General features: G+C 40.8%; 6 protein-coding genes and 3 long non-coding RNA genes across 20 annotated transcripts in view; 5 read left to right on the top strand and 4 right to left on the bottom strand.

Annotated features, from left to right (window-relative positions):
- Positions 1-24,968: 24,968 nt before the first annotated feature.
- Positions 24,969-28,308, top strand: LOC307041139. Its single transcript, XR_013808703.1, has 2 exons — positions 24,969-27,281; positions 27,611-28,308. It is a non-coding gene; the product is annotated as an uncharacterized lncRNA (long non-coding RNA).
- Positions 28,309-28,869: 561 nt separating this feature from the next.
- Positions 28,870-33,351, bottom strand: LOC307041090 (uncharacterized protein). 2 transcript variants are annotated; one of them, XM_079684426.1, is made up of 6 exons: positions 33,199-33,344; positions 32,124-32,169; positions 31,851-31,942; positions 30,847-30,957; positions 30,311-30,587; positions 28,871-29,479 (listed from the first exon to the last, which is right to left on the bottom strand). In XM_079684426.1, the coding sequence occupies exons 2-6, from the start codon at positions 32,160-32,162 to the stop codon at positions 29,270-29,272; spliced, it is 729 nt and encodes a 242-aa protein (XP_079540552.1). In that variant the 5' UTR covers positions 32,163-32,169; positions 33,199-33,344; the 3' UTR covers positions 28,871-29,269. The 2 variants fall into 2 exon arrangements, with proteins under 2 accessions (XP_079540553.1, XP_079540552.1); XM_079684427.1 differs by lacking the exon at positions 30,847-30,957 and having other exon boundaries at positions 28,870-29,479; positions 33,199-33,351.
- A 746-nt stretch (positions 33,352-34,097) lies between these two features.
- LOC307040984 lies at positions 34,098-38,788 on the top strand. Of its 6 annotated transcripts, none has more exons than XR_013808655.1 (4): positions 34,098-34,253; positions 34,649-34,704; positions 34,805-35,338; positions 35,519-38,788. It is a non-coding gene; the product is annotated as an uncharacterized lncRNA (long non-coding RNA). The 6 variants fall into 6 exon arrangements; XR_013808656.1 differs by having other exon boundaries at positions 34,787-35,338; XR_013808657.1 differs by having other exon boundaries at positions 34,644-34,704.
- A 140-nt stretch (positions 38,789-38,928) lies between these two features.
- On the bottom strand, positions 38,929-40,218 carry LOC307040987. The gene is made up of 2 exons (XR_013808663.1): positions 39,243-40,218; positions 38,929-39,022 (listed from the first exon to the last, which is right to left on the bottom strand). It is a non-coding gene; the product is annotated as an uncharacterized lncRNA (long non-coding RNA).
- A 148-nt stretch (positions 40,219-40,366) lies between these two features.
- LOC307040983 (proteasome subunit beta type-3-like) lies at positions 40,367-42,964 on the top strand. Its single transcript, XM_079684265.1, has 4 exons — positions 40,367-40,647; positions 41,721-41,905; positions 42,264-42,371; positions 42,473-42,964. Exons 1-4 carry the CDS (start codon positions 40,645-40,647, stop codon positions 42,690-42,692), a joined length of 516 nt encoding a protein of 171 aa, XP_079540391.1. The 5' UTR covers positions 40,367-40,644; the 3' UTR covers positions 42,693-42,964.
- Positions 42,911-48,216, bottom strand: LOC307040979 (uncharacterized protein). 3 transcript variants are annotated; one of them, XM_079684233.1, is made up of 3 exons: positions 44,662-48,216; positions 44,263-44,529; positions 42,911-44,020 (listed from the first exon to the last, which is right to left on the bottom strand). In XM_079684233.1, the coding sequence occupies exons 2-3, from the start codon at positions 44,411-44,413 to the stop codon at positions 43,002-43,004; spliced, it is 1,170 nt and encodes a 389-aa protein (XP_079540359.1). In that variant the 5' UTR covers positions 44,414-44,529; positions 44,662-48,216; the 3' UTR covers positions 42,911-43,001. The 3 variants fall into 3 exon arrangements, with proteins under 3 accessions (XP_079540359.1, XP_079540360.1, XP_079540358.1); XM_079684234.1 differs by having other exon boundaries at positions 44,263-44,797; positions 44,930-48,216; XM_079684232.1 differs by having other exon boundaries at positions 44,263-48,216.
- Positions 48,217-48,365: 149 nt separating this feature from the next.
- On the top strand, positions 48,366-61,377 carry spata2l (spermatogenesis associated 2-like). 3 transcript variants are annotated; one of them, XM_079684230.1, is made up of 4 exons: positions 48,366-48,422; positions 57,335-57,688; positions 58,725-59,009; positions 59,937-61,377. In XM_079684230.1, the coding sequence occupies exons 2-4, from the start codon at positions 57,347-57,349 to the stop codon at positions 60,921-60,923; spliced, it is 1,614 nt and encodes a 537-aa protein (XP_079540356.1). In that variant the 5' UTR covers positions 48,366-48,422; positions 57,335-57,346; the 3' UTR covers positions 60,924-61,377. The 3 variants fall into 3 exon arrangements, with proteins under 3 accessions (XP_079540356.1, XP_079540355.1, XP_079540357.1); XM_079684229.1 differs by lacking the exon at positions 48,366-48,422 and adding an exon at positions 55,101-55,280; XM_079684231.1 differs by lacking the exon at positions 48,366-48,422 and adding an exon at positions 55,308-55,697.
- Positions 61,378-63,384: 2,007 nt separating this feature from the next.
- pdf (peptide deformylase, mitochondrial) lies at positions 63,385-68,202 on the bottom strand. 2 transcript variants are annotated; one of them, XM_079684263.1, is made up of 3 exons: positions 68,072-68,202; positions 66,483-67,165; positions 63,385-63,993 (listed from the first exon to the last, which is right to left on the bottom strand). In XM_079684263.1, the coding sequence occupies exons 2-3, from the start codon at positions 67,108-67,110 to the stop codon at positions 63,836-63,838; spliced, it is 786 nt and encodes a 261-aa protein (XP_079540389.1). In that variant the 5' UTR covers positions 67,111-67,165; positions 68,072-68,202; the 3' UTR covers positions 63,385-63,835. The 2 variants fall into 2 exon arrangements, with proteins under 2 accessions (XP_079540389.1, XP_079540390.1); XM_079684264.1 differs by having other exon boundaries at positions 68,077-68,182.
- A 132-nt stretch (positions 68,203-68,334) lies between these two features.
- LOC307040974 (uncharacterized protein) overlaps positions 68,335-70,154 on the top strand; it is a 16,059-nt gene continuing 14,239 nt past the window's right edge. Inside the window, exons 1-3 of the mRNA XM_079684226.1 lie at positions 68,335-68,648; positions 69,707-69,930; positions 70,024-70,125. Of these exons, the coding sequence (XP_079540352.1) occupies positions 68,525-68,648; positions 69,707-69,930; positions 70,024-70,125 (450 nt within the window). The 5' untranslated portion in view covers positions 68,335-68,524. The remainder of the gene's footprint in view (positions 68,649-69,706; positions 69,931-70,023; positions 70,126-70,154) is intronic.

Below are 70,154 nucleotides of genomic sequence, written 5' to 3'. Positions count from 1 at the left end.
GAGGATTGTTCCCCGGAAGTTCATGGCGGGCAATGTGAATGCATTGATAACAGGAGATAGAACTACGATTTTTGGTAATTATTAGTGAATAAAGGTTTTGATTTGAAATATTTATACAACAAATCGATATGTGTATGTATTTACATCAATATGTTTTAAAAAATAAAATAGAATTTGCTAATATTAAGTGATAATATTAGGATTAGTGTGAACAACTAGTTTACATGTTAGGCTAACAGTGCCTTGGTTAAAGAGCCTGTTGCTGTTTATAGCTTTGAATTCTTTAAAACCAATATTATCTTCTTAAACTTGTATGGTAGTCAGGAGCATCACTTTCTAATGTTTATTGATATATTTAGAGGGAGGGGATCTAAAGGAATGCATCAAAATTCAGATTAGATTCATTTCTACCATTTTCTTAAATTCATGGTAGTTTCAGTAATCCCATGGTAATTGAGGACACAAGTTATCTAAATGACTAATGTCATCTTTATGGCTTTCAGAAAAGACAGGAGACCGACAGGTGACTATCAAAGGATTAGCAGCAGCAGCAGCAGCATGATGATGATGATGTTAAATGTGTTGTTTTAGGAACATCCATTGCAAATACATGGAATTCAATAAACATTGAATAGCATATCATGCAGTTTGTCTGTGCCTTTTCCTCCGTGTTGTCCTGGTTTGCTGTGCTGCCTCCTAGTCGCCACTGTGGTTTGCTGAGAGAGGACATGGCTAGTGAGGAGAGACAGGGAGGGTGGACACCGCCCACTCAGCCAGCAGCCAGTCAGCATACGAGGGAACCAGCAGCCAGTCAGCATACGAGGGAACCAGCAGCCAGTCAGCATACGAGGGAACCAGCAGCCAGTCAGCATATGAGGGAACCAGCAGCCAGTCAAACAGATCTATTAAAAAAATTAAAGAGAAAATTAAAGAGCCAAGAAGGAATCACCAAAAAAGCAAAGTCTGCACTAAGAAAAATCAGGAAGGAAAATGCAGCTCTCAAGAAAACAATGAAAATTAGGGACAACAAATATAAGAAAACGTTTTCAAAAGACCAACTTAAGGCATTAGGCAGACTCACCACAAAGGGGATGAAATGGAGCAATGAGACAATTAAGAAGGCTTTAAAAATTCGCTTTGCGTGCGGACCAACGGGTTACAAAACTCTGCAGGAATTGCAGATTCCCCTTCCAGGAATAAGGACACTGCAAATAAGGATGCAATGTGTTAAGTTTGAGCCTGGTGTGTAACAGCTAACATCACTGCCCCTCCACCCGTAACATCACTGCCCCTCCACCTGCCAACATCACTGCCCTCCACCTGCCAGCACCCAGCCAGAGGAGCGCAAACAACAAAAACAAGCAAGGTGTCCCGTCATGTACCTGGAAGTTTGGGTTGGAAAAATGGAGTAAGAGAGGGACTTGAAAAACCTTGGTGGCTCTCTACTGTTGGAGATTTGGAGGATGTTGAAAACCAACCTCGTCTCCGCGTGTCGTTTTATAAGCTGGGTGAATTCGGGAAAATAAAGGGATTAAGAAACACCAGAATACAAGTTAAACAATAATCTTGCTTTAATGATATACAGTAACGATACAAAATACAAATACAAAGAAATCACGAAGTACTCTGCAGAGTACTCCGGGCTCAGGTTCTACCACGTGTGAGACAGGTCTCAGGAACGGCCGGTGAAAAACAAGAGCGCGAACCAAAGGAAAACACAGGCTTTCATACTAAAACACAGGAGGAGGAGTGTGCCTGCTTTCCCCCAGAGGTCATCTTATTGGCAGAGACCAACACATGGCCTGTCGCACCCAATCAGTGCGACACAGCAGCTTGTAGCCAGCACACACACATCTCCTTTATGGCCCTTTGTCCCTGAGTCCATCTTCCCGCCTCCTGACTGCCACACACAAGTTAAAAGTATGTTTTAAGATATAGTTGTTATCGTTGGCTAAATATACGTAATACATGTTAATTACTTTCATATCAATAATAACGAGGAACACATTACCTATGCTCTTAAGCAGTATTAGAGATGCTTTTCAAATAGTCAAACTTCACACAGGCCTCATATAGACCTTCCATTTGTTTGAGCTATTGTTCACATCTTTACTTCAAATAAAAGGTTTCACATTGTATATTTCCAGCTTCCTTTACACATACTGCTATTATTAACACAAAGTAACCAACCACACACCTCTATTGAAAACAAGTCGATTCCCCTGACAATTGATATGCTGAAACTCCTCGGAATGCGCTACCCTCCTCCAACTCTCTCGTCCCTGTCATAAAAAACTGCTTCCATTTCATATAGAGTAATAAAAGATGTTTAAGCTAATTTCTCCACAATGTTTGTAGCCATTTAGTACCCACACATGAAAGAATAAGAACCGATGTATAGTTGACCAGTAATCATGTAGCAGATCTATTTAATGCAATGAAAACACACACACATCTGCTTCAAGCCTGTGTAAGCACACCCTTCTTTTACGAGGGAAACATTCCAGCGTCTGGCCCTATTCCCAAATAAGGGTGTCCCATGCTCCCATCTCTTCTCTAAGCACAAGGACTTCACCTCAATATATTGGGGAGGGAAAAGATACTTTGTCCTTTCTAATTTAACACACATGAATATATATAAGGTGACATTAAAAGGAATATACCAGATTGAACTTTCCTGCCATATCACGTTACTTTAATCCTTCAAATAATTCAAATAATCCTTAAATTCCCCCTTTTTGGTCTCGCATTAACGAGACCAACACACATAAGACATTTGAAACAAACTACTGTCATTCTTTGATACTGTGTCTGTCCCCCTTCATTAAACCTTTGAGAACAGAAAACAACCTCCAATGACAGTGAAGAAACTATCAGAGTGAGAGCCTGAGTGCCAGAAAGCAGCATCCTTGCGTGTTGTTGAATCATCAGGGCCCCCCCTCAGCGGAATACGCCAACAAGGGCAGCTGATAGGGAGGGGGAGATGCGGCCTTTCCTTCAAAGGTGGAACTGATGAATCTGATCAGAGAGAAGTAGACTCCTCTGCTGCCTCGAGAAGTCCCCCAGCCCGCTGACGCCTCCTTCCAAGTCGTCTGCTGTAGGGATGTCCGCGAGGTCCTTCTCCTCCAGTCCGCTGATGCCTGCTTCCAAGTCGTCTGCTGTAGGGATGTCCGCGTTGACGATAGCCAGGTCCATCCTGATGTCCTCCAAGGTCCTAGCCGGAGTGTTCCTCGCCGCACACTGGCTCCAGTAGTACCAGATGTCCCCCTTTGCTCCTCGGCGGACGGCATGAGATGTCCTCTGGGTCACTCTGTAGAGGCCGGAGAACCTGGGGTTGAGTCACGTAGGCCTGACGAACTCCGCTGTGTCGGCCTCCTGCTCCTCGGGTCCCCCTTTTGGCGTCAGCAACCTGTGTGGAGAAATCTGATACCCACCCCTCAAGTCTGCGCTCAGTGCTTCTGGGCCCTCAGGTGTTTGACCCACCGCTGGTAGGCCGCTTCAGAATTCTAATACTTGGCCTGTGTCAACAAAATAAACCCCAACATCTTCAGGTGAACTAAATAACATATCTCAATAGCTCTGAATTCCTGACCAGCATCTGTGTTATTATAAATGAAATCCTTGAGATCCCATTTAAAATCTAAATATAATATGAACTGCTAATGTTTCTGGTAATGGAACACACTAATGTTATGGATTAAAAACAACTAAAATCATGATACTGACAAAGTGAATAATTTCCAGGCGAGACTGCTTCTACCTGTCACTGCTTGGATATTATCAAGCTGAAAAATGAATACAGAAATCCAACATACTGTCATCAAATGTCTTTCTATTATGACTTTAAATTAAATGTACATCCCCATAATGATCTAAACAGTCTATGGCTTTTACTTCTTTACCAGGCTAGTTACAAGATGTTGTCTAAATTAAATTCTATCTCATTACATTACTATGTTTTAACTTAGCTGTAATATGTTCTTTCTACATTTCAAACCTCAGTTACTTTAATACCTGTTGAAATATTACAAAATTGTTTTCATTATCACAGTTCACCCTCTCATTCTCATTCTGGAATGACATCTCTCTCAGTAGCCCCTTGGCCACTGATTCTGCATCTGTGTTACCTGTTATAACTCAATCAATATTAGAAACATGTCAACATTAATCAAACATTATCTTATCCCCAGATAGGGAGCAGGTTAAATCTAAAACTGTCAATCAATGGTCAGATTGAACATCTGAGTTGGGGCGGCAGGTTTCTTCCAGTCCCTAAATGAAAATATCCCACACTCCCCCTTTTTACACATGTAAACATGTGTAATAAAATCCTGTATGGGAAGAAAACCTTCAGGTAACCAGTGGTTATAAGAAAATACCAAACATCATTCACAAAAGTACATCCATCATTTTTCACAGTAAACACTCCAGGGAAAATAAGTGTTCATTTCCAGCTGGCAGTCCTAAAAGAAACAGAATCTTTAGATTTTAGTTTGAGTTTTACATTTGCAAACCGCCAACTCCTGTGGGAATTAGAAACGGGTCACATGTGCATTTTTCCAAATGTGTGAAATCGTAGGAAACCTGTGTTTCCCATGGAGCTCCAAAATAATGTATTAGTCTAAAAACATGCTCGGTTAGTTATTGTTTTAGAATCATGCAGTTACACTGATCACATGCAGAAATTCATTCACACTCACACTGTCAGGTTGTAAAGTCAAGTTTGGTCAGCCCCAGAGTCAGTCATTGATAGTGCTGTTCTCAAGTCACACTGTCAGTCAGGGTCAAAGGTCATTTGGTCTCAGTTTCATTGGCCATGTGTCGTGCTCTGCAGAGACTTTGATATTTCAGCATAGGCCAGTATCCTTTGTCTACAAAAATCAGTCATATATGGAGCGCCATCATTTATCAATTCACGATTACCACCTTAAGTCAGATATCTCTAACTTGTCATCGGGACGGCTGCTTCCCACATTTCCTGCAACTTGGTACAAAACTCACTTCATAATAGTACTACTACTACTGCAATTTATTTACAACTAAGTAGTATTAAAATGTCTAAGAAATCTAATTCAGAAACTTGTGTACATAACTATTATCTTAAGTCAAAACATTACTAGGATCTGTGTAGCTCTGCATTTCATAGCTCATTATACTCATTTATCTCCAATTCCGGTCTACTTAAAAACAATGTTAAACTCTTTAGCAGTGTGTGGAACCTTGGGTGTCCGAACATGCAACCATCACCCTTTACTTTACCAAGGATTAAAAACAGTTTCCATCCTAAAGCCCTCCTATGGTAATAACTATGCCACAATGGTGAAATCAATATTGTAACAAATGAAATCACTGCTTTATTCACACATGAATAAAAATCTGTTGAAGAATGATTTATTAATATGATGGAAAGATTGAAGAATATGGTTCTAGACTGTGCTACTCCAAAACACCCCCTGCTTAAAGTGTAGTGCATATTTCCCTCATGTCTCCCCCTTTAACCCTCAGTGTGTCTTTAGGATGATTTTCTCATTTTACATTAATAGTTTCCTCTTTACTGCTATTTTGAATTTACCAATCGATTAATTCATGGTTAATACCTCTTTTTATCTTTACTTATTTATCAAGTCAATTCAAGTTCTTTAAATGTGGTGTCTTCTATGCGCGTTTTGTGAATAAGTGTGTTTATGTGTAAACTCACTCCTTCCCGTTTTCCTTTTCTCCTCCCCTGGTTGTCTCAAGCCGTGACCCCGACCTCCTCACTTCAAATCGACTATGCCAACTCCTCTGATTCTGTCTTCTCTTCAGTCCATCAGCTCTTGAATCCATCCGCTGTAACTGTTTTAGGCAGCCTTTGGCCCAGTCACATCTGCAGCCCACATCATGCCACTGTTCTTTGCACTGCTTTGCATTTCATCTCCCCTTTACAGTCTCTCTGCTGCTTCATGGAGGGCGGATTCTGCTCTCATGTCCCCCACTCTGCTCCTGTGCCAAATCTCGTGGCTCAGCTTCATGCCCTGTCTGAGGGACTGATGAGAGTATTTCTGTATGTCAGCAAGCGGTTTGGTTCTGGATGCCTCAGGTGGAGACGGTTCAGCTCCGGTTCTCTGTCTGTTTGATGGAGAAGGAGGAGCCTCCTTTTGGGTTGGGTCTTTTGTCTGCTTGGAGGGACGGGGTCGTAGCCTTTCTAACTCAGAGGGGGAGTCCAGGTCCCGGGACGCATTATCCATAAGAAATCTAGCACACTGAGATTGAATCAATCCAACCCTTTCCACTCTGTCTCTTTCTAATCATACTATCTGTCTTAGTTGCTAAATGCCATCTAAACAACACCATTAATGTCTACTAATGATATTACAAAAATTCCCTCTATAAATTGTTTCATCCATTGTTACATATCTACCCAACCTGACTCTTTCAGGAAACCATTTTCTTCCATAAATTGAAATACCTGTTTCAAGCATCACATATTTCACACACTACGAAAGAACATCTCCATACTTTCTCCAATATTTTAAATCCCACTGTTACTTAGAACAATAGTAAACCTGCAGAGCACACTGATCAGATCACAGTAATATAATTTGACTCAAGTGTAGGCCCATGTCTACTTTCCATTTTACTTATTACTTTTGGTGAATATTCATTTATACTGTCTAAATTCCTTGTCTATGATGTGCAAAAAGTTAGAGTATAAAAATGTGTTTTTCTCAATGTATTTACACTCCACGGATTCTTGAGTTTACTCATCTCCTGGTGTTGTCGTTCCTAAAAATGTTAGCAAACACAAAACTCCCACTACAACATTTATAGATAAATTGATCTAGCAAAATGAACTCTTTTCTAATTCAAAATGTGACAAAAGAACAATGATTTGTCTTTCACAAGATGGTGGTCTAACAGAATGACTCTTGACCTCATGGGGTCAAATAGATTTAGCCATGAGGCGGCTGACTTTAAAATGAACTGGGACAAAGAAACCACATGCATGTGGGTACATTATAGTCTAGAAATATAACACAAAACAACACTACTTAAAAATAATAACAATTCAAATGACTTCTGGTGAAAAGCATGAAGAACAAAACAACTTAATCTACTCTCAATGTTCATGTACACCATCACTGTGTATTTAATCAGTAGTTACCGGTTGTATCCTTAATCAAACTATTTCACCATCTTCACTTATTTTAGGTTACTCATTCAACAATATGACATTCTCCCGAATAGTAGTTAACTTTATATAACTTTTACTCTATATTTTAGCAACAACCTTACTTTTCTCTCTCTCTCTGTCTACTTTCCAAAACATCTCATTTCTCCTGACCACAAGTTTGTCATAAATCACCCCTTTGTGTAACCGTGTGAGATGGCTGGAGCAAAACCTCGTGCAGGACCTCTGTCATGCTTAAACATTAACAGATTCCCTCTGACGAACTTACAAAAATCTTCTCTTTACTTTCTACTCTTTTGTTCCTGTATTTAATATAATTTTCCCCTTGGAATATAATTAAGTACAATCCTTAGTTAATGACAAATACCATGAAATTCACAACGCAATGCAACGGTATCAATCAGTTCTCAAAGACTATATTTAAATAGCAGCAAATCATTGTTTCTTATTTATTTCAATATATCTTCCACTTCAAATCACACCTTGATCTGTTAATTTTCTATGTATTTCACTCCAACTTCAGATCACTAGAGAAAAAAGCAAGCAGACACACTCCGGGCTGCTGCTGCTGCTCTCGAGAGGAAAAAGGGTGGGGGGAACTCTCACAGACAAATACTGACACCCCCTTCTCTCTCCCCTGCTGTAGCTCTCAGCCTCTCCTTTGGAAAAGGGGGGCTTCTTTCAACAATTAACACTTCTGCTATCCTTTTATTCAATTTTTCTGCTTGAACCCACTGTCCTCGTAAGCTCTTAACTCACGCTCCTCTCGTTAAAATTCTCCTTTCATTATGACTTCGTATCTATTCATCTGACTTAGGCTGTTTCTGTTACCAGTAAATATTCACAGACTTCATATCTATTGATCTGACTTACTGTCCTTGTTACCAGTAAATATTCACAACACACCAAAGGATATAGTGAGGCCCGGTCACTTCAGAATGACTTTCTGAAGTTTGCGTTACTCTCCTTTGGATCACTTATAAAAAATAACTCATCTCCAGCCCCGTCGAGCTGTGGATTCGTTATTTTGAGTCAGTCTTATATGGAGACTTAATACAACCTACTGACTACTCTAGACAGTTTAACTGTGGGGACTCAATACCGCCACTTCCAAGCCCGGGACTTCAATACCCTTCTGGCCTGTCGGAACTTGATATCCGATTTTAACTGTGGGGACTCTTATACCTCCACTTCCAAGCCAGGGACTTTAATACCCTTCTGGCCTGCCGAAACTCGATATCCGGTTTTAACAACTAAAACACGCATTTGCATTGTTACTATAAAAAACACTGTAAACCTCGTCTGACAACCCTAAAATTTGCAATATGGTCAAATCACAGGTTTCGAATTAAATCGTGTCTGCTCACCTGGTAGCCTATTGTACAGAGCTCTGTTTGTAGTTGTCAGAAGAGGCCGAGATGTTTAGCCCTGGACTATTCCGTCCGCTTGCCGCTGGTGGTCTCTTCCCCGAAAACACCCCACTCAGAAACGTCGGGTTCACCATTTGTTGGAGATTTGGAGGATGTTGAAAACCAACCTCGTCTCCGCGTGTCGTTTTATAAGCTGGGTGAATTCGGGAAAATAAAGGGATTAAGAAACACCAGAATACAAGTTAAACAATAATCTTGCTTTAATGATATACAGTAACGATACAAAATACAAATACAAAGAAATCACGAAGCACTCTGCAGAGTACTCCGGGCTCAGGTTCTACCACGTGTGAGACAGGTCTCAGGAACGGCCGGTGAAAAACAAGAGCGCGAACCAAAGGAAAACACAGGCTTTCATACTAAAACACAGGAGGAGGAGTGTGCCTGCTTTCCCCCAGAGGTCATCTTATTGGCAGAGACCAACACATGGCCTGTCGCACCCAATCAGTGCGACACAGCAGCTTGTAGCCAGCACACACACATCTCCTTTATGGCCCTTTGTCCCTGAGTCCATCTTCCCGCCTCCTGACTGCCACACACAAGTTAAAAGTATGTTTTAAGATATAGTTGTTATCGTTGGCTAAATATACGTAATACATGTTAATTACTTTCATATCAATAATAACGAGGAACACATTACCTATGCTCTTAAGCAGTATTAGAGATGCTTTTCAAATAGTCAAACTTCACACAGGCCTCATATAGACCTTCCATTTGTTTGAGCTATTGTTCACATCTTTACTTCAAATAAAAGGTTTCACATTGTATATTTCCAGCTTCCTTTACACATACTGCTATTATTAACACAAAGTAACCAACCACACACCTCTATTGAAAACAAGTCGATTCCCCTGACAATTGATATGCTGAAACTCCTCGGAATGCGCTACCCTCCTCCAACTCTCTCGTCCCTGTCATAAAAAACTGCTTCCATTTCATATAGAGTAATAAAAGATGTTTAAGCTAATTTCTCCACAATGTTTGTAGCTATTTAGTACCCACACATGAAAGAATAAGAACAGAGGTATAGTTGACCAGTAATCATGTAGCAGATCTATTTAATGCAATGAAAACACACACACATCTGCTTCAAGCCTGTGTAAGCACACCCTTCTTTTACGAGGGAAACATTCCAGCGTCTGGCCCTATTCCCAAATAAGGGTGTCCCATGCTCCCATCTCTTCTCTAAGCACAAGGACTTCACCTCAATATATTGGGGAGGGAAAAGATACTTTGTCCTTTCTAATTTAACACACATGAATATATATAAGGTGGCATTAAAAGGAATATACCAGATTGAACTTTCCTGCCATACCACGTTACTTTAATCCTTCAAATAATTCAAATAATCCTTCACTACTCATGTTGTTACAGTTGTCTTGGTTACAGCTCTCAAGTTTTTTTTTGTGCCATTTCCACATCTTTAGAAAATAGGAAATAAATGAAGTGAAATCAACCTCTTCTCTGGAGAACAAACTTTGATTTCTCTGTCTTGTGAGTTTGCAGTCTTGCAGTTTTGCTCCTCCACCTGTAACATCACTGCCCCTCCACCTGCCATACAGTAGGTTACTAACAAGATTACTTATATAATACAGTGATCGAATACATGTTTAGTATGCTTACTTATATAAAACAGTAGTATTAAACTTGCCTTGTGTTTTCACTCTCACTTAAGTCCCTCTCCCTTTGCCATCAATCCAAAATCAGCTGAGCTGCAACATTATACAGACAGGTAATAATCAACATAACCACAAGGACACAATATGGCTCTGCTAAAAACACTCACTCTTACACGCACCAAAGTTATATTTATCTAATATTTAACTCCCTCCACCCCCGCATACAATCCCGTTTAGAAGCCCCTCTTCTCTAATTCAACAACGTTGGACGAAATGACATTAAGAGAACGGAATTTACAATTAAAAGGCAGTTCAACGTGTGTTGCTAACTTGATCCGTTATCCTAGCTTTATCTGTTATCTGTAAACGTTCCCTAAATCTACTAATTTAGGGATAATCCACTGACATCCTTTAATACACATGTTAATTTGAATCAGATGTACTGATAATATCCGCAATATAAATCTTTAAACTTCTTCTTACCTTTAAAAGTCCGTCACGGTCTATTATGCTGCAACTCTACAGCTCTGCTAGCCTTGGCGCTAACTTCCGGGGAACGATTGAGAGGCTCCACGATCCGCCATTGCTGTAAAAAAGTGGTACATTGGAGTGAACGGAGATGACGTAACTCTCAGTCTATACAGCGCTCGGTAGGCCTATACAAAAACCTCTGGCGGTTCTAGTGTTAAAGTAATTAGGTACAGTAAAAGCCCTTTTTTATCAGTAACGAATTTAGCAGTTGAACATAAAAGTCAACTAGCTGAGGGTCACTTGCAATGACAGTGTTGTGTCTAACTGTAAGCTTGTCACTCAGAGTAACCTACAATTAATTTAGCTGCTGGAGAAGAAAGATCAATCAGGGAGGGAGAGAGCTGTGGTTGGTGGGCCATTAGCTGTGTAAATACACAGCTGATAGCTGCCGTTTCATTCAGACTGTTTAAAAAACGGTAACAACGGACTATTTTTCTTAGCGGATGCATGTCAATTTAAATCAATACAACTATTTTTTAAATCAATAAAAACATTTTATAAATCCATAAAAGCATTTCAATTAATACTGGGAGTCATGTCGTTACTTTGTTGAGAATGTGGCCGTGTAATAAGCGGGATCATTTGCAGCGACTTGTTCCTTATGGGGAAAATAGCACCCGTCATGCAGATCAGGATCCCTCCGCCACGCTTTGGGATCCTGATCTGCCGACGAGGCTCCATTAAAATATAAATATTTTTTGTGAATTACTGAGTTTAGGCACGTTAATAACGTTTTAATGAAGTTGAATACAGTATATTCATATGTGTCAGTGATTTCATGTCAATTCGGCGAACATAAACATAAATGATGAAGTTGAATACAGTATATTCATATGTGTCAGTGATTTCATGTCAATTCGGCGAAAAATAAACATAAATGATGTGTCTCAATCAGATGTTCACCTGTATGTGTTTTCTACACGGACCACTATTGCGGTAAGCATGTTGTAACTTCCGGTTGTTGTTGTCATCTCCGGGTATCCCGTGTGCCTGTTCTGTTGCTGATAGCTTATTATCTTAACTTAATCGATCGTTTTAAAACTCTTGATCACGGCAACTGCCTGACGTTGTAATCACACGTTACTACAGCTTAAGCAATCACAAACTCTCCTTCTCTTAGCGACTGTAACTCCACAGTTGCCTACACTCTTTTCTGGTTTGCTAACGGTAGCTACTTTAGCTTGATAACTAGCCATGGCTCTTTCCCCACCCTCGGGTGCTATTTCCTGCTCTAACTGTCTCATGTTTGGTTACTCCCCTACCTCCTTTACTGGTACCGATACATGTGTTAAATGTAGTATAGTTGTTAGGTTGGAGGCGGGAATCATAGCCATAGAAGCCCGGCTCCGCATCTTAGAAAATAACTCAGCTACAGTAAAGCCCATGTTAGCCGGTGCGGACCGGCAAAAGGTAGCTCCTCTTAGCCGTCCCCCGGCAACTCCCGAGCAGCAGGGAGAATGGGTGACTGTTCAGAAGGGGCATAACGCGAAACCCGCAGGTCCCCACCAACCCGTTCACGTATCTAACAGATATTCCCCACTCAGCGAGACACCCGCTGAGAAGCCAACTCTGGTTATTGGTAGCTCTATTATGAGACACGTGAATTTAGAGACCGAAGCGTCCACAGTCACATGCATTCCGGGGGCCAGAGCGGGCGACGTTGAGGCGCATCTTAGACTGCTGGCTAAAAATAAACGTAAATACAGTAGGATTGTTATTCACGTCGGTGGTAATGATGTTCGTTTACGCCAATCAGAATGCACCAAACTTAATGTGGCGTCGGTGTGTAGTTATGCTAAAACAATGTCGGACACCGTAATCTTCTCTGGTCCCCTCCCCAATCTGATCAATGATGACATGTATAGCCGCATGTCATCATTTCAGCGCTGGTTGTCTTGGTGGTGCCCAGCAAACAATGTGGGCTTCGTAAATAATTGGACAGCCTTCTGGGGAAAACCTGGTCTGATTAAGAGAGACGGCATTCATCCTACTTTGGAAGGTGCAAATCTCATTTCGGCAAACATTTCAGGGCTTTGTGGACTTAATCCATGACAAACTGGAGTTGAGACCAGGAGGCAGAGTCGCAGTCTTACACGCTTCTCTGCGCTCTCTCCTAGGCAGTCATCCATAGGAATCCCGAACCCAATAAAATACCCAATATTAACGGTGTGTGTGTCTGCCCAAGGACAATTTAAGGTAAAACCTAATAGAGGTGTCATACATAATAACCTAATAAAAGTAAATGTAACTAAAGCAATACTGGTCAATGATTTAATATCAGATTATAATATTGATATATGCTGTCTCACTGAAACTTGGTTGAGACATGAAGAATATGTCAGCATAAATGAGGCCACTCCACCCAGCCATATCAATACTCATATTGCCCGAGGCACGGGCCGAGGAGGTGGAGTTGCAGCAATCTTTGACTCAAGTTTACTTATCAATACTAAACAAAAATTAAATTATACCTCCTTTGAAAGCCTCATTTTCAGTCTTACGCATCCGACCTGGAAAACTTTGCAGCCAATCTTATTTGTTACAGTGTACCGTGCACCAGGTCCTTATTCAGAATTCTTATCAGAATTCTCTGAGTTTTTATCAGCTTTGGTACTTAAAACAGATAAAGTAATTATCGTAGGTGACTTTAATATTCATGTTGACGATGATAAAAATAGCCTTACTGTTGCATTTAACTCTATATTAGATTCTGTTGGTTTCTGTCAGAGTGTAAATAAACCAACCCACTGCTATAATCACACTCTTGACCTTGTTCTGACTTATGGTATTGAAATTGAGCAACTATTAGTCGAACCGCATAATCCTGCTTTATCCGACCATTTCTTAGTAACTTTTGAAGTACTGTTACTAGACTACAAAGCATTAGCCAAAAGCTCCTGCAGCAGAAACCTATCTGTTAGTGCTATAGCCAAATTTAAGGAAGAGATTCCACCAATACTTAACTCGATAGCATGTCTGCATGTAGGGGAGGAAACTTATACAAAATGTACACCACCCCAAATTGATCATGTTGTTGATAGTGCTACAGATGCGCTGCGAATAAAATTAGACTCTGTTGCTCCTTTGAAAAAGAAGAAAATAAAACAACATAGATTAGCTCCATGGCCTAATGCCGAAACCCGCAAAATAAAGCAAAAGTCGAGACAACTTGAAAGGATATGGCGTTCCACGAAACTTGAAGAATCTCGTTTAATTTGGCATATTACTCTCAATGAATATAAGAAAGCACTGCGTAAAGCGAGAGCAGCATACTACTCTTCATTAATAGATGAGAATAAGAATAATGCAAGATTTCTTTTCAGCACTGTAGCCAGGCTGACAGAGAGCCACAGCTCGACTGAGCCTTCTATTCCCATAGCACTCAGTAGTAATGATTTTATGTGCTTTTTTAACGATAACATTGTTACTCTTAGAAACAAAATCAATGACCTCTTGCCTTTGGCCAGTATAGTGTTATCAACAGCTCCCGGAAACGTAAGTTCTAATATTACACTAGATAGTAAACTAGAATGCTTTTCAGCCATAAACCTTGAACAATTAAATTCAATGATTCTCTCTTCTAAACCATCAACGTGTATCTTAGACCCGATTCCAACTAAGCTGTTAAAATAAGTTTTTCCATTAATTAGCACTTCTTTATTAAATATTATGAATATGTCTTTATTATCAGGCTATGTTCCACAATCATTCAAAGTAGCAGTGATAAAACCGCTTCTTAAAAAGCACAACCTCGATCCAGAGGTTTTAGCCAACTATAGACCTATTTCTAATCTTCCGTTCCTCTCAAAAATTCTTGAGAAAGCAGTCGCAAAACAGCTGTGAGATTACTTAAAAAACTATGATTTATTTGAAGATTTTCAGTCTGGCTTTAGAACACAACATAGCACAGAGACAGCTCTGGTTAAAGTCACAAATGACATTCTAATAGCCTCTGACAAGGGACTTGTCTCTATTCTTGTCTTGCTCGATCTTAGTGCTGCATTTGATACTATCGACCATGATATCCTATTGCAAAGACTAGAGCACTTAGTTGGCATACAGGGAACTGCTTTAGGCTGGTTTAGGTCCTATCTATCTGAACGCTCTCAGTTTGTACGTGTCAACGATGAATCTTCCATGCAAACCAAAGTTAGCCATGGAGTGCCACAGGGCTCAGTGCTTGGACCTATTTTGTTCACCCTATATATGCTTCCGTTAGGCAATATTATAAGGAATCATTCTGTAAACTTGTATTGTTATGCGGATGATACTCAACTATATTTATCAATCAAGCCTGATGAAATTAATCATCTAAATAAAATTCAAGACTGCCTCAAGGACTTAAAAACGTGGATGACCTTACATTTTTTGATGTTAAACACGACCAAAACTGAAGTTATTGTACTTGGCCCGAAGAATCTACGAAACAAATTATCTAAAGATATATTAACTATGGATGGCATTAATTTGGCCTCCAGTGAGACTGTAAGGAATCTTGGTGTTATATTTGATCAGGATTTATCCTTTAACACCCACATAAAATCCATTTCAAGGACCGCCTACTTCCATCTACCTAACATTGCAAAAATCAGGCATATCTTGCCTCAAAACGATGCAGAGAAACTAGTCCATGCATTTGTTACTTCAAGGCTGGATTATTGTAACTCCTTATTATCAGGGTGTACCAAGAAGTCAGTCAAGTCGCTTCAGCTGATTCAAAATGCTGCAGCTCGTGTACAAACCAGAGTTAGGAAAAGGGACCACATTACTCCTGTTCTGGCTGCCTTACACTGGCTCCCTATAGAACACAGGATAGAATTTAAAATTCTTCTTCTCGCCTACAAAGCTCTTAATGGGCAGGCGCCTTCTTACCTTAAAGAACTCATTATACCCTATTGTCTTACTAGGGCATTGCGTTCCAAGAATGTAGGGTTGTTGGTTGTTCCTAGAGTCTCTAAAAGTACAATGGGAGCCAGAGCCTTTTCTTATCAAGCTCCACTTTTGTGGAATCAGCTTCCAGTTTGTGTTCGGACGGCAGACACTCTATCTGTTTTTAAGAGTGCGCTTAAGACCTTCCTTTTTGATAAAGCTTATAGTTAGGGCTGATTAGATTCAGCCCCTAGTTTTGCTGATATAGGCTTAGTTTGTCGGGGGACATCTTACTTATTCCTTCTCTCTGCCTATACCTGTGTACTCTCATGTTCCGATTAACCCAGCTTCCCCAAATGTCTTTCTTTTTGGTGTCTATATACGCCGGGATCCGGAGTCATGGATGATCCTGCGGTCCTGTGTCATGGATTGCGAGTCCTGGATCTTGAGTCGTGGCTGTGGTCCTGGATCATAAGTCCTGGATGGATATACTCGTGGATTCATCTTCCTATTATACACACATGCATTTCCAAACATTTGGACTACCTATGTTGCAAATGTATTATCTTTTCAATTTATACACGGCATCTATTGCATGTCTGTCCGTCCTGGGAGAGGGATCCCTCCTCTGTTGCTCTCCCTGAGGTTTCTCCCATTTTTCCCTTTAAACTGTGGGTTTTCTCTGGAAGTTCTTCCTTGTACCATGTGAGGGTCTAAGGACAGAGGGTGTCGTATTGTCATACTGATATTCTGTACAAACTGTGAAGTCCACTGAGACAAATGTAACATTTGTGATATTGGGCTATATAAATAAACATTGATTGATTGATTGATTGATCGTGGTGAAGATGATGATTAAATTAGGATTAAAAATCGAGAGCCGGGCTGCATTTCCTCCTGTTCGTTTTTTTCAACTAAACAACATTATTTTGTTAAATAACAACATGGTGATGTTATGTAAATGATTACATGTCTCTTATTTAGCACAGAGTATGATATCCGTGACATATGGATCTTAACAAAGTTCCGCTGTACATCCAGCGTACTGTATCTGACTTTATTTCACATGAGCTCCAGTGTGGAACCCCACTGCACCCCCTGGTGGATCAATGATCCATTGCAGCTGGCTTCATTATAATTACATTTATCTATCACGGGGGCGGTCTCAAGTCAAACTGGAGGTTTTCCCTTGAGCGAGGGCAGATCACGTACCAATCACGGCCCTCGCGTTTCAAACTGTCTGAAATGAATCGCTACATCTGTACAGGCAGTGTATTCATAACATTATGGTTTACTATTTAAATAACCATAGCTTGCTCAATTTTCAACCAATTTTCAAACGGTTTGGTTTTTTATAAACATCAAAGATGTAGTTATGATACTGCATACTTATAATCATGGTATTTATATTAAATATTTGCCGGTGTATATATTTCCATTAATTTTATTATATTGTTAATATTTAAAACTAATGACAACAGCATTATGGTGGTATATTATTTAGATATTCACACCTTTATCAGAAGAACCAAACCAACATAAAATTATCTCACAGACAGTAGGTCCTGGCCAGTTCTGTCTCATTTATCACAATTATTTTGACATGAGATCTTCATATCATCCTAGTTTTGTATTTAGTTTCTAGATTTGTAAACAAATCCAGAACCTTTGAAATACGTTACCACTTCACAGCACGGTGCGCTGAGTTCTTGTAGTCGAAAAAACCCCAAGAATAATATAAACTCTACCCTGTGTCCTTTTGTGTCCTTCTGTAGTCCATTTACTGTTGTTTGTCTTGTCTTACCCCGGCTGATATCTCACTGAATCCACTGTTTTAATTGTTCCCTATATTGCCCCTATGCCCTGTAAGTTGTCCTTGGGTGTTATGAAAGTGTTTGCACATGTTTATTCAAGTGTATGAGTGACATAGAGCAAGTGAGATGGCCAGTGGTTCTCAAACTTTTTACACAGAATACCACCTCAAATTATATTGGGCTCTCCTAGTAACACCATCATAGACCTTCCTGGGTACCACCGAGATAAAGGATTTAATATGACAAGCCATATGATGCTCTCATTTGTTAGTGACATTCCACATGCAAATAAGATAAGATAAGATGGTACTTTATTGATCCCAATTTGGGAAAACATTTGTAGTTTCAGCAGCATAAGGGACAAGGCATTTTACAATAAATTAGAAATAAGCAAGAAAAATAAAGAAAATAAAGAAAGAGGAAAATACATGTTGAGTTTGGCAGGATATTATATATATAATATACATATACATAAATATAAGGCATATGGAATATTAATGTTAAATATTAAATATTGAACAGATTATATATGTGTACATTTACAACGTGGTTATATTCAAGAGAAACTATGGAGCAGAGAGTTCTCTTCTAGCCAGAGGTGATTTGTTGTACAGAGTTATGGCACTGCGGAGCTGCAGCAGTCTGTTGGAGAAGGAGCTCCGTTGACTGTCCAGCTGCAGGTGGAGAGGATGGGTGGGGTTATCCATGATGGACAACAGCCTGTTCAGTGTCCTCCTCTCCACCACAGCTTCAAAGGGGTCCAGCTTGATGCCGATGACAGACCCAGCTTTCCTGATCAGTTTATTGATCCTGCTGGTGTCACCGGCTCTGATGCTGCCCCCCAGCAGACCGCAGCAAAGAAGAGTGCACTGGCCACAGACTGTTAGAAGATCTCCAGCATCTTGCTGCACACGTGGAAGGATCTCAGCTTCCTCAGAAAATAGAGTCGGCTCATCCCCTTCTTGTGCACAGCATCGGTGTTGATCCTCCAGTTCAGCCCGTTGTCTAAGTGCACTGCCAGGTATTTGTAGTCCTCCACAACAGCCACATCCTCTCCCAGAATGCACAGGGGTAGAGGAGACGTCCTCACCCTCCTGAAATCAATGACCATCTCTCTGGTCTTGGCCACATTCAGAATACTCACAACATTAGGCTGAGGTTCATCTTCCGCTCTTCTAGAAGTGGTTGTGCTTCTTGTTGCTTCCGGCTAAAATAAACATAATTAAAGAAATGTTGAGTGTTTAAAATGTGCTGTGATACACAACACATTATTTATTCCTAAACTTGCAGAAAGAAAAACTAAAGTGTGACATTTAATCACATATTTATATATCAATCTTATACACCTTGAATTCTTGTTGGCCATTGATACACATACCCTTTGAAGATGAGCTGGGAAATTGAATACTGTTGGCACAACACCATCTTTAAGCCGGACAGTCTGCCCCGTCCTGTCAAAGTCCTCACTCCTGAAGTGCTCACTGCCAGAGGAAACAAAACCGTCCCTTCTTAGGGCAACTTCCCACTGCCTCTTCCTCTCTCCGGTTTTGGGAAACCTTAAAAACATGAGAAAGGTAGCCAGATATATAAATGATTGTCAACATTGTCCTCCCTTCTTTCCTTTAACATTAAGGGTAAGGACAAAAATACAAACCGAAATTATCATATTTTTGGGGTAATTGTATGTATGTACAGTGAACAAAAATATAAATGCAACACTTTTGTTTTTGCTCCCATTTTTCATGAGATGAACTCAAAGATCTAAAACATTTCCTATATACACAAAATAACAATTTCTCTCAAATATTGTTCACAAATCTGAAAAAATCTGTGATAGTGAGCACTTCTCCTTTGCCGAGATAATCCATCCCACCTCACAGGTGTGGCATATCAAGATGCTGATTAGACAGCATGATTATTGCACAGGTGTGCCTTAGGCTGGCCACAATAAAAGGCCACTCTGAAACGTGCAGTTTTGCTTTATTGGGGGGGTATGGGGGGGTCCGAAAACCAGTCAGTATCTGGTGTGACCACCATTTGCCTCACGCAGTGCAACACATCTCCTTTGCATAGAGTAGATCAGGTTGTTGATTGTGGCCTGTGGAATGTTGGTCCACTCCTTTTCAATGGCTGTGCGAAGTTGCTGGATATTGGCAGGAACTGGAACACGCTGTCGTATACGCCGATCCAGAGCATCCCAAACATGCTCAATGGGTGACATGTTAGGGTTAGGGTTAGGGTTAGGGTTAAACCCTAACCCTAACCGGACCCACCCAGGTAGAGAGGATGAACGGCACCATTCAAAGGTGAGGCAAATGTCAGTCGGACCATATATATATATATACAGTATATATAATGCCTATTATCAGTACTATTATCAGTACAAATTCAGTTTTTTTTTTTAGAGCTCTCACGAAGCTGGTGGCAGACAAACCAGAAGACTGGGATGAGTACCTAGATGAAGTCATGTTATGTTTGGTCATGTTTGGTTATGTTTTTAGTCATGCTTGGCTTGAGAACAAAAAAGCAGATGACAACTAAGTTCTCACCATACTTTTTGATGTTTGGCCGAGAGGCTCGGTATCCAACCGAAGTGCCAGAAAACTTCATGGTTGGTAAACACGTCTCAGTATAACTTAAGGTATATCAAGTTAATGTTGAAAACATTTACTGAAGGAATATCAAAACATTTATTCACAGTTAGACAGCAGTGTTGAGGATGTTGTGGCTGAGGAAAAGGTTTCCCAGGGCGTTAAAAACCTTGAGGAAATCAAGGACATTCTCCATGGCAATATTTCCAAGCAGGAAAAAAGCACCAGGGAGTGCTTGACAAAGGGCATTCCTAAATGCCACTTCAGAGTAGGGGACCAGGTGTGGACGACAGAATGTGCGGAGCCAACAAAGAAAAGGTGGCAAGCTTGAGGCAAACTTCCTTGGCCCTTTCCAAATTACAGCACTAGAGGGGAAAAGTGCTGATCTGCTATCGGAGGATGGTAAAGTTTTTTAAAAAATCAATGTGGATCACTTGAAAATATCCAAAGCACAGCTGCCCCGAATCCCTCACCAAATTAAAAAAACAGCAACAGCAGCAACCTCCACATCACCAGCCTACATGGAGGCTCCATCAGCGTGAGCCCCACCTGCTGCTCCATCAGCGTCACCTGCTGCTCCATCAGTCCCACCTGCTGCTCCATCAGTCTCACCTGCTGCTCCATCAGCATCACCTGCTGCTCCATCAGTCCCACCTGCTGCTCCATCAGCCCCACCTGCTGCTCCATCAGTCCCACCTGCTGCTCCATCAGTCCCACCTGCTGCTCCATCAGCCCCACCTGCTGCTCCATCAGCCCCACCTGCTGCTCCATCAGCCCCACCTGCTGCTCCATCAGCGCCAGCCTCATCTGCTCAAATAAATACTGTCACTCTAATCACTAATCACTCAAATCAATATCAAAACACCTACATTTGTAAGTTAGATTCTAACTGACAAATGTAGGTGTTTTGATATTGATTTGTTACATTTGAATAGTAATTATGTAAACATGAACTAATTCTTTAACTATATCATGGTTGGTGCATTAATGTATTTTTTTCAGATGTGCAGAAGGCATGGGCTGGGAAGGATGTAAACGTCCTCCTTTCAAAAATAGGGCCATACAAACTTTTTTTTGGGACATCACAAACACTGGTCCAAACAAGGAGCTGGAGAGTGAGGTATTGCTTTGTCACATTATAATTTATATTTTTATATTTTATATAATTCCGTTCCCTAATGGGCAATATTTGTTTTAATGAGTCAGAAAACATTGTATTACAGTTTTATTGACTTAAATCATAAGAGGAAATTCAGTGACGGTACAACAATGTAATTGATAGTATTACAGTAAACATGCCTCTTTTTAATACATTGTGATCATTTTTCTCATAGGTGATCAATGCCTACCTTACACTCATTGTAAGAAGATTTAACCAGTGCAATGACGGTCAAGCAGCTGTTATTGACAGCTACGCTAAGACCGCCATCTGGAAACACAAATTTGGAAGAATCCGGGTATGTACACAGTGCATGACCCTGTGGGCCATCTAAGCTAATTTACAGATGGCCCTGAGCCCAATAGAGATTGCCCTGAAAAATGCGTGCAGACGAAATGACGCACGAAGGGTTCTGGGGGCCTCCCCCTAGAACATTTAGTTTTTTGCAGGTCTTAGATGCTGTCTGGTGCATTCTATCGACTGAATTATAAGATGAACCACCACAATATTACAATTTCAATTGTATTCTTCATTTCACTTGTTTGTGTTTGCTCGCTTGCATGCCCTGCATAGCTATAATAAATACTTAAGTTGTTGGTCAAGACACTTTCCATCTGATGAAAGCAAATGCCTTCCCAGGTGTAAAAAAGTAGAAAACATTACATGCAGTTATAACTGCCAAAACAAACATTATTTACGCTATTATGGCCCCTGTTAAAAATGTTTGTAATGTTATCCACTGTAAGTTGGTCGAAGGAATGCCTCCTCATCCAGAAGCTGACCGAGCAGACCCGAGCAGCCGAGTGCATCCGCGAAGCACACACAATGGCGACGTCAGAGTTCCCGTTGGCAAGCAAATCTAAATCTCTTCGGTCAAAATGTCCAGTCAAAATAATTTCCCTTTAGCGCAATACCGCTCCAGTTGCGCCACTTATGTGACAGACAAGAACAGTATGTGACAGACAAGAGTAGTCAATTCTAATGTGTAACACTTAATGTGGAGAAAGAGATGTGCTGTATGGGTTGATTGTGCGTTGATCTGTTGCTAATGCCTCGGGGTTCCGGTGGGCATGTAAACAAATGCATAATGCTGCGCTATACTTTGTGGCCTCACCCAGTTGCATAGCGACTCTTATTGTTTAGGTCACGAGCTGTGTCCCAATTCAGAGGCTGGGTCCTCCTGAGGACCCAGTCTCGCAGCCCGCGGAGGACCCGGACTGCGAAATGAGACGGTCTACGGAGCATGTCCTTGTACGTCACCGGCAGTTACCCCTACATTTTGCCGCCCCCGTCACCTAGCAACCAGCTGCAGTCACAAGTGCCGGTGTCGGTACCAGATGTGTTCGGGATACCATATGTGTTCGGGGTCCGTCTCTTACCAATGACGTCACGACGTACGACGTCACGACGTAAAGACGTCAATGACGTCACGCATTGTGATTGGCTGTACAGTAATTTACCCACGCTGTCTAGAGTATAGAGTTTTTTTTTTACCATTACATCACATTGCATTTAGCTGACGCTTAAGTGCATTCGACCAACAAGATAAAAACTTGAAGAAATACAATAAAACTTGAAGAAAAACAAAGACGAATGAGGAGTAGAACAAGAGAAATCGAAGGTAAGAAGTATATAACGTAATATGGTAGGTAATATGTTATATGTTCAGTGCCGTTGGTACGTTAGTTCAAACAGTAACAACGGACTATTTGTCTTAGCGTATGCATGTCAATTTAAATCAATACAACTATTTCACATGTACAATATTTTCTTAGCCCTAATACTTAATACTACTTATTTCGTTTTGATTGTTATATTTGATTATATTATATATTATCAATAAATTATATATTATATATCAATATGATTCACTTTTCTATATAATAGATTATCAAAAAAAGTATTTATTAAGTAAGGGATAGTGTGCAGCAATCACAATCAAGTCCACAATCGAATCCATAAAGACAAAGTAAATCTGTTTACAGTTGTTTCATATGGATGTTGAGAGGTATCCATATATCTCTTCATTTTGCTCTCAAAGTGCACCAGATTGATGCATTTAACTTCAATATTGAAAGAAAAATCACTCCAAAGGGAGTGCTTGTTTTTCCTTCTGTCTGTCTGTATCTGTGTATTCTCATGTTCCGATTAACCCAGCCAAATTTTTCTTCTTTTGTGTCTATATCGACGCCGGGATCTTGAGCCGAGGCTGATCCTCTTGCTGTGGTCCCGCATCCTGGATCCTCTATCCTGAGTTCTGGATTAAGTCGTGGACTTCGGGTCGTGGCTGAACCTGTCTCTGCGGTCCTGCCTGGGTCTCGTCGTGCTGCCTCCCTGAAGGCTCCCACAGGATTGTTGACATCTTCGTGGATTCATCCTATTATTATAGACGCATGCATTTCCTAACATTCGGTCTACCTATGTTGTAAAATGTATTATCTCTTCGATTTACACACGGCATCTATTGCACGTCTGTCCGTCCTGGGAGAGGGATCCCTCCTCTGTTGCTCTCCCCGAGGTTTCTCCCATTTTTCCCTTTAAACTGTGGGTTTTCTCTTGAAGTTTTTCCTTGTACGATGTGAGGGTCTAAGGACAGAGGGTGTCATTTTCTTCTCATACTGATATTCTGAACAAACTGCTGTTGTATTAGCTGTAAAATGTCTTTACTGTAGGGTATTTGTATTATTTGTACAGCACTTTGGCTCGACCAAAAATCGTTTATAAATGTGCTCTATAAATAAAACTTGATTTGATTGATTTGATTTGAAAGGGTGTGCGCCAAGGTTCCATATTAGGACCAATAATTTCACCATATACTGCATGTAAATAATCTCTAATAATTTTTCAAATGCTGCTTTCCATTTTTATGCAGATGATACTGTTATTTATTGTTCATCCTCTTCTATAGAGCAAATTCTTGATTTCCTCCAGTCTGCCTTTGATGTTATTCCATCCCATTTATCTCAACTCAAGTTAGTATTAAATGCAGACAACTCCAAACTCATGATATTCTCAAATGGCAAAAAGTTAAATGGTAAATGGACTGTACTTATATAGCGCTTTATCCAGTCTTTAAGACCCCTCAAAGCGCTTTACATATTACATGTCATTCACCCATTCACACCCATTCATACAGAGCAGTGTACCTAACTCTATAGGACCTAACATTCATACACATTCACACACCGTTGGCCATGCCATCGGGAGCAACTCAGGGTTAAGTATCTTGCCCAAGGATACATCGACATGTTGACTGCATGGGCTGGGATCGAACCCACAACCTTCTGGTTGAAAGACGACCGCACTCCCTCGCAGCCACAGTCGCCAGTCGTTAACTTCTTTTCTCCCCAACATTTGTACTGTTCAAGGGACTGACATTGACATTGAAACGGTCACTACATACACATATCTAGGTTTTATTATTGATCAGAACTTATCTTTCAAGTCACACACTGAAAATGTTTAAAATTAGGTTTCTCCTTTCAGACAAGGAAACATTTGATCTCTGCAACGTTTTTACCAGTATTGGATTCTAGTGATCTGCTTTACATGAATGCCTCTGACCAGTGCCTAAAGAGTTTGGATACTGTGTACCATTGTGCATTATGTTTTATTACATATATATATATATATATATATATATATATATTGTGAGTTTGGAATAAATATGGACTTTATGAAAATTATTAGTTGGTTACTGTTAGTAAAAAACAGTAAGGTTAATACTGGATGTTTGTTAGACTTGGATATGTTTTCTGTAACACTTGTAACATAATTATTCTCCAGTTTATGCATTTGAGTGACTTGCAGTTAATGCTCGACATTCAATTCAAAACCTTTATTTATCCAGGTAAAATCCCATTGAGATCAATGATCTATTTTTCAAGGGAGACCTGCAGCAGTAGGTTCCACATGAAGACATAAAAACATAAACAACAGAACAACAAAAGGACATCATACAGCAAAAATTACAGGGATTACAATTTACATATCTATCCACATGTACAGGTACCAACAGCATCTGACTGCGGAGCATCCAACCGAGCTTTAAAAACATGTAGTGGTACCAGCTTGGTAATTTTACATTCTTTTTGCAGACTGTTCCAAGTTAGTGGAGCTGCACATCTAAAAGCTTTCTTCCCTAAGACAGTCCTAGCACTTGGCACATTTAATAAAACCACAGCATGAGATCTCAGGCAATAAGTACTTTCAATTTGCAGAGGGATCAGGGAGCAGATATAAGATGGTACTTTATCCAACATGGCTTTGTAAATGAAAATGTACCAGTGACTGAGCCTCAGTACAGTAAGTGATGGCAAAACCGCCTTGGTTTACAGTGTACAGTGATGCGTAAGTGCTTTACAGTTTGTCACAAATCTCAGTGCACTGTGATAGTAAAACCTTATTGTGGTGTAATTATATATCCAAAACAGTCAGAAGTCAGAAAATCATTAGTGATGTTTAATCACTCAGAAGACAGCCCATCAAAATTAACACATTGGGACCTTTCAGAGAGGTAGTTCATCTTCTACATATAATAACGGACAAAGTAAAGAATGAAGTGTAGGCTATGTTTAAATGTTCGGAATTTGACCGTGTATGATGGTCCTCTTGAGTTGCCGTACAGCCAATGGCGTACAGCCATTGCTCCGTTTTCATGTTTTTTTAACATGTTTTTCACAAACATTTTCACACGCTTGGAGCATAGGAATAATTCAATTCGGTTCGTCATGATCTGTAGATGGGTTATGGCTAGAAAGGATCCGTCTTGTGTAAAACTCTCGCGAGAGTTTGCCTGAATGTCACGTGGCTGAATGTTTACGTTTGGCAGGCAGCCTTTCAGTTATTATCGTTAACATCAGTTGGCCACAGCAAATGATGATGAGAAGCTAAACTATCACTTAATTATGTCAATGACAGGGAGTGTGATTGTTGAAAAGCGGTCTTGCTGGTGTTCAAAGAAGAATGACAACACTGTAGATCACCAACACTATGGTTTATTTTTTATTCACAGGCAAGTCAACGTTGTCGCAGTAAAAGTCCCAAGATAGCTCCTGGTGCAATAAAATGTTCCCTTGCAGTGTTTTACTATTAAGTCTGATGTTTCTCTATTAATATTGCTGCTGCATTAATGTGTATGTTGCATCATGTTACTGCTGTAGATGTGTTTCCGAGCCGCTCCGATTACAACGAGAGTTACAACGAGAACGTGACGTCATATTTACACTAGACGGATCCTTTCTAGCCATAACCCCTGGAGATGTGATTTGCCCCCGAGCACCCCTGGGTAAATTACCGTACAGCCAATCACAATGCGTACAATGTATGACGTCATTGGTAAGAGACAGCCCCCGAACACATATGGTACCCCGAACACATCTGGTACCGACACCGGTAATAATTTCAGACACTATGCAAAATATTTTCAAACTGTTTTCAAAACTGTTCAATATGGAGTCAGATCTAGCTGTACTTATTTTGGTGTTATATAATATGTTTAAATTATTTTCCCGAGGTCGCAACAGGCCCCCGTGAAGATATGGAATCAAATTAGGGTCAATAATATTCACAAATTATTTCACAGTCTGCAGTTGTATATCACCTGTTGTGCGCATGTGAAAAGATTTTGTGCATGTGTAAAAAAGTTTTGTGCACACAGATATAATTTGCTCGTGTAAAAACATGTTGCAGCTGTAGAAATATTTTGTGCGTGTGTGAAAAGTTTTTGCAGATATAATTTGCACGTGTAAAAAAGTTTTGCAGGTGTAGAAATATTTTGTGCAAGGATATTTACAACAGTGAGGTTTCACAAAGTCTGAGATACGGACACACAAATTTCCTATCTGTGTGTGCGAACCTGAAGTTACAAGCTACAAGCTGCTATTTACGAGTACGAATTTTGACCCTGTTTTTACGCCTGAGTATGCTAGCCAATCAGCACGTTGCCCACTGACTAGCCAATCGGGACGTAGCCCACTGACGATCCAATCATAGGACACAAGGTTCTAACGCGTTCGTTTTGCTGACCTGCGCCACTTGGAGCGTGCTTGCGGGAGTCAACATGGAGGAGCCCGAGGCGAACTCTTGTGGGACACAGGTGGGTTAATTACATGCTACCACGGAACATGCCACTACAGTTTTAATTAACTGACGTTACATCGTAATTAACTAAATATATCAAGACAGCTGTGCGTGCATCCCGGAGTTACTTAAATTGTATATTTAACGCTAGCTAGTTGATGTGGTCTTTGCTAATACTACTTTGTGCCACCCTCCTTTTTTGGGCTCAGTACTATCCCAACAAAGTATTTCCATTTACCTATATATAAAACAACATGGTAAAGCAGTAAACTACAGCTCATCTTTAAAAACGCAAATGTCATTTATTTGATGTATTTCCACAACCTCTTGTTGTCTTGAATGCAGCCTCTCCATCCCAACTCGAACAGCTGACAAAATTCTGGGTAGGGTGGGAAATCCCTACAGACACCTTGAAGGTCCGAGTTGTGAAGGGGGCGTACCTGAAGTCTTCCACATGTTTTGGCACATTGCATGTACCTGGGCACTTCCAAAACTATGAGGACTTTTCCAAGCATGTGGAGAGCTGCATTGCAACCTATGTTACAGGCTTTGGTCTAGTTTAGATACTGCTCATCAGTATGATTCTGTTGCAAAAAAAACATTGTTTCAGTGTTATGGAGCTTCTGCTTTTGTTCATTGGTGTAAAAAGGGATTTTGTCTTTGGTATTCTTTTACCTGAAAAGAGATCTCCATTTTAAGAATATCGACTCACAGAAACGAAACCTTTTGAGATTATTACTACTTCATTTGTTCCAGTGGTCAGCTCAAAATTGAACTTGAACATGACATTTTGTGACAGATACTATAACCTTTGCCTGGTACTCTTTTTGTACTGCATTTTGTTGGAAGGGCTGTTTGGATTGTGCCATATGTAGTTCTGGCACCTGGTTCAGGTAGTTGTAACCAATGGCATCATTCATTCTGTTAATAGAGTCAATATTTAGAAAATGGTCTATTACAGTACTTGTTATTGCTGATGTATTTACTTGAATCCTACAGCTCTTGTATCCAAAGATTCTAAGAAATAAACCATTGACCAGTGACTTTGGATGTTTGCTTCATTTCAATTTACCCACATTTTACATTTTTCACAACAATCAAAATGTGAATTATTATATTATATACCTTAAAATGTTCTGCGGCTAAAAAAGTAATTTCCATTCATAAACCACAGAACTGATCATTTGCTGTGTAAACATTTCCCCGGGGACTATTTTGAATGCAGGTTGAAGTCTCTGAAAATGATTTTTTCAAGTCGTAGCGGAATGAACAGAAGTCAATGTCAGGATGAAAGGTAGGGACATTATTGTGAGTTCTAAAATAGAACATTATACTACTACTGTAGTATCTTTCATGTAACAAGGAACTGCATTAGTTAGTGGAAAGCCATGTTATTCTAAGAGTAACATTTCAGGTTACTACAAATAAAGTAGGCCTCTAAAATTGAAATACATTTATTTTCCCTTTTCAAAATGAGAATATAACAGTCATGCCCTATATATATATATATATATATATATATATATATATATATATATATATATATATATATATATATATATATATATATATATATATATATATATATATATATATATATATATATATATATATATATATATATATATATATATATTCCATCATCCTCTACCCAACCACCCCCACAAAAGTACCACGTATCTCCAGATGTGTTGGTGTTGAATGTTTGTGATCAACTGAAGGATGAAGTGTTACTTAAATTCTTCTTCAGCTAAATAAACTCTTTAAAAAGCCTCTTGGATCAGCTTGAAAAGTAGTCGTCACAAAGCTGAAAACAGGCTGTTTTTCTGACTTTGTAGAGATACGTGGTTCTCACAGGACAGAGACAAAGATACAAACACATGATGATCTTATAGAATATGATGCATTGATGGAGATTAAACTAGCCAACAGGATATAAAGGATTTAAATGCAACTAATTACTGAATACTTCTTCCACTGCTGAAAGTTAGTATGCATTATGCCTTATGCTTCCTGACTTGATTCAAGGACACCCTCTATGTAGTGAACTACAGCACTATAGATGTCTGCCCCAAAACACAATGAAGGAGCAGTAGGATTAAAAAGTTGATTCAGTCCTTCCAGTTCTTCGATGCCCAGGCGAGATGCCAGTTCAGGAACCTGTACTCCAATTTGATCCATGTCTGCAATTTCCACATCTGGAAAATGGATCCCCTGAAATAAAAAAGTAATCGGGTTAGTTAAAAATAATTACATGGGATGACACCCTAAAACAGTGGTCAGGAACCTTTTCTAGAAATCATTTGGCTCCCAACAAATACAAATTCTAAATTACTAATACAGTCCATTATTTATTATTAAATTATTTCCACCCCACTGATTAAATTGTTGTTTTGTCAATCTTGACATGAACACTAAACTAGATTTCAATCACTTGACATGCATTACTGAACTGTAATTTATTAAGCCATTTATTTAGTTTAAATGTTATCCTTGTACAGACCAAATAGACTAGTGCACTGCATATTCATTGCAGTTTTCAGGTGTTAATTTACCAGTGAAAGAAGTCAGCATCTTTTTTTCCTGCAATATTATTTTTGAGGCCTACAAATTCAAAGAAAAATAACAACAGTAGTTGTTTTCATTAGTTTTACATTTTTCGGATTGTGGCCTATGTCTTTGTATATCAACAAAACTATTCTATGCAACTGAAACTCAATGTTACATTGTGTTGCATAGCCCATTGTTGGCTTTGACACAAATTGTAATTCTGCTGTAGCCTGATTATGCATATGGTTATTGCTGTGTACTATTGGAAGATGCCTGGTAAAGTGAAACACAGTGGTCCTGGTAGGCTAAATTCCAGTTCCCGTGTGTTGCATTTTCATTATAATATTAAGAACAGTGTAAGGATTTTGTCAAATAAACATATAACCAAATACTAACATTGTTATGACTTCTAAAAGAAAGCAAGGTGTGCTAACATTGGCTTCCTCCACAATGGTGAATAAAACACAGAACTACAAAACAGTTTTTCCCCTTTACCTCGAAGTTGTCAGGAGGGCTGACAGGGCTCTGACTCTTCCCGATTTCCCACAGCTGGTTAGGAGTGAGGTTACGTTCTGTTCGGAGTGAATGGTTATTCCAGCCATCTGTGAATGTGTCAAGATCTTCCTGAATTCGGGGCAGAAAGACATACTGAGCACAGAAAAGGTGTGTGCAATTTGCTGGGTCGAGCAGGCCATCCTCCTCTAGGCTGTGGAGCAGATCGTAATAAATACTTGACACGACATTCCACACGTCACGCCACAGGCGCTCTATCCTGAAAGACAGTTGACAAAAATAAATGAATAAATGCAGTCCGTAAACAATTATCACACCTTTACGTTGCAAAAAATGCAAATAGTAACTCAATGGATTTTTCCCCATCCCTAATAACACTAATATGTACATTAATCTCAGCAACAACTTTTAGCACCATAATTAATGGCAGCACGTCACTATTAAGCGATACACTAGCAAAATATATTTTGACCAAAGAAAGCTTTATGACAGAAGCTACAACCATACACTGATATTACCTTTGATTATGAACACTTTTCCCTGAGATGATGCTTCCCCTGCTGCACCCACGAACGTCAAACATATGTCTGGCAATGTCCACATTTTCCACACCTTGGTCTCCTCTGACCCTTGACATGTACAACCATACAGATACCATGTTAAGTAATTTGACAATGTGAAATTTGAATCTCTGTACTCTTAGAGCTGGCTGTATCTCCAGTTTTCTAAGTACAGCTATAGCCATTTAACAAGCTTCACTATTGGCTCCTGGCTAATCCCCCAGGGAACCAGCAGTTTTAAAGATTTTGTTACCACAGAAACAAGAGGTTTTAGTATGAGACTGAAACATTCTTTATGGGCACATCACTGGAAAGACCTACACATAATATTGGGAATATGTCATGAGGTCATGTAAAGTAATATAAACAAGGAATGAATAATCCAATCTCATTCTAAGGCCATCCCCATAAGTGTCATCACTGGTAAAGTGTTGTTTCAGAAATGACATATAGGGGGTGCTAGGGCTTTCTGGGCCTTTGCTTAATAGGCACTATATCCCCAACTATCAATTTACAACTTTTCTTGTAAAACTTAGTGAAAAATCTGTTGATCATGTAGGCCTATAGACCTTTTTGAAAAGCAGCCATTTTGACATAAAATAGTAGGGTAAACACAGGTGTTACCAGTGATACTAATTAATGTTCTGTTCCATTCAGATCAAACAGTCAGGGTGCTGCTATTGTGCATGTTGGCTCACTGGAAAGGCTCTACTGCACTAAATAGAATGGAACCTTATATCAACTTAATTAATTTAACCTGTATTTACCTGCTAGTTCATGTTAATACGGCTGCCGTGACAAAAGTCTACCTTATTTTTATAAAATGGCCTAGACTGATACAAATCAGTGTTCTTTTAACTGTATCAAGTGCACCTGACATTTTTCTTCATATTCACTATTTCCAATAATCCAATGTTTACATGTAAAAAAAAACACACACAAAACAAGAAATAGCCTGTTACCTGGATGGAAATCCGTGTTTGTCCACAGCCTCAAGGAAGAACTGCAGAGCTGTTGAAGCCTTGTTGTTATTGGCTACTTGTAGGTACATGATCTATGAGAGCATTTATAGAAAGGAAAAAGTAAGCACCACAGAAACACAGTAATCAAATAACCTATTAATGAATTAAATACTGACCCCATACTGTATGTGCGTGATAATTAACTTTAAAAAATGGCCTTTAATATCAATTCACTTTTGGTCAATTGTAAAATAAACTCTAGGAAGCACTAACCTTTCTTGAAAATCCATCAATTCCACCAAATATTACCATACCATATCTGCAAAATAAAAAGGTATTAATTGCTTGATGTATCCACACCACATCTTGTCCCACCAAGTCCTTTGATGATTGAAATAATCTTCGTGTCCATCGCCAGACCCCTTTTTGTGGTGTTGTGCTGAATAACATGATGTGATCGGCGCCTACATAAGATGACCCGCACAATGTATAGTGAAATGTTTATCTTTGGCTACAATACTGCTTGTGTTTACATTATATAAAACAAAGCTGAGGAAGAGCATTTATTGTTAAAAATATGTTATTTGTGTCCTAAATATTGCTGATTGGTCTTTAAATGAATGAAGTAAGGCTAATTTTGGCCTGAACTCGAGCAGTGAGGCATGTGTTTCAGGTTAAAGCTTTTGAAGTTCTGCCCTTTTCATGCAAAAAAGTATAATGCATGGACTGTAGAGTATATGAAAAAAATATACAATTATATTTAAACAAATAAAATAATTAGATTGATAATAATAATAATAATAATAATATGATTGATTGATTTTTAAGAAAACATGAATCGCTCATCGTCTATTGCAGCGGGTTGTAAGGAGCATTTGTGTTGAGTAGGCCATACAGTTATTTATTATTGATTATGAAGATCGTATGGTTAGCCCACTTTACCGTTCCTTTTCTGTTCACTTATTTTCCAGCTGACGTGAACACAAGTCGGATTGGAAACTGAACCTTTTCGACCTTTGGCTAACTAACGTTACGTTACCTTCCTCTCCATATTAAATGCCCGGGGCATTATGTCAGGAAGCACCCGACAAAAGTGTTGCATTAATTTCTTTAACATTAACGTTACTCATTCAAACGGCACAACAACAACAAACGTTAATTTAGCCAACAGACTGTAGCTAGCTAAGACAATAGCAAAGACCACATCAACTAGCTAGCGTTAAATATAAAATATAAGTAACTCAGGGATGCACGCACAGCTGTCTTGATATATTTAGTTAATTACAATGTAACGTTAGTTAATTAAAACTGTAGTGGCATGTTCCGTGGTAGCATGTAATTAACCCACCTGTGTCCCACAAGAGTTCGCCTCGGGCTCCTCCATGTTGACTCCCGCAAGCACGCTCCAAGTGGCGCAGGTCAGCAAAACGAACGCGTTAGAACCTTGTGTCCTATGATTGGATGGTCAGTGGGCTACGTCCCGATTGGCTAGTCAGTGGACAACGTGCTGATTGGCTAGCATACTCAGGCGTAAAAACAGGGTCAAAATTCGTACTCGTAAATAGCAGCTTGTAGCTTGTAACTTCAGGTTCGCACACACAGATAGGAAATTTGTGTGTCCGTATCTCAGACTTTGTGAAACCTCACTGTTGTAAATATCCTTGCACAAAATATTTCTACACCTGCAAAACTTTTTTACACGTGCAAATTATATCTGCAAAAACTTTTCACACACGCACAAAATATTTCTACAGCTGCAAAATGTTTTTACACGAGCAAATTATATCTGTGTGCACAAAACTTTTTTACACATGCACAAAATCTTTTCACATGCGCACAACAGGTGATATACAACTGCAGACTGTGAAATAATTTGTGAATATTATTGACCCTAATTTGATTCCATATGAAGAGGGCTTCATTCTCCCCGCGCATCTGGATAAATTGCGCAGTCTGCTCCTCGCTCCCTGTCAAAACAAAATTGTTGCAGTAACATTTGTATAACAAAAGCAGTTAAATAAATAAATTAGCTTTATAATGAATCCCAACAATATGAAAACCAAAGAGGGTTTAGAAATATTTTCACTTCATATTATTTTACATGTAATATAAATTGCCCGTATATTTAAATACACAAATTAAATAGGTTTACTTTTCTTTCACGTCGTTTACTATTTGGGTGAGTACATTTAAAAACGAATCCAGCTGAAACCGTTGTAGCCGTTGATGGGACCAGCGCCGTATAGACTGAGAGTTACGTCATCTCCGTTCACTCCAATGGACCACTTTTTTACAGCAATGGCGGATCGTGGAGCCTCTCAATCGTTCCCCGGAAGTTAGCGCCAAGGCTAGCAGAGCTGTAGAGTTGCAGCATAATAGACCGTTCGTGACGGACTTTTAAAGGTAAGAAGAAGTTTAAAGATTTATATTGCGGATATTATCAGTACATCTGATTCAAATGAACATGTGTATTAAAGGATGTCAGTGGATTATCCCTAAATTAGTAGATTTAGGGAACGTTTACAGATAACAGATAAAGCTAGGATTCCGGATCAAGTTAGCAACACACGTTGAACAGCCTTTTAATTGTAAATTCCGTTCTCTTAATGTCATTTCGTCCAACGTTGTTGAATTAGAGAAGAGGGTCTTCTAAAAGGGATTGTATGCGGGGGTGGAGGGAGTTAAATATTAGATAAATATAACTTTGGTGCGTGTAAGAGTGAGTGTTTTTAGCAGAGCCATATTGTGTCTTTGTGATTATGTTGATTATTACCTGTCTGTATAATGTTGCAGCTCAGCTGATTTTGGATTGATGGCAAAGGGAGAGGGACTTAAGTGAGAGTGAAAACACAAGGTAAGTTTAATAGTACTGTTTTATATAAGTAAGCATACTAAACATGTATTCTATCACTGTATTATATAAGTAATCTTGTTAGTAACCTACTGTATGGCAGGTGGAGGGGAAGTGATGTTACAGGTGGAGGAGCAAAACTGCAAGACTGCAAACTCACAAGACAGAGAAATCAAAGTTTGTTCTCCAGAGAAGAGGTTGATTTCACTTCATTTATTTCATATTTTCTAAAGATGTGGAAATGGCAACAAAAAAAAACTTGAGAGCTGCAACCAAGACAACTGTAACAACATGAGTAGAGAGCCACCAAGGTTTTTCAAGTCCATCTCTTACTCCATTTTGCCAACCCAAATGTCCAGGTACATGACGGGACACCTTGCTTGTTTTTGTTGTTTGCGCTCCTCTGGCTGGGTGCTGGCAGGTGGAGGGGCATTGATGTTACGGGTGGAGGGGCATTGATGTTAGCTGTTACACATCAGGCTCAAACTTAACACATTGCATCCTTCTTTGCAGTGTCCTTAATCCTGGAAGGGGAATCTGCAATTCCTGCAGAGTTTTGTAACCCGTTGGTCCGCACGCAAAGCGAATTTTTAAAGCCTTCTTAATTGTCTCATTGCTCCATTTCATCCCCTTTGTGGTGAGTCTGCCTAATGCCTTAGGTTGGTATTTTTTAAAACGTTTTCTTATATTTGTTGTCCCTAATTTTCATTGTTTTCTTGAGAGCTGCATTTTCCTTCCTGATTTTTCTTAGTGCAGACTTTGCTTTTTTGGTGATTCCTTCTTGGCTCTTTAATTTTCTCTTTAATTTTTTTAATAGATCTGTTTGACTGGCTGCTGGTTCCCTCGTATGCTGACTGGCTGCTGGTTCCCTTGTATGCTGACTGGCTGCTGGTTCCCTCGTATGCTGACTGGCTGCTGGCTGAGTGGGTGGTGTCCACCCTCCCTGTCTCTCCTCACTAGCCATGTCCTCTCTTTCTTCACCCTCACTTTCCTTTCTCTCAGTCTCCTCATCCCTTCTTCCCTCAATCTTTGAGACTAATGTAAGTAGAAGACATGGCACTGTAGATTTTCGAACATTTAAAATATTATACCACTTAAAAATAAGAAATATGACTTTTGTTACTAAGAGTTTATACTTATTATACCTGTGTCACCTTTCACACTATAGCTGTGATCATGAGCTATGGGCTTTGTAGATACAGGTCCCGGGGTGAATCGTGGTGCAGGGGCCCTTCTCTTTTTGACCACAGGGCGATGCACGAAGATGGTGGGTATAGCCTCTGCTCTCAGCCTAGTCTTGCCCTTTTTTGTCTTGACAAACTGGTCTGCATCAAAATGTGCCTGCGGAGTGACTTGAGGTTACTTCACACACAGAACAACTCAGTTTTGTCTGCCCACATACATATTCCATAGTGGTTGAATACACAGTATTAGGAAACACTTTATACTTACTGGACATGTTATACTCATTACATACTGTATATAAAATATGACCAAGAATGTGAGACAACTTTATAGAAATTCATATCACATCTAAACATACTGATGCCATTTGTCATACTTTGTTAAACTCACAAATAATAAAGTTCCATAACTTCAGTTGGGAACAAAGACCACACCTTATCTCCCCAAGGCAATTTCCCATCCAATAGGTGCTGCTGCTGCTGCTGCTGCTGCTGCTGCTGCTAGTCCTTTGATAGTCACCTGTCGGTCTCCTGTCCTTTCTGAAAGCCATAAAGATGACATTAGTCATTTAGATAACTTGTGTAATCAAATACCATGGGATTACTGAAACTACCATGAATTTAAGAAAATGGTAGAAATGAATCTAATCTGAATTTTGAAGCATTCCTTTAGATCCCCTCCCTCTAAATATAACACACATTAGAAAGTGATGCTCCTGACTACCATACAAGTTTAAGAAGATAATATTGGTTTTAAAGAATTCAAAGCTATAAACAGCAACAGGCTCTTTAACCAAGGCACTGTTAGCCTAACATGTAAACTAGTTGTTCACACTAATCCTAATATTATCACTTAATATTAGCAAATTCTATTTTATTTTTTAAAACATATTGATGTAAATACATACACATATCGATTTGTTTTATAAATATTGCAAATCAAAACCTTTATTCACTAATAATTACCAAAAATCGTAGTTCTATCTCCTGTTATCAATGCATTCACATTGCCTGCCATGAACTTCCGGGGAACGATCCTCGTCTGCATGAACCACGTGACGATAACCGTTATTGGACTTCCGCTGTCGTAACTCTTCTATCTATAGAGAGGCGAAGTCCCTCCCTTTCCGGGGGAGCTCATGGGACCCCGGAAGCGGAAAATTATACATTGAATTCAATGGAGAGAGAAAACTTATCTTTCGATCCCGTTTGAATTGTGCCCGTTTGAGGCTTTACAAGGTTTCGGTGAGTAGGATGAGTGCAATGTTTAACGTTAATGTCAGTCAATAAGGAGGAGAATGAAAAAGAAGATGATGAATCACAGACCCGGCATATAATGACTGCAGTGTGCAGGGCTGTGTTAATTTATGTTACTGTTATCAATAGCATTAGTTGACTGAGAAAACCGTCAAGAAAAAAAGTTTAGCGATGTTACGAGTCGACTAGTATAATATGCCCACGGCTGTGATTGACAACCTGGACAGCCAGTCAGAAGCTAGAATGCCAACCTAGAGAGCCAATCAGAACCTAGAACGGGTGTACTGTATACGGGTGTGTATGCTATGGATAACATTAGTGTTCACAAGAACAAGGTACACTCCCGTGTTTTGTTTTAGTTGCTCTTCAGATTGAAGCGGCCAGTTTTATATCGATTATATGTGTGATCTCCTTTTTACATCTCGTCGTGTCATTTGAGTTTATTTGCTGTGTGTAGATTCAAGGATTTTGGTTATCTTGTCAATTTGTTTGGTTATCTAGGCATAGCTGTGTTCGACTCCCTCTGGTACACTGGTATGTGTTTTCCTGATGTTGAGAGCATTGATTAATTCATAAACTACACACTGAGTCTAGATCCTGACCAAATCCTTTTTTTTTTATCAAATGTTTTTCAAAAATGTAATACACATTTAAAAAAATACAATGTACAATCACAACCAATACAACACAAATTACAAAAAATACAGAAAAAACAAACAATAACAACAATCAGACAAGAGGACAAAACTATGGAAAAATAAACCCTCCCACCCCCAGATCCGGACCATCCTTGTATTGCTCATTCAATCTATTATAGCATGTTAACAAACATGGTACTTACTTTATTTGTACAGATCTACATGAGAGAGGATGGCACGATGCAGAGCGCTGTCTGTGGTTGTGCACGGGGGATGTACAAATGCAGCCACGCTGCAGCATTGGCAATATTTGCCATGTGGCAGATCAGCTCCACAAAAGTTGAGTGCCAGTGGAGGAAGCCTGGCACTTCAAAAGTAGTCCAGCCGGTGTCTCAACTCTACCAACAGCAAGAGGAGACATACAACCCACTGGCCAGAGACATCGCCACTGAGGAAGTAGACTGGTTCCGGTCTGCACTGAGGGGCGCAGCGTGGCATGACATGGCTTTTGTCACCTGAGCCAGAGCTGCAGCCTCAACATCAGGCCATTTTCAACGTGCCGGAGCTGGTGAAGGAGCATGGGGGTCGTGGGCTTGAGGCAATTTTTGCCTCAATGCGACTGAGCAGAGATCAGCAAGCTGCCATCCAGACAGCCACCGTAGGACAGCGGACAAATCCTCAGTGGCAGTTACACAGGCAGGGCAGGTTGACAGCCAGCAATTTTGGTGCTGTGCTGAGGTCGGGACTTTCATCCACTCCATGCGCGTCCCTCATGAAGAGGGTGCTTGGGGGGTACAATTTAGACAGAGTCATGGCTGTCAACTGGGGAGTTGTAAACGAGGTGTGTTTGGCCAGTGTGTTTGGCCTTTTAAGTGTGACACATATGTGGTGATAAATGCTTCACTTGACCACTGTTCCTAAATAAAAAAAGTTTTCTGCATCGTCAGTCATTTTTTCCAAATAATTACCAATATTTCACAAATTCTTCATGTCAACTTAAGAGCACAGCTGTATGTTGAGTGTCAGCTTTGCTTGGTTCATCTTACTGGGGGGCAGCTACATGGATGTTGGTGCAGTCCACAATCATTTTGCAGTTGAAGGCAGAATGAATTTATTATTGAATCAGAATGAAGCACAACTTCCTGTCATACAATACATTGACTTTATTTGTAATTGTGTAAAAAAATAAAGCATTGATTAGCAAGCAGGACCTGCAGGAACAGAGAACGGTGATGGATGGAGCTGGGAAGAGAGAAGAATAAAGAAAACAGATCAACTTTATTATTGGATATTAAAAATTCTATTTCAAAACAAGTTGCCGCTCCTACAGTTTTCTAGTGTGTAAAGATGATTTCACATGACCTATGCAAAATATCACACTCAATACATGTGTGTCTCTGGGGGGTGCATTGTGCCTTTGATGTATATAAATAATATACCATAACCAAATACTATTACGTACAGTGGAAATCAGGTTGCCAGAGCAGGTCAGTGTGCATGTTCCTCAGGGTCTCAGCAATTACAGGTGAGGTAAAGAAAATAAAAGAGAAAAAGGTCAGTACTTTAAAGTAACAACACTGAATAATTATCTATTTTAATAATTTTCTCTCAGTAATCACTCAACTACTGTCTTTCCAACCAAGAGATTGACTCACCCTCACTGTGATCACAATGACACATGTCCAGAAGAATGTCATGCAAAGCTCCCTGCCTGCCTGCCTTCCTTCAACTCTCCCTGAACTGCTTCCTTAGCACCCGGTGGAGGGCGCAGTAGGCCACTCTTCAAATGTTTCACGAAATACTTACCATGATGACTACTCTTACTGTTTAACATTTTGGTGTACTTCATGTAATAAAATAATAACTTCATGGTAAGGCTACTAAAAATGACAAGGCTAAGTAATGTAATGCTAACTAACGTGCTCGCTACTCGTCGCTACTAGCTAGGTAGCTAACTTGACTATGTTCCATGCACAACATGTATATTACCTATGATATTACCTGATATGTCTGATCCAGCGACTCCTGGTCCTTTCATCAGACGGGAAGCGATAGAACGAGCAAGTGGTATGATCACTTTTGTGATTACAACATGGTACAAAGCACACAGGCATCTTGTAAAAGTGAATTTATTGGAGCAATCTCTTATATTTATTGGAGGTAATAAATCAGTTATGAAATCTTCTTCTTCGCTTTAATTACGAGTCTCAACCACTTGGAGCATTATCGCCTGTGACATCACATACGCGACCCAGAATGGGATTTGGGATTTGTAGTCTTTGTTGTCGCGTATCTTTCATAGTCTTATATTTCAACAGTTTTAAGACAAAATGTGACTTTTTTGACATGGAAATGATTGTTTAAGATTGACAAACATCATATGTGTAGTTCGTGGCACAATTCAAACGGGATCAAAAGATACGTTTTCTCTCTCCATTGAATTCAATGTATAATTTTTCGCTTCCGGGGTCCCATGGACCGGAAGTAGATGGGCGTGACTTCGCCTCTCTATACGGCGCTGGATGGGACGTTACAAGCCATATTTTTTTTTTAAAACTCATTCGTCACCGTCACCCGTTGCATCCTGGGATATGGTACACCGCGGAGTGTACATCAGATGTATGCTCTAAATCTGGGGAAAGAAGGCTGCATTTGCGGGCCGCATTCGGAGGAGTCTTGTCTTTTTTTTGAATAGCTTGGTTTCAGTCACTTGACTTCTATGACGCGCGAAATTCAAGTGGAGGTCAGGTAGTGAAAACGCAATCATTCATCAACGCAGGAATCATGGAGGACACCGACTATGTCAAACAATTAAATGAACCTGCACGCCGCAGATATCGTGAAAAAATCACAACACACTCACAATGGTAAGAGCACCAGACATTAGATCACATGCCAATGTGTTTTTAGGTAAATGTTCAAATTTAACTAGTATTTAAGGATAACAGTTACAAGAGATGGATGGCTAAGCTAATGTTGGTAGCCAGCTAGCTTATAGACTTTTCCATCCTGCTTAAACTTAACAAATATTCAATGAAAACATATTTTAAGTTTGGGGTTTTAAGTAACTTCAATCTCACAACTCTAAACGTTTCAATATATTCAATGTTGTAGTTAATTATACAAAACATTTCATTGTGATGGTAGCCGGGGCATAGCTGCAATGCTAAATACTTAGCTTACCTAGCTGCACACGAGCTAACGTTGAGTCTTGTAGGCTAACTTAACTGTTACAATCATTCCCCGAATTCACTTTAATGGCATTATGATTCAATAAATCCGGTTCACTTAAAGGGCTGATGTTGCGTTTGGGTCAACATCAGCTAACGTTTGGTTAATTAGACATTGCTAGTTTGGTTAGTTAAAGCTTCAACCTACTAAGCTAGTCAGCAATTTGTTAAGGTGAGTCCACTGACAGCAGACAACTGCAACAACTTCAACAACCCAGCAACGAGGTTTCACTATACATCATTACATTTAAACATGTATAACGCGGGATAATAAAGACTTTGGTTCAATAATAATGTTCTACAACTACACTTTTTATTTTTATCTTACTTTTATTTCTTTTGATCGTTGAAATGATTTTAGATGAACGTTATGCTCCATGTTTACACATTTGGGTGGTTGGAAATAACCCTGAATCATGTTTTTGGTCCTTAAATGAAATACGTAGATTTCAGTCATTTATTTTGAGGACAACATTATTCAGTATCTTATTTGCATGTTGCAAATAATACATATTCTTAGGATATTCTTTACATGTTATGCTGTATAGAAGGGCCTCAACTTAAACTTAATTTTTATTTCAATGAATGTGCTTAAAAATGAGCTTTATGTTTAAATAGTTTGATTTGTCTCTTTAATCAGTTGTTTGATCTATCAATGGTTTAAGCTCTGACTAACTTAACTCTTCTTACGTTTCTCCTTCTTCATCCAGTCTATTATGTCCTATAACGGAGGGGCCGTCATGGCCATGCGAGGGAAGAGCTGTGTGGCGATAGCAGCGGACCGGAGGTTTGGCATCCAGGCTCAGATGGTCACCACAGACTTACAGAAGATCTTCCCCATGGGAGATAAGCTGTATATTGGGCTGGCAGGACTGGCAACTGATGTTCAGACAGTGTGAGTGTGTAGACCTCCACCTTGTTCTCTCAAAGTGGCTAAACAGTTGTGAACACCAGGGTACTATGATGACAGGATTGATTTACAACTCTATAAAGCTACAACTCTCAGATCTAGACTAACTAAGACTTCTCATTTAGAGAAAGCCTGGAGTGTCAAGTACAATACTACACCTATAATGTTTATACCAACAACAAAAGTGTTGTAGTTGAATAGTATTACTATGCATTCTAATAAATAGGGGAGAAAATGTTATTAGAAATTCTGCTATCCATAGCTTTGAAATAAGTTAGATTTGTGATGACTGAATTCAATGTAAATATCTGAGGATTGATGGACGTCTTTGCCTTGTGTGTAGATCCCAGAGGCTTAAATTCAGACTGAACCTGTACGAGCTGAAGGAGGGTCGCCAGATCAAGCCCAAGACCTTCATGAGCATGGTGTCCAACCTGTTGTACGAGAAGAGGTGAGTGCACTGAACTTAATATAGACCCATGTCCACATTTAAGCTGCTTACAGTAGGCACAAATACCTGCATAAATGGTAAATATGTCATGCTCTCATCAGGTTTGGGCCATACTACATCGAGCCTGTGATCGCCGGAATAGATCCAAAAACCTCCGAACCATTCATCTGCTCCTTGGATCTGATTGGCTGCCCCATGGTGACAGAAGACTTTGTTGTGAGCGGAAGTTGTGGTTCTCTCCTTGTTGCATTATTATTTGCACAGTGGCAGCTCTTTAACCTGCATTACAGTACCTTCATATTCACTGACCACACTCACTAGAGAAAGTAGGGCTGTGTGATATATTGCTATTGTAAAAAATATGTTTACTGAAAAGATTAAATGATACTAAGACTGAATAATACATGGTTTCTTATTTACAATAACCCTCAATGGCCATACATGGGAGCGTCACCAGACCAATTGTCATCTCTAGAATATTGTTGAATGAATTAAGCCTGAATGTAGATGAAAGTTGTATATTGATTAGGGCTACACAATTTACAACACACAAAAAGATGTTTACTGAAAAGATTAAATGATACTGAATAATACATGGTTTCTTATTTACAAGACTACAGCTCCATGACTTTACTCCAATGGGACGACAGACACTGACAGATTAGACAAGGCACAGCAAATGACCCCAATCTTGTCAATTAATGCTAGTGCCTCACCTGGTTTTGTTAGCATGTGCTCTATGGGCACAGCTCTGCTTTGCAGAATCTGATATTTTCTTCTGACTAATCCTATGACTCTTTCGACATGAATACGCACATTAGCTATTTTTCTTGTCTCTTCCACCTCGTATGCTGACAACTGACTTTTCCCTCTGGTGAATGCAGGCATCTTTAGTGAAGCACAGTAAAATCCCACACTATCGCCAATATCGAACCCACGGTCTGCTAGGACAATATCTCCAGGTAACAGGTTTTTTAGGAGCCCACTCTGTATTGTGATCTGTTTATCACTAACTCTTCCTTCCCAGGCACAAGATATGTAAGTGACATAGCCTTGGGGAGCAACACCAATCAGAAATGTAACAGTATGGTGATGCTTGTAGTTGGACCATGTTTGTGCTCTCACTAGTAAATTAGAGGGCCTCTCAATAAAAACTTCAAAACAGTCAACAATCACAGCAACTCTACATCCAAATGCCTGTCTGAATCCCATTGGCATTGTAGCTTGAAGTACATGTCGCTCTGGCCACTCAATTATAAATTCTGTATTCTCAAGTATGTCAATTAACTTATGCCAAATTCTAGAAGCAGTGGAGAGAGAGATGTTGAACCTGAAAGCCAAATCGTTCAGAGGGAGATTTAGTCTCAGCCTCAGCAAAACTAAAATGAACTGTTCAAATTTGGAGAGCACAGACATAGGGCCACAGGTAATGTAGGGCTCGCACAGTTGAAAAACCTGAAGTAAAACTAAGAAGTTGGGGAGCCCGGTGTAAAACTTTGTCTTCTCTTCGTTGTTCTCAAAGGACTCCTGGTTGAACTTTGTATCCAGTGCCTTTGTCCGAAGATCTCCCAGCTCTGTTGTGTTCTGTCTCAGAACATCCTCCATCCTCTCGATGTCCTCCATCGTTAAATCAGTCTGGCATCCTGCATCTGCATACAATATAGCAGTAGCAAGCATAATTAGTTATTTAAAATAGTCAAATATGAATGTGAATTGTTGTGAAGTTATCTTTTTGACAACCTTTTTACACACATGCAAGTTCTCTGTTCCAATTATTGCAGATTCTCAAGTCAGTACTCTATTTTCTAAACCTAAACCTAATTCAAAGTTTGCATTGATTTTCTGACAATCACATTTGTAATATTTAAAATAATGCTGGTGGTTAATTTACCTTGTTGGTCATTTAATATCCCACTGGTGTCCTCTGGTTGTGGGCTGTCAGACGGGGGTTGCGTCGGTTCTGGGCTCTCGGTTGTCTGCAGGAGATCCAACAAAGCCTCTGCACATTCTGATTGTCTTTGTTGGTCTTCCTTGAGCTCCATCCTCTGCTCTCATCGAAGAGATGCCTCTGATCTGGGCTTACTTGTTGTGTGGTAACCGAGGCTAACAGTGGGAGCCCAGTCTACCGACTCAACGTCACCCAAAGCGCTAGGGCACCCTAAAAATTCCCAACAAAGTCCATATTAGACTACAGGTAACTTAAACATGATCAGTATTACTAAGTACATAAGCATTTAACCACAACCCAATAATACATAAACAAAGCCACAAAAACCAAGTTAGCTAATACCTCTGATGAAGTGGTCGCTGCAGACACGTGCATTAGACGACTCTGCTCCTCCCGACCGCAGATGTAGGTTTGAAAGCCATTTTTTCCGGCATTCTTCGGTTAGCTTCTTAAATTGCTCAGCTTTATGGACGACAACCTTCGGCACACGGTAAAACCTCTTGTTTTTCTCTCGGCCGGATCGATTGGAACAACCGTAAACTACACAACACACCGGCATTTTCACAATGGTAACAGCAGCTAGATCCTCTGTAGAAAATTACTTCCTGACCTCCAATGGAATTTCGCGCCAAAGGAATGCAGCGGTGTGACATCAAGTGAAACCAAGGGTCAGCCTTCGTTTGGCGGAAGTGACGTATGCGGTCTCCGAATGCATCCTCAGGAGCAGGGGTTCCCAACCTTTTTCACCCAGGGCCCCCCCAAATGACTCCTGTTGCAATTTGCGACCCCGCAAAACTTTGAAACTTTAATTATCGCTGTTGCCGATCTGCCCCCCTGCCCGATCTGTACTGTGCATGTGCGAGATGGTCTGCCATACTGGACAACTCCGTACGGCAACCCAACTAGGACACTTGACACAGTGGCGTTTGGCAAAGCACAAAAAGAAAATGGATTTCACTTCTGTTTGGCAGTTATCATACTGAATACATATTTACTGTGAATGTATGCAAAAATGTATGGCATATAGCTGTCTAACAGAAGTTACATCTATGTCTCACTTATTCTGACAATGTACTTAACCCCAAATAAAAGAACCCAATAAAAAGAGTTGTTAAATAATAGTGAAGTCACGTTGTCATAACAATAACTCATCTCTCCCGGTTTTTTTGTGTTCTTTTTCTGCTTTGCCAAACGCCACTGTGTGAAGTGTCCTATTACAGTTGCCGTATATGTAGTTGTCCAGTATGGCGGACCATCTCGCACATGCGCAGTACAGATCGGGCAGGGGGGCAATCGGGTAGTGACAGCCGTGCCTGGTAACAGCGGTTACACACACACACACACACACACACACACACACACACACACACACACACACACACACACACACACACACACACACACACACACACACACACACACACACACACACACACACACACACACACACACACACACACACACACACACACAGCGGTAATTAAAGTTTAAAAGTCTCAAAAATGCTACAACTACTGTCACAAACTGGATGAATGTTCATTAAAGGAGGATGAAAGCGTAATTAAGGAGCACTATTGGAGTGACTTTGATGGTTATTGGACTCAGGATTAATGAATTTGGATGCCCGCTGTATCAAGAAATTAAAGGACGGCGCAAGTGGAAACAATTCTCAAAGGGATTCAACTGTTTAAAACACATGCTCAAAGTAAGCCGGATTTTGGCGATGTGTTTATGTGGATTAAAAAATCTTAAATAATCTACAAAATGGAGGAGACCGATCTGATCGGAGCAACTGTGACAAATAATCCAACTGAAACCGACACTTTACGCGCAGAAGAAACATTTATATTAAAGAAAAAATGATACATTTCTGTCTTTGTATGATTTTATTAGCTACTAACTTGCAAATGTATGCATCATATTTATTTCAAATGTCGAAGAACAGGACACTTCAAAAGAATAACTATGTCTAATAAATAAATGGTAATATGGTTGTATAGGCCTGTATAAAACAAAAATGAAAAACTGGCATATTAAGCAGGTAAATCAAATGCTTCTCTGCCATGGAACAGATAGCAGAGAGAAGACGAGGTTCAAGTAGGTTCATTAATGTGAACCTTGGGCTTGCACGCCCGCAGCCAGGGATGGAATGTCTGGTGTAATGTGAGTGACAGCCAGTCTAAAGTCGTTGTGAACGTCCAGGGTGTTGCGTGCTTTTGTTTTGATGACAACAAGTGCGTTGAAGGCTGTTTCTGATAGATATGTCGTACTGAATGGGAGTATAATCCTGGTTGTGGCATGCAGTGTGATCTTTGGAGCGAGGCTTGGTCCTTTGAGAATCCAAAACGTTTTAAATCCTTTTTCCTGGAAGTATTTCTTTGACAGCGAGTCAGCTTGGATGTCGGTGAGCTCATCTTCGCAATCCAGGTATTCCACATCCTCAACTTTGGCAATAAAGGGATCTAAAACCCACAATTCCTTGGAGACATACTCGTCTATGTCAGCGAACCGTGATTGCATTTCCGTTTGCAGTGCGTTCATATGGCGGATGAACTCGCGACGTACAGACACAGGCACCGTTTCAGGATTGTTTCAGCAGTAGTGAAACTGTTGCAGCTCCCCCCTCTCCATTTTCCCGACCCTGTACTCCAGTTTGCGCACAAATGCATCATTGGAGAATGTTGGACTCCACGCCTTGCAGACGCTTGTTTGTTTCATTGTAGAGACTGAAGATGTCGGCCAGATATGCTGTTTTAATCCAGAATGACCTTTGATGAAATTGACTATTTTAATAACAGTTGAGAGTGTTTCGCTGAGGTCTTCTGACAGTTTCTTGCTGGCCAGGGCCTGGCGATGTATCACACAGTGAAATATTGTGCAATGTGGGGCCTTTTCTTTCAAGCGACTGTTAAATCCCTTGTTTTTTCCCATCATTGAGGCAGCTCCGTCTGTGCAACATGCAACTAAATTCTCATAGGAAAGCTTGTGGGATGAGAGGTAAGAATCCACTGCAGTAAAAATGTCCTCACCCCGGGTGGTAATGGTAAGGTTGACTGACATAAGAATGTCCTGCTTCAAATCTTCCCCATCGATATATTGCACATAAACGATCAGCACAGCCTTGTCTGCTACAGTTGTGGTTTCATCAAGTTGTATGGCAAATGGCCCCTTTCCAAGCTTTTCGAGCAGCTAAAGCTCGCAGTTACTTGCCATCTTCTCGATTCTGTCTTTCACCGTATTGTTTGACAGTGGTACAGTTTTTAGCTTCTCCGCGACCTGCGGGCCGCACAGTTTCTCAGCCATCTTAATGCAAGCTGGCTTAATGAGCTGCTCGCCAATGTTGTGCGGTTTCTTTGCCTTTGCTATTAAAAGTGCACATTCAAAAGAGGCCTCGCTGCCAGCCCTAACAAACGCTGTTCTAATATCCATTGGCTTCTTTGCCTTTGCAAGGTGTTGTTTCTTTATGAAAAAGTCCCGATCACGCCCGACTGTTTCTGGGTGCATGGTCTGTTGGTGTCTCTTCATTTTGCTGGGTTTTATGCTTTCGTTGGCTAGCTTCTCTCTGCATATCACACACTCTGGGCGGGTTTTATCCGTTCCCTCCATGAAACCGAAGTTAAGATAGCTCTCTAGGTAGGTCCTCATTTTCTTTTTGATTGCAGATGAGCTGTCATCTCCTTTACGTTTTTCAGACATTTTTAGACAAAAATATTCACCTTATGAAGTCGGTCGCTAGCTAACAAGCGCAGCAAACTGTTATTATTATGAAAGCTGACACAGTAACGTCAATGTTGGCGCCAATCGGAGGAGTATGTCACGATTCTCATGTTATGTCACGTTTATAGTTTTGTAGGTTTGGGTGTTTTTGCTGTTTTCCATGTCATGTTTTCCTTTGGGTTATTGTCTGGTCCTTTTCCCTGTGTTTTCCTCTTGTCATTAGTTTCCTTGGTGTGTCTAATTGTCTGATTATGTTCACCTGGGCCCCTGTGTTTTCTCCTCCCTCCTCACCTGTGTCTTGTTGTGTGATTGGTCTTGTGTGTATTTAAGTTCTGGGTTTTCTGTCTGTCTTGGTCGGTTCGTCTTGTTCCCTGACTAGTTCTGCGGTGAGTGTTCTGTTTTTGTCATTGTACATATATCTCATAGCCTTGAAATAAAGGAAGTTCAGTTTATATCTGCATTTGGGTCCTGCTTGTTTCACAAACCGTGACAGAGTATCAGATGAATTTTTTGAATTTTTGTTTTAATCAATTAATTTCTATATTTTATTGTAATGTAGACAAGGCTTTTAGCGCCAATCGTGTATTGCGTTACAATATGTAAAAAAAATGATATGTAAAAAAAAAATATGTACTTTTAAAAAAATTTTTTATTCTAAATATGATATTAGGCCTCAAATCATCTGAGGTCTGGCGCCCCCCCTGCGATCTTTGGCGACCCCCCAAGGGAACCCCCAGGTTGGGAACCACTGCTCAGGAGGATGCGGCCGCTGAATTGGGACACAGCTACGGTGTCTTTTAATAAGCAGGTAGTCATATCATTAGCTAAAACTAGCTGGATCTGATCGATATGGACATAAACGCGAGTGAAGTCTAATCTGATGGGAGAGAGAGATCAGCTGCTGCTGACGAGTCGACACGCAGCTCTGCATGATCACATGCAGCGGTGAGCGGAACAAAACACGCACTTCAGGTTAGAATATCACACGTAGCTATTTTAATTACCTCTCAAACTACCTAAACTAGTAATACTTATGTTTAGTTTTACTGTCGGGTCACTCATTACTGGATCCGCGAGCTGCATGATACTGGTATAATAGATTGCCCGATCGGGCAACCAGCAGGTGAGGCTTCATGGCCCGAGCTAAATACTAGATGGCCCCGGGCCATCGGGCAGTCCTTAATGTCGAGCCCTGCCTAACATGACTTGCATGTTCAGTTTGTATTTTCTCAACTCTCAGCAACCATGGGATAAGTAATCTAAACTCCTTCATTACATCAATGAGACATGCTCTGTAATGGAAGAAAGTATTAAAATCCTCCCTTGGGGTGCATTGTGATGATGTATGCTGTCAAAGGTTAGTCAGCTAAATTGAACGTACCACAGGGTACTGCAAATAACTTGTCTAAATTGTGCGGTACTCGGATGTTATTTTTCACGTCTGACTGTGTACACTGATCGTTTAGTTTCTAATTAAAAGCTATGTACAGGGATGTGTTGTCTTAAGCAAGAGCACACACACAGGGGGTGCATATCGTGGGAACCAGGCCTGTCATAAAATGCACCCCACCCCAGAAGAGGTTTCTATTAATCCCACCCTCAAGCATTTTTCAGGGTATGGTTCTAGGACTGGTACCAATAAATGGAGCAAGTTTCATGTATGTGACACTTTTATTTTGTAAGATGGCAAGGGGGTCATATTGTGATGGCCAGGCCTGTCATAAAATGCACCCCCCCCCCCCAAAAGAGGTTTCTATTAATCCCACCCTCAAGCATTTTTCAGGGTATGGTTCTAGGACTGGTAACAATAAATGGAGCAAGTTTCATGAATGTGACAATTTTATTTTGTAAGATAGCAAGGGGGGGCATATTGTGATGGCCAGGCCTGTCATAAAATGCACCCCCCCCCCCCCCCAAAAAAAGGTTTCTATTAATCCCACCCTCAAGCATTTTTTAGGGTATGGTTCTAGGACTGGTACCAATAAATGGAGCACGTTTCATGAATGTGACACTTTTATTATGTAAGATAGCAAGGGGTGCATAGCGTGGCAAAAATATGCTGACAAAGACTATGTAACATAAACATATATGTTGATTATTAGATGACAACTATGTAAAATTAAACAATACATTTTAAAGCAAGTTTATACAGACAGGACGTAACAATAATAATAAAAAGAAAGATAAAAAAAAAAAAAAACTGGAAAGGAAGTGACGAATGAATTTTGACACCACTACAGTACCATCAAATACGGAGCGAAAAGTTAAACCAGAATAATCAAGACTATATGAGCTACCTCTAAACAACTCACAGTCTGAAAATGACCATTAATAAAAACCCTGAACGTTTACTTTTCGTTTTAAACATCGTTTTAAGGTGTAAACGTGTCATTTAAAAATGCGCGTTCCCGTGACAAGGGTTGCATTTCATAACGGGGGTGCATAATTTGACACAACACCGGCTTCAAGTTGTGTTCCCTGGATGAACTGACCAGGCAGAGTCCCTGTAGCTAGCTTCACGGAGCAGCTAGCAGAGAGACAAGAAGCTAGCAGCAGCAGTCACTTGACAGAGCTGTCCCTCAATGTGACCACGCCCTAATTTATGCATAACTTTAAGGCTTAATATTAATTAAACAGATGAGTTGAGAAAAGATTCACCAATGGATGACCAATCATGGATTGGGGGAATCCATATTCATGAAGGGGGGATCTAACTATACAGAGAATATGGTTTTTTGAACCACGATGTAAACATGTTTATTTCTGCTGTAAAGTTGGGCATTTTAACATGGGGGCAGGGCTCGACATTAAGGTCTGCCCGATGGCCCGGGGCCATCTAGTATTTAGCTCGGGCCATGAAGCCTCACCTGCTGGTTGCCCGATCGGGCAATCTATTATGCCAGTATCATGCAGCTCGCGGATCCAGTAATGAGTGACCCGACAGTAAAACTAAACATATCTATAACTAGTTACGGTAGTTTGAGAGGTGATTAAAATAGCTACGTGTGCTATTCTAACCTGAAGTGTGTGTTTTGTCCGCTTACCGCTGCATGTGATCATGCAGAGCTGCGTGTCGACTCGTCAGCAGCAGCTGATCTCTCTCTCCCGTCAGATTAGACTTCACTCGCGTTTATGTCCATATCGATCAGATCCAGCTAGTTCTAGCTAATGATATGACTACCTGCTTATTAAAAGACACCGTGACCTAAACAATAAGTGTCGCTATGCAACCGGGTGAGGCCACAAAGTATAGCGCAGCATTATGCATTTGTTTACATGCCTACCGGAACCCCGAGGCATTACCAACAGATCAACGCACAATCAACCCATACAGCACATCTCTTTCTCCACATTAAGTGTTAGACATTAGAATGGACTACTCTTGTCTGTCACATACTCTTCTTGTCTGTCACATAAGTGGCGCAACTGGAGCGGTATTGCGCTAAAGGGAAATTATTTTGCCTGAAGAGATTTAGATTTGCTTGCTAACGGGAACTCTGACGTCGCCATTGTGTGTGCTTCGCGGATGCACTCGGCTGCTCGGGTCTGCTCGGTCAGCTTCTGGATGAGGAGGCATTCCTTCGACCAACGTACAGTAGATAACATTACAAACATTTTGAACAGGGGCCATAATAGCGTAAATAATGTTTGTTTTGGCAGTTATAGCTGCATGTAATGTTTTCTACTTTTTTACACCTGGGAAGGCATTTGCCTTCATCAGATGGAAAGTGTCTTGACCAACAACTTAAGTATTTATTATAGCTATGCAGGGCATGCAAGAGAGCAAACTCAAACAAGTGAAATGAAGAATACAATTGAAATTGTAATATTGTGGTGTTTCATCTTATAATTCAGTCTAGAGAATGCACCAGACAGCATCTAAGACCTGCAGAAATCTAAGTGTTCTAGGGGGAGGCCCCCCAAACCCTTCGTGCGTCAATTCGTGCGCGCACATTTTTCAGGGCAATCTCTATTGGGCTCAGGGCCATCTGTAAATTAGCTTAGATGGCCCACAGGGCCATCTCCCAAAATCCTTAATGTCATGCACTGATGGGGGTCAATGGAAATTGCTCCCTTCTGCAGACTGCTCCTACTAGCCTAGATGAACTGCAGTGTGTGGCACTTCCGTCCTGGCTCTTCCCCAGAGTTTGCCGCTCGGGTATAAATCAGTCTATGGCAGCGGTTTTCAAAGTGTGAGGCGCACCTCCCCTGGGGGGCGCCAGAGAGCTTCAGGGGAGGCGCAGCGTGAGACACAAAAGAACGAGAAAAAGACGAGTAAAGTGACACTTGCCCACTTGTGGCTGTCTGTGGAGACCGAGTTCCCCCACCTCGCCAAAAAGGCTGTAAAAGCGCTCATTCTCTTCACCTCCACCTACCTGTGTGAGTGCAGGTTTTCCGCATTGACTTTGATCAAAAGCAAGTACCGGTAAAGGCTGCAGCCAAAGTATGATCTGCGTTTATTCCTCTGTGCATCAAAGACGCAGACTCATTGTTCCCACTAAAGTAGGGGTGAGTGTAATAAGGAGGCAAAGTTGACGTTCAGTGTGTTGCCGGGAGCATATAAGGATTTATCAACCATGTTGAAAATGTTAAAAAAATATGTCTTGAGAACACGGCGTGCGGAAATATACGGGTCGTGCTCATGGTCGTGCTGCAGCTAGATGTGCCTGTCCTCTGTAAGAATGTGTCGGCGACTGACATGCAAGGAAGAACGGCTGTCCACAGGCTGTTCCAACTTTAACAACTGTATTAACTTCCAGGGTAGTGAATTGAACATGCAATTGTAATTGGGTGTGTGGTATATTTTCATGCACGGACACGCATTTTCCACAACACACAAACTGAACAACAGTCAATTTTCCGATTGCTACCAGTGTTCTTGCGATCTTGTTATAATTTTCTCTTACTGGACCTCTTTGAAATGCAATTGAATACCCCTGCATTATAGCAACAACAATAATAATAATAATAATAATAACAGCAATAATAATTGGGAGGGGGGGGCGCGGCTGTTCTTATGTTCTCTGAGGGGAGGCTCACCTACCCACACTTTGAAAACCCCTGGTCTATGGTATAAATACACTGTTGTGTCTCGATCTTAGTGCTGCATTTGATACTATCAACCATGATATCCTATTGCAAAGACTAGAGCACTTAGTTGGCATACAGGGAACTGCTTTCGGCTGGTTTAGGTCCTATCTATCTGAACGCTCTCAGTTTGTACGTGTCAACTATGAATCTTCCATGCAAACCAAAGTTAGCCATGGAGTGCCACAGGGCTCAGTGCTTGGACCTATTTTGTTCACACGATATATGCTTCCGTTAGACAATATTATAAGCAATCATTCTGTAAACTTTCATTGTTATGCGGATGATACTCAACTATATTTATCAATCAAGCCTGATGAAATTAATCATCTAAATAAAATTCAAGACTGCCTCAAGGACTTAAAAACGTGGATGACCTTACATTTTTTGATGTTAAACACGACCAAAACTGAAGTTATTGTACTTGGCCCGAAGAATCTACGAAACAAATTATCTAAAGATATACTAACTATGGATGGCATTAATTTGGCCTCCAGTGAGACTGTAAGGAATCTTGGCGTTATATTTGATCAGGATTTATCCTTTAACACCCACATAAAATCAATTTCAAGGACCGCTTACTTCCATCTACGTAACATTGCAAAAATCAGGCATATCTTGCCTCAAAACGATGCAGAGAAACTAGTCCATGCATTTGTTACTTCAAGGCTGGATTATTGTAACTCCTTATTATCAGGGTGTACCAAGAAGTCAGTCAAGTCGCTTCAGCTGATTCAAAATGCTGCAGCTCGTGTACTAACCAGAGTTAGGAAAAGGGACCACATTACTCCTGTTCTGGCTGCCTTACACTGGCTCCAGGATAGAATTTAAAATTCTTCTTCTCGCCTACAAAGCTCTTAATGGGCAGGCGCCATCTTACCTTAAAGAACTCATTATACCCTATTGTCCTACTAGGGCATTGCGTTCCAAGAATGCAGGGTTGTTGGTTGTTCCTAGAGTCTCTAAAAGTACAATGGGAGCCAGAGCCTTTTCTTATCAAGCTCCACTTTTGTGGAATCAGCTTCCAGTTTGTGTTCGGGCGGCAGACACCCTATCCGTTTTTAAGAGTGCGCTTAAGACCTTCCTTTTTGATAAAGCTTATAGTTAGGGCTGATTAGATTCAGCCCCTAGTTTTGCTGGTATAGGCTTAGTTTGTCGGGGGACATCTTACTTCTTCCTTCTCTCTGTCTATACCTGTGTACTCTCATGTTCCGATTAACCCAGCTTCCCCAAATGTCTTTCTTTTTGGTGTCTATATACGCCGGGATCCGGAGTCATGGATGATCCTGCGGTCCTGTGTCATGGATCGCGAGTCCTGGATCTTGAGTCGTGGCTGTGGTCCTGGATCATAAGTCCTGGATGGATATCCACGTGGATTCATCTTCCTATTATACACACATGCATTTCCAAACATTTGGACTACCTATGTTGCAAATGTATTATCTTTTCAATTTACACACGGCATCTATTGCACGTCTGTCCGTCCTGGGAGAGGGATCCCTCTTCTGTTGCTCTACCTGAGGTTTCTCCCATTTTCCCCTTTAAACTGTGGGTTTTCTCTGGAAGTTTTTCCTTGTACGATGTGAGGGTCTAAGGACAGAGGGTGTCGTATTGTCATACTGATATTCTGTACAAACTGTGAAGTCCACTGAGACAAATGTAACATTTGTGATATTGGGCTATATAAATAAACATTGATTGATTGATTGTGGATAACGACAGGGCAACCGGTTCATGCAGAGGCCAGTAGGGCGCTTAACATATGAAATGCTGCCATTTAGTGGAGGATGCGCTTGTTACAATATAACATCCCAACTATACAGGTAAATTAGTTACTTTTAGAATTAATTTTAGTCCATTTTTTTTCATAGTTTAATTTTGCAACGCTCACAGTTTCATTTTAGTCAATTTTCTGTGAAATTGTTTAATTTTGACCCCTCAAAGTTCAAAGAAATCCTTCCACTGCAGAACTACTCTTCCCCGCCCGACCGGCCCGCCCCGGTACTACTACCAGACGCACCCGTCTGGGAAAATCCGTGCCACGTGATAATGTTTACTTTGCTCTATCTAGACAATAAACAGCTGAAACAGTCAGCTGCACACCGACCGTTGAGTCCGGAAATGTTTTAGTTACCTGGCCTGTTAACCAGACACAGGTGAGTGTGTGTGAATCTAATGTGTCAATCAAAGCTTATACTTTGATCAGGTTTCAGTTGTCAGCTAACGTTAGCTTAGCTCCTCGCTACTATCTCTCTCGGTGTGAAATGTCAATCCTAATTTTAGTCATTTAATGTTGACTTGCGTTTTGACAGAAACACATACCTTTTCAACCATGGACAAAACTGTTTCCAAATCAGAAACAGTACGCCTTTAATTCGGCATATTTCTAAAACAAGATGAAACTCTGATTCAAATGGTAATTTAACTTTTCGCTGTTACTTCCGGGGTCTTTCTCCAATCATTAAACACAGTGGTTGGAGGTGAAAACAGTCTTATTAATGTCGACCTTTCGCTGTTTGGTGGATTGTATGTCAACCGAATTGAAGAGCAGCTAACATTTCTGTAACAAAACGGTATTTTATTACAAATTCATTTAATTGTCTCGCAATTAAAAACACTGAAACGCAAAAGCTACAGGTGACTTGGCAAACTAGCTAGTCTCAGTGGGAACAGGTTGAGCTAATGCTAACTTGCTGACAGTCCATTATAGATTATTATCACTCGTTGTCATGGATTTAAAGCCACGTACTGTCTGCGAGCTATTTCTGTAGGTTTAAGCGACGATAATAGTTGGTTAATTACAAACAAAATATGTTTACATTATTTTTCACTTTCACTTGGGCCAAGATGTCATAAGTTTTACTTTCGGTTTTGTAATACGTGTTTACACGCTAAAAATAATTAACCTTATAACTAAGCTTGCGTAGTTTGTAATAACACATTCAACAAAATATTGTAATATTAAACGTTTCCAGTGTCTATATTATCCCTCAAAATCGCTCAGTACTTTTTTGGCATATTTTTCCTTTACTCCAGAATGACTGAGTAATCCTCCCAACACTGAACAATACATAGGCCTACTTCTTATTTTAGAGGAGCTCCATGTTTACACACTTGTACACATGGTACACCGGGGAGACAAACCCTGTCCTCACTGTGCAGCTCCTTCAGTGAAAGGCTGCTGCACAGCGGATACAGCAGGTCCTTGCTTCCTGCAGCGGTCCGACTTTACAACCAGCATGGCCCCTGGTAGACCCCCCCACACACACTCACACAAGTTGACTACAACAAGACTACGACGCCACTGTTGTTCAATAACACTTATGTGCAGTTTGTAAATTAGTAGAATCTACTTGAATGTAACTTGTACATTCAAATGACTTTCATATTTTTCCTATTGTACATTTCATATTTTTTCCGCATGCCCATTGATCTAATAGTGTTTTATTTGTATTTGTATTGTCTATCTTCTTTGTGCCGTAACAATGTACATTTCCCCTCTGTGGAAGGAATAAAGGCATATTCTGATTCAGATCCTAAAGATCCTTCTTTGGAGATTCTGCCACCAACACCATCACCCACTTTGAATGTATAGTCAATTATATATTTGTAATACATCTGATCTTGTAATACATCTGACCCAAGCTACTGGAATAACAAACCACTTCTATTAAGAATGCCTCCATGTCACTTTATGATGCAACTCCGCTTTATTTGTGTGTATGAATTGTATGTACAGGAGGTGTGTCGCGCAGTGGGTTGTGCGTTGGTGTTGGGATCAGGGGAGAACAGGTTCAAACCCCACTGCAGTCAGCATGTCGTTGTGTCCCTGAGACACTTCACCCCAAATTGCTCCTGTGGGGATTGCCCACAGTATTGAGTATATAAGTCACTTTGGATAAAAGCGTCTAACAAGTAACATGTAAAAAAAGAATGTAATATGTTGTACTGTGTCATTTTATCTTATTTGCTAGGTTCAAAAACACATTTCCATTTTTTGTAAATTAAATGGATAATAAAGTATTCTGAATCTGAAATTAAGTTTTAGGTAACTAGAATTTAGAAAGATAAATTAAAAAATCAAACAAGTTTAAAACAATAGTTTGGATCACTTTTAGCTAATTATGTAGAAACAGGTATTTTGCTTAAGAAGAGAGAACGTGCCAGAGTTTCATCTTTAATTTCAATGTCCTGTGTGTCTCCCTCTCAGCTGATAAAAGAGATGAGCCTCCCCAGACAGACCAGAGACCTGGTGAGCATCTATGATCAGAGTTTGGAGCAGCAGATCGTGGGTCAAGGCTCCAGCCTGGCCTGTGGAGATGAGGACCTGTGGAGGCAGGTGGAGGTCCTGCTGAAGGACGGAGAGGCTCAGGAGACACACTGCCTGGGGGTGGACCCGCTGAGGGTGATGGAGGAGTCGCTCACAGCAGCACCAGCAGGCGGGGCGGTGCGACTCAGAGGCAGAGCAGGGCTGAAGGGCCTGGCCAAAGCCTTCGAGGTCCTGGAGCAGGCGGCCCTGAACCTGTACCTCGGTCACTGGCGGGCCGAGTACAAAGTAGTCAAGGTTAGATCTGAGGAAACAATGGAGTCATGTAGTTAATTTCTGCATTTGTTTCTTAAAATGTCCCACCAACTCTGATTATTTATACAGTGGTACAGGAATGAGTCCTAAAGCCATGAAATGAGTAAGCATTTTAGCACCTCGTGTGAGAACTCAACCGATATTTGTAGGTGTTTTTTTAGATGCCTGAAATAAGGTCTGTGATTAACACAAGCTGAAGAGATTTTGACATTTTTTTCTGTGACATAAATACGACAGTAAATACCCTAGTGGTGAATGTCTTTTATGTCTTATTAAAAACAAAGGTTGCTAAAGAATGACTAAATAAGCCATCACGCTGAACATTAGCCACCTTTAGCTTTAGCAGTTGTGCTTTGAAGTCATGTGACCATGCTGTAGTTCCTTTATAGAATAATGTTGTTTTTGCTTCTGACTATGCCATTTACGCCTTAAATATCATAAAGTGGTTTTCATTTGTGGAGATTGTCCTGCTGAACAAAATGTGTAAGTTTCATAGTAAACGTGTGTTTGCCAAAGATCTTATATGTTGCAATATTCCAAAATCCAAAGGAGAAGTCCCATTGGTTTTGTGATGCTAACATCTGGGATGGCCTACACAAATCACTGCACCCTTCTATTCAACGCTGACCCAATGTCTTTTCAACGCTGACAAGAGTGAAGTCTTTAATGGCACTCGTCTTTTCGCATGCCAGATGAAGACAGATTGATAGATACTTTATTGATTCCTTTGTTACAACAGCAATGTGTTCAAGCATTAAAATATTTAAGAGATGGAATAAAGTCTACAAATAATAAAATAAAACATAAACAGCAAATATATCCATGTCTACAGTAGAAAAGACATGAATCACAAAATACACAATATAAAATATTCTGAATAAATGAGAATCTTCTCTAAAAGACCAATATACTACAGTAGTAGAAATGTAGACATCACATATAAACATAAGGGGGTATATCAATCAAATAACAGTTGTGCAAAAATATAAACTAATTTTCTTCTTGTCTCGTGTCCCAGATGTATTCCGGTCTGTTCACCCACTACATCAGGCCGGTGCTGTCCCTTCCTCAGATAGAGGAGCTGTTCGGGCTGCTGGGGTACCAGCCCAGCCCCCGCGCCGAGCAGCTGCGCCTGGCCCGGGTCTCTGCTGCATCCCTGGACCACCTCCTGGCTCTGTCCTGCGCCTTCTTCCTTGCCCGCTGCGAGTGTCGCCTCCTGCTTGCGGCTCTGGGGCGGCACGCTGGGGAGGCCCAGTGGGAGCTGGGGGTGGTGAGGGAGAGGCAGAGGGGACGCAGCCTACAGGTACGTCTGCTGTCTCTAAAATCTATATTTTTTTGGGGTGAGGTCTTTATTTTCTAATGGAGTCATTCAGCTCTCTGGTGGAGATGGAACCTGTCCTCTCTTGCCGCCCCACTGTTCAACCAATCTCATGCTGTGCTGACAGACATTGTATTTATGTTGGAGAAGTTCCCACAATTTCCAAAGATGGGTCATATTCTAGGTTTTTCAGGGAAATGTGCGTACAGTAGTGCTCTAGAGACGTGTCAATTTATTCCTTTTAATGGACAAGTGCTGCCAAAGAACTCTTTAATGCCATCATGTAGTTTAAACGAAGAGCTGAAAAACAGATTTGAGTAATGTGATCTTTAAATTGATTAATAATTATGTTATGATGAATAATAAAAGCCACATCACATACTATTAAATATTTGTTTTGGATTATTGTTATGGATGGATTGATGTTTTCATCTCTTAAATATTGCAGCTGCTTAATGTGAAGCTAATTTTTATTATTGTGTTCTGTAATAGTACATACAACATTTATTTTTTGATTATATATTGTTTTGATTATCAAAATCTGCAAGTAACAGGTCAGGTCAGGAGCTGTCAGATAAATGTAGAGTTGAAAGTATAATTTTTCCCTCTGAGATGAAGTGGAGTAAGTGCTTTGGGTCCCATAATATGGAAATAATTAAACTACCAGTACTTAAAAAGTATGCTTTAGTACATTATTTAACTTAATGAATTAGTTTAATTCCACCATTGTAGTGATATTGGCTTCAGAGCTAAGCATTCACACTACATTTTTGCGTCATATACACATCTTTGAACCTTATTTACTGAGCAGCTGTGCTGATATTATACTTCGCTAAACCATCATCTCGTTCTATTCCTGGAAAACATAAAAAATGTTCACACTGAGGATTCATTTGACATGCATCCCAACAGGTTGCCCTGGACAACACCAAGAAGACCCTGGATGTCAATCAGCCGTTTGATGGAGAAGGGGAGATGGATCTCTACACGGATGAGTACGTTAAAGGGGTGGGAAGGGAGACGGTTCTCATTGACGACGAGAGTCCCTGCTCTTTAACCTGGGTGACTCAAAGCAGTGCCCCCCCCCCCGCTGTCAAAACACACAGCAACGGAGTGGCGTCCTTGTCTGCCACGGCCACCTCTCTTTCTGCCAAAGAGCAGGTCTGCATCTCTACACTCAACTGCCAGCTGAGCAAGACCTCCCCCCTGGAGGCGGACCCTCCCAGGAGCTCCTCAGCCTGCGGGAGGCAAGGCCGGCGTCCCTGCAGAGAGCCCCGGTTTGACAGAGTGGACTCCCAGTCCCGCAGTCTGCAGTTAGACATGAGTGGTTACCATCACAGCGAGGCTGAAGCCGACCACAGCTGCCTCTGCCTCCAATCGGCTCATCTCTGTCCTAAAGTCTGCACTGAATGCAATGCCTTGCACAACATTGACTGCAACAAGCTTGAGCTCTGCTTCAGGAAGAAGCACCGAGTGGAAGAATTAAGAGCTTCGTCTCCCCAGGGACAGAGCCTCAGAGTGAGTGATATGAGCGCATCGCTAACTCTCAGCAGCAACGCAGCCATGTCCTCCTTAGCTCTGCGTGATGAGCATAAATCAATAAGTCAACCTCTTCATCGGATCACCTACCATGACTGCTGCGACATGGCCAAGCCGGACCCCCAGTTCATGTGTCTCAGCTGCAGTGTCTTTCACTCTGGTTCCTGCAAAGGGATAGAGTATTGCCGGAGAGATCACAACCTGCAGCCCCTGGGCGTGTGCTCCTGTGGGAGGACCTGCTTCAGGAAGCCTCTGGTTCTCTGCAGATATTGTGGAAATGAGTATTGTAGCGATTGCTGGTACAGAAATCCTGTAACCTGTGATTGTGGCCAAACCTTTGACCAATCATCTTCTGTGTGATTTTTATTTGAAAAGTATTGCACTTATCAGGCACAATTAGCAAAATCACAGTGCCTTAAATCTGCATACTGTAAACAGAATTCAAATCAAAATGTTGCCTTGAAACAGAACCAACATGTAGTATTGAGTGTGTCTGTTTTTGTATTATGGTCTTCTCTCTGAGACTCATCACTCGATCATCCAGTTATTCTGTAAGTGCCATATGAACCATAATCGCCATTTGCGAAGTGTTGTATATTGTCAAACATGAAGTTGTGTTATAGTTTGTGCTCTTGGGTCCCCAAATGTAATTAAGTGTCAAGCACAAGAATGTCTGCTTTCACATGTATGCTTCCTGCAGAGGACACACAAAAAAGGTCAATGAGCCAGTTGTCTGTGTGTGATATTTTATGATACAAGAGGAACTCACTTTGGTGAAAGTGGAGTTATGTACCAATAAAACTCTGAAAAAGTACTAGCTCAAGTAATTGTATTGACTCATTACATACACTCATCAAGCCCTTTCTTTATTACATTGATAACAACCCAAAACGTATTATTTTATTCCTGCTGAGTATTTGGCTATCTGCCCCCAAAGTAGCGACAAAAGACTACAATTCCCGCCAGATTGAACGCCAGATTGTTAAGAGACAGGCAACCTGTTTGGAAGACGTTGACAAGAGACAGTTCTTAATGGTTACATTCTTATTAGGTTGGCTTATCACTTTGAGTTTTGCCTCGTGATGTTTGCCTCTTGTAAAGTACCGAGTGTGGACACAATTGTATTTTACTGTGATTAACCACACAGGCACAACAAGCCAGCCAAGTCAATATAAAGATAAATAAAGATATACACTGGAAATGTTTGTTTTAAATGGCTTATACACTGCCCTTCTTATGTTGGACCGCCTTTTAGCTTTGAGTACGGCACGCAGTCGGCGTGGCATCATTTCGATAAGCTTCTGCAATGTTACGGCCCGTCTGCACTACAGCTTCAAAAAAAGCTTGCCGGCGGGCGTGTCTGAAGCTCGACCAACAACCAATCACATGAATCTCCCGCCCCTGACACACAAGCAGCGGTTTGATTGGCTAGAGCTTGTACTGGCATATGATTTGATTGGCTGACGCTTCCACCGAAAGCTTCAGAAGCTTCAAAAATTGAACATTGGCTCAACTTTTGCAGCCTGAAACGCCAGGAAAGCGCCTCTCTGCTACCCTCAATTCAGTTCGGCGAAAAGCGAGGCAACTTGACGTCACCCCATTCAAAGTGAATGGGCAGACGCATTGGAAACCGTTTTTGAAGCTGTCGAAGCTGTCCAGAGTTGCATTAATTTTCCGCAAACATCTTGGATCGAGGACGGGAGAGTGCACCGCTGTCCGCTGCGCAGAGTCTTCTCCAGCACATCCCAACGACTCAGTGGCTGAGGTCTGGACTCTGTGGGCCAATCCATGTGTGGAAAGGATGTCTCCTGCTCCCTGAAGCACTCATTCACAATGTGAGCCCCTATCAGAGAATACAAACTCCATTGATGTTAGACCCGGGGTGTTTCTCAATGTCAAGGAGGCTTGCTTGGTAGCACATGTACCTCTGAGTCAAGAATCCTTCCTAGCCTCGGAAACAAAGAATGGTGGAACAGGCTAACAGGTGTGCGTCATATGCGAGGCCCCGCCTTAAATCGAGCGCGATTTCCACCAAAGATTTGGAAATTGGTCCGTGTGCAAAGCATTAGGGGATTTTAAGACCACGTAGGATACACATGTGCAGCCTCGAAATTTCCCGCAACGAAGGACGCCGACCTCGGTAGAATTCCAAGTATACTTGACATTGGAACAGTCCTTCGGCGGAACTCGATGACGTAGCATCCTTGAAATAGTGGCTCTGGAGCAGCCTTCCCCAACATTGATAAACAACCCCGGTCATTCAGTATATTCAGGTTGTCAGCTGACCTCATTCTTTGGGAACATAACATAGCTGAACCTAGACCTAGACCTGGCCAACTGCAGCTGCCCCAGACCATATTACTGCCCCCATAGGATTGTACAATAGGCATGGTGGACCAGATGGATGGATTGATTTGAGTAGTTTCAGCAATCTCCTTAGTTGTTTTATTTGCTTAATGCAGGCCAATCATTTGACCCTCCTGAAACCGATTGCCCTCCTTTCCACAACCACAGCGATTTTCTGACATGGTTGTTTGAGAAATGAGAGGGGGGCAGTGTAGAAACCAAGTGAAGGCCACGACAGAACCATTTCACAAATATGCGTGATGTTTCACACTCCTTTTACCTACACTTGCAATATCATTTCGAAATGTCCCCCAGACTCGCAATGACACTTCTATTCTTTAAATGTCTGCGCATCAAGAGTAATCTTTGAAAAGCCACTTCAGCTATTAGAAGCACTTCTTGTTCCGGCTCATGTCCCCAGTCCCTTTCTGACCTGGTAAAGTTCATGTGGATTCATCCAGTTTCTATTCTCATGTAAAACCAGTAGAACTACTTTTATTAAAGTTAGACAAAAGGAAGTCATAGAGAAAAAAGGTTTATATCCTTTGTTATTTTTTTATCAGTTTTTTGCCAATTGTTTTATTTATTCATTGCAATGTGAGCCGACATTAACTAATTTTATTCCGAACATATTGGCCTCTTTATTCATCAAATGGACCTGAGGTCCACACAACATAACTCTCATCCTAAAGGGATAATCTGCACGATCATTGCTGTTTCTGTCCGGCAGCTTCTAGCAACACAAACAGTGGTTAAGGTCATTGATATTGACTTTGAGCTCTTAATCCAATCACAAACAGAATCCAAGTTGTACCACATTCTGTATGTCAGGACATTGTTCACATGAAAGATGGCGCAGATGATGGAGAATCAGATCAAATCACTGCACGTCTTCAGCTCCACAGTGTTTGGGTCCTGAGGATCTTCTACTCGTTGTGTTCCTGCCAGTGGATGTTGATGAAGGTCTTGCTTTCCATGCGGTCGATGTAGAGGACCCCCTCCAGGTGGTCCATCTCGTGCTGGAGGATCCGAGCCGGCCAGCCGCTGGCCTGCCACGTCACCGCCCCCCCTCTCTCATCCAGACCTGCAGGGGGAGGGGAAGAAAGCATTAGCAAGCATTCTGATGTTACAGTACCCTAATTAAAGAAAAATGAATGTTTTCCCCTCAGTAATGCAGTGAAGTTCAACATCGGCATTAACACTTTATGTATCTGTATATCTCCACTACATTCATTTTAAACAATGTGTCACTAGTTACATTGCAGATTTAGATGATTAATTAATTAAAATTCTACAAAATGTTCACTTTTGTATATATTGATGCTAATTTGTATATATTGATGCTAATACCTTTTTATTTTAGGAAGATTATAAAAAAGAAAGAAATGGTGTTACTTTTTTTTCCCATTTTGCACAACAACCACTTTACACAACAATAATTAATAAACTATCATTTAGCAGCGGGAAAAATAAGTATTGAACACGTCACCATTTTTCTCAGTGAATATATTTCTAAAGTGCTATTGACATGACATTTTCCCCAGGTGTCGGTAACAACCCATGCAAATAAATAAAACCATAGATGTCTATAAATTAAGTTACGTGTAATAAAATGGAATGACACAGGGAAAAAGTATTGAACACATGAAGAAAGGGAGGTGCAAAAAGGCATGGAAAGCCAAGACACCAGCTGAAATCTATCAGTAATCAGAAAGCAATCCTGTTCCTTTAAGAGGCAAATTAACTTGTGTAACTTGCTGCTGTTAAATACCCTCAAAATATGTGCAATATATACTTTATATACATATGCCATCTTTAATAACTGTAATATATACCGGGCTACTAAATCCTAAGAACTGCTACAGGATTTGATTTGTAGATTTGATTTGTTTTTGATCTGTATTTTTGAAAATTATGTAACTTTTTTAGTTTTTATCATTTTTTTGTTTAGCATATTGTTTATTATATTATAAATTAGTATTTTTTTAGCATATTGTTGTGTTGTTTGTTTATTATATTATAACTTAGTACTTTTTTTTAACGCATTTAAGATATGCAACAATAAGATGTCTGTGGCTCTTTCCTGCTGTAACGCTGCAAATTTCCTCTCTGTGGGACTAATAAAGGTATTCTGATTAATATCAGCTGGTTCAGTCCCAACTGATGGCCTACAAAAAGAAGTCTCATTACCAAGAAGTCACACAAGAAACCTCTCATGGTGAGTAAAAGCAAAGAGTTCTCTGAAGACCTTCGCAACCTTATTGCAAAATACACTGATGGCATTGGTTACAGAAGGATTAATGAACTTCTGAATGTTCCAGAGAGCACTGTTGGGGCCATAATCCGGAAGTGGAAAGAACATAATTTTACCATAAACCATCCACGACTGGGTGCTCCTTGCAAGATTTCTGACTAAGGAGTGGAAAATAATTATCAGAAGAGTTGTCCAAGAGCCAAGGAGCACTTGTGGAGAGCTTCAGAAAGACCTGGAGTTAGCAGGTACAATTGTTTCAAAGAGAACAATACGTAATGCACCCACCCGCCATGGCCTGTATGCACGCTCACCACACAAGACTCCATTGATGAAGAGAAAGAATGTTGAAGCTCGTTTAAAGTTTGCTGCTCAACATTTAGACGAGCCTGTGAAATACTGGGAGAATATAGTCTGGCCAGATGAGTCCAAAACTGAACTCTTTGGATCCCATAACACACACCATGTTAGGAGGTCAACTGGCACTGCACATCACCCCAAAGGGAACATCATGGTGGGGGGCTGTTTTTCAGCATATGGCGAGAATGGAAAAATGTACCAACAGATTCTTGATAAAAATCTGCTGCCTTCTACCAGGAGGATGAAGACGAGCGAGGGTGGACATTTCAGGAAGACGATGATCTCAAACACACAGCCATGGAAACTCTCATTTGGTTTCAGAGAAAAAAAGTAAAGCTGCTAGAACGGCCCAGCCAATCACCTGACTGGAATCCAATAGAAAATCTATGGAAAGAACTAAAGAGTAGAGTTCATAGAAGAGGCCCACGGAACCTTCATTTGAAGACTGTTTGTGTGAAAGAATGGGCCAAAATCCCACCTGAGCAATGCGTGAGACGAGTTTCTCCATACAGGAGGCGTCTTGAAGCTGCCATTACAACAAAGGATTACATATATTTCAGTAAGCGTGTTTGATACTTTTTCCCTGTGTCATTCCATTTTATTACACCTAACTTAATTTATGAACGTATTTGTTTTGATGTCTTTGTATGTGTGGATTGCATGGGTTGTTACCAACATCTGGTGAACATTTCATGTCAATAGCACCTTTTAGAAATATATTTACTGAGAAAACTGGTGACATATTCAATAAATATATTTTCATATATTCAATTATCAAGCATAATTGAGCTATATTTGATTGATTTTGCTAACTCATGACTTAACTTACGAGGCATTATACCTCACCTTTAGTGAGGGGCCCAGCCCTTCGTTTATTTTTCTGTAAGTGGCCCTCAGTGAAAAAAGTTTGGAACCCCCGGATCTACAGTATCTAACTTTACAGATCAGTGAAACATGCGTACCGGAGACTTCCACAGACAGGTAGCGAGGCACGGTGGCAGAGAAGCCTGAGAGGCTCTCACAGGCCTCCTGAAAGAGCGCCGTGCGTCCATCCAGGACCTTCAGCGTGGGGTTGACAAAGACCCTCAGCGGCTGGACGGAGATACCCCGGGCCTCCCTGGATGAGGGGGAACTGTCCTTCAACATCTGCTCGGGGTACTCCAGGGCCAGGATGCGGAGGGGCACACCGATCTGAGGCGCGCTCAGCCCCACACACTCCAGTCTCCGCATCACCTTCACCAGAGTCCTGATGACCTGCTGGACCTCAGCGCCGGGTACAGCTGCAGGGTCCACAGCCGCTGCATGGGAACGAAGCACCGGGTCCCCCACCTGGCACACGTGACTGTATGGAGGACAAGGGGGGGCTATGATCTTGCGCTTCATGTACTGGAGATAGGGGCGCACCTTGATGCTGCTGGAATGAGAGCGGCTGCAGGAGACGTGAGAGGGGGGGGACCTATGTGGACGCCAAGAGTAAGTCATTGTTGTTAACCTCGGGGCCCCGGAACTGCAGCGGGGGGCTTTGGACGCACAAAGCCTGAACCCCCTCCTGGACAGTTGGAGCAGAAACAAACATGATGTGGTGTTCATGGAGAGGCTGCATCTGGGATGAAGTTTCACATGAAGGGGGGTGGGTGATACAGTGCTGTAGGAACAAATAAAACAAGAACTAATAATTTGGTTGAGTCATTGAGACATTTATGAGATCTATGAGTTTTGATGACAAGAGGAGTTTGATACACCAAATATCCCTAAGTATATGGGCAGACAAATAAAACAGCTATAAGTGAATGTAGAACCCATTATTCCTAAACAATAAGCCTTGATCTGCTGTTAGAACAGCCTCACAGCGGTATGGGTGGGCTGGGGTGATACCTCCGGAATGATCTCATGACAATCTTAGAAAAGCATTTCTCCATGGCCTGGCGCGTGGACAAAGTCAATGTGTTGTTGAAACAGGAGAATGACATTTCCAAACTGTTGACAGTTGCAATTACACTACTGTGCTAAATATTATTGCATCCTGTAGCATTATCCTTTCATTTACTTAGAACAAAAGGGTTTGCCCAAACCCTGAAAAAGGTCCAGAGCATAAGTATGTCAGTATGACGAACCTCAACCAGGGTGTACTTTCATGAAGGTTTCACCTAAACGTGTTGTACTTTCATGATAGATGCAATTACTCAAAGGTGTGAAAATATATAGATATAACATATTTCAAATTTGACAGATGGTATAGGCCTTTTTAGATAAAACACAAACACAATGGAGTGCCAGTGTCTACTACCAACGGGGTTTAGCTCAAAGGTTTAGCACTGTATGGTGTGTTGATTGACGTTTAATCCGTTCTATTCCGTTCTACAGATAACGCTTCAGCTTCGCAGCACGTCAAACACCTCCGAAGGTGTACGCAATGAGTCATGCGCGCCCCTTTGACCGCTAAAACCAGACACAAGCTAAAATATTAGTTGGTTACTGTATTTGCGACACACTACTCATTATACAAGCCGAGCACATTAGTTGCACATTAGAATACTTGCATATTCGTTACCTTACAAAGTGTTAGGCTTCCATACTGACTAAAAAGCAGCACATATTCAGAGCTAAAGATGAAAGCAGGGAAAGAGATGTTCACAGCGCGGTTTAACTACTTCCGGGTCAGCAACAGAACAGCAAACTTCAAAATAAAAGTATACATGTTGTATCACATGTACAGTCTCTGATCACAACCTTATCGTGGTATAGAACTGTTTATTTACGAACCTTTATTTTGACTGCCAGTGAGTTTGACAAGGAAGTAATTTGTAATGTTTTCAAAAACGGAACGATCTGCAAACAGTCGCAGAACCGGGACGTTCACAGCTTCACACTCTTATTATACATCCATGACTTCACATCTTAATCTTGCCGCTACATGTCCTGAGGTCCAGCTCGGGGGGCGGGAGCAGCCCATTCATGAAGGGGTTACAGAGGAGCAGTCGGCCGCTCTGTCGCTGAGCCTCCGATGGAAGGAAGAGGTCCATGTTCACTGATGGAAGGAAGAGGTCCATGTTCTCTGACCTGCCCCAGAGGACCGCTGTGGATCATAGAGTTTGTCTGGGCTCACAGGATGATGGACATACAGCAAGGTTAATTTGACCAGTTCTCCTGTTACCTCAACGCTTTGACTGTATAGGGCTTGCTGTGTTTCCTCTAGGTTTACTGCTTTGGGGGGGTGCTGTCTGAGGGGGTTCTTAGGGTCAAAAGCACTAAACTCACAACTTAAAAGAAAGTGTTTAGTTTATTTAATAAAAGATCACATGTTCAATGTGAAAAGTGACAGTAGATAGATAATTTAGTTGCAAAAAAAAAAAACACCTTGAATTTCAGGGGGGGAGGGGCTCCGTTGGTGGTATGGAAACACTTGTTCCGTATCGTTTTGTATCATTAACATGATATCAAACGTTCGTATATGTAGCATAAATGTAGATGCAAATCAAACAAAGACATTCAGATACGGTGATGATTGTTTGTAGTAGATGTAGTATGTGTTCTGTTGATTTATCAAAAGATCAATGACGCATTCAGTGATTAAACTGTGTGTGTGTGTGTGTGTGTGTGTGTGTGTGTGTGTGTGTGTGTGTGTGTGTGTGTGTGTGTGTGTGTGTGTGTGTGTGTGTGTGTGTGTGTGTGTGTGTGTGTGTGTGTGTGTGTGTGTGTGTGTGTGTGTGTCATTACTTCACTGCACACATCAATACCGTACATACCAATTATATGGTCTCTTTATGAACTATGATTAATTGCTATAGATTAAACTATCCAACAGTTTATAACAAGGAAAGATCTATTTCATTATTATGACTGGTGCATTAATATAGCAAGTGCTTTTATTTAATTATAAAAACAATCTGTAAAAGGCCTTTCTACATACAAATACCATATTATATTTATTTCAGTAATATCCTGACATGCAGGACTCTTCAAACTGTGTTTTGAGTACTCATTAGTAGCTCAGGTTAGCCCAGTCCCTGCAAACCAAATACCTGACTGAGTTGCCATAGCAGTAAAATCGGAATGTTCTCCATGTTCATATTTTATTCCATTCTATTTCAATGTAAATACTGCTATAGTTTTATTATTTTTTAATGTTATTGTAGTTTTCTTAAAATAGTTCCCTATCTGTTTCTGAATCTGATACTCCTCACAGTCGTGGACCCCTCCTCTTGGCCGGACGTGGGCTCTCAGCCTCTGAGCGTGGAGGACCCATGGAGGCTGCGTGTTTCCTCTGCTCAGGTTTATTCCATCGTGAAGAGCAGAGACACGCAGCACTTTGAGAGAGTGCTGAACTTTCTGGAAGACACACACAGACTTCTCCCCAGCCTGGTGGCTCCCATCAAACACATGAAGGTCATGTTCGGCCTCAAGACCCTGGTAAGAGAGGAGTCGCATCATTCAAAATACAAGGGAAATCCATCTCCAGTGTTTTATCTTAATCTCCATCTCTTGTAATGTGTCTTCTTCCAGCTCATCATGTGGATGCTCAGAGAGAGGCGAGGAATGGTTGAGACTGTTTGTAAAATCTGCAAATTGTTTCCAAGTAAACTCCCTCAGTACCAGGATCAGTGTGTAAGTGTCATCTGCTCTGGGCAAGGGTG

Source organism: Notothenia rossii (assembly GCF_949606895.1).
Source record: "Notothenia rossii genome assembly, chromosome: 5".
Classification (NCBI taxonomy): Eukaryota; Metazoa; Chordata; class Actinopteri; order Perciformes; family Nototheniidae; genus Notothenia; species Notothenia rossii.
The sequence above is the reverse complement of the archived record's forward strand: the minus strand, read 5'-3'. Positions and strand labels throughout refer to the sequence as shown.

Bases quoted from the DNA above. Each gene is read 5' to 3' on its own strand.
- LOC307041090 (XM_079684426.1), bottom strand. From the start codon at position 32,162: ATGGTAATATTTGGTGGAATTGATGGATTTTCAAGAAAG. The intron at 31,943-32,123 runs GTTAGTGCTTCC...ATGCTCTCATAG, and splicing joins TTGATGGATTTTCAAGAAAG to ATCATGTACCTACAAGTAGC. The intron at 30,588-30,846 runs GTAATATCAGTG...ACTGTCTTTCAG, and splicing joins AAAAGTGTTCATAATCAAAG to GATAGAGCGCCTGTGGCGTG.
- LOC307040983 (XM_079684265.1), top strand. The intron at 41,906-42,263 runs GTGAGTGTGTAG...CCTTGTGTGTAG, and splicing joins GCAACTGATGTTCAGACAGT to ATCCCAGAGGCTTAAATTCA. The intron at 42,372-42,472 runs GTGAGTGCACTG...TGCTCTCATCAG, and splicing joins AACCTGTTGTACGAGAAGAG to GTTTGGGCCATACTACATCG.
- spata2l (XM_079684230.1), top strand. From the start codon at position 57,347: ATGAGCCTCCCCAGACAGACCAGAGACCTGGTGAGCATCTATGATCAG. The intron at 57,689-58,724 runs GTTAGATCTGAG...CTCGTGTCCCAG, and splicing joins CCGAGTACAAAGTAGTCAAG to ATGTATTCCGGTCTGTTCAC. The intron at 59,010-59,936 runs GTACGTCTGCTG...GCATCCCAACAG, and splicing joins AGAGGGGACGCAGCCTACAG to GTTGCCCTGGACAACACCAA.
- LOC307040979 (XM_079684232.1), bottom strand. From the start codon at position 44,413: ATGGAGCTCAAGGAAGACCAACAAAGACAATCAGAATGTGCAGAGGCT. The intron at 44,021-44,262 runs GTAAATTAACCA...TATTGTATGCAG, and splicing joins GATATTAAATGACCAACAAG to ATGCAGGATGCCAGACTGAT.
- pdf (XM_079684263.1), bottom strand. From the start codon at position 67,110: ATGAACACCACATCATGTTTGTTTCTGCTCCAACTGTCCAGGAGGGGG. The intron at 63,994-66,482 runs GTACGCATGTTT...CTCCCCCTGCAG, and splicing joins CCTGTCTGTGGAAGTCTCCG to GTCTGGATGAGAGAGGGGGG.